Below are 72089 nucleotides of genomic sequence, written 5' to 3'. Positions count from 1 at the left end.
TGTCAACTGCGAGCAGAGTTGAGAGGGTGCAATAGCTTTAGCAACTTCTGAACAGAGCCGACAATGCTTCATACATATTTACGAGCCATAGCAGCAATATTTTCTCGATATTTATTCTAAAAAATAAACTAGAATGCAATTGTCATGATTGAACGATGGTTGTAACATCTTCCTTGAACTTCACTAGGTGGTCGTGTCCCACTAGTTCTAGTTTCAAGAGTTGAAAGCTGAATCTGAAGTCTGAGCAGCACAAGGAGAATCCTGCATCATAAATAGTAGCAGTACTAAACTGTAAGAATAAAGTAAGAAATTAACCCACATATCCATAATAGTATTTGAATGCCAGGTGACTTTCAAAACAAAAAAATTGCACCTTAATATGCTAATAAACTTTTCAATGCACCATAAATAATCTATAATTATCAAAAAGATGAAAGGCAGAAAAAGTTTGTGTATAAAAAGCTTGAAGTTTCGACTTTTATTGCAAGTCAAATTAACTACAAGCCCATGGTTTATGATCAACCAATCTGGAAATCCAATGCAAATGGACAATTCACTCTCATCTTGTTGGGATCATATTAGAGAGAAAAGAAACCAAAGTTTCTGTTATCACAACCTGTCAACTGTTTCTATTGCTATAAATAGGAAGTAAACTTATCCCTTCACACAACAAAACAATCATATATTGTTCAAACTAAACGCACAAATAGAAAACCACTTGTTGTTCCTACCAACTGTAATGAGAAACGGACTGAAGGCCCTCCAAGAACCATAGCTTGACTTGGCTGTGACCTAGTGAAACCGAACTTTCTTTCTCTGAGATTAGTAGGCAAAACCTTATTCACTCTATGTGTTACTATTTATCTTTTTCTACTACTTTGAAGATTGTTAGATGCCATACATAAATGAAAAACAGAAGGCATATAATTATTATGGACAATACATCTGTCAACGAAAGTATACTAAACAAAAACCATGCGCGTGTTAGGTAAATTTATGCCACATTGCGTATCAAGTCACCATCGAATACCATCCAAATATCGGATGAGCTTTTAGGGTTACCACACGCTCATTTGTTGATTTAACTCATTCAACTAACATAATTTTAGCTCAACCTGTTCATTTAGTAGCCCTTATAGTAAGTTGTCATAAAAAATTGATTAAAAAGATAGTAAACCTTTCAAGATAAAAATATTGAATAGAGTAGAGCAACAGAAAATGTTCTCCAACTATATTAAAAAGGTGCACACTATCTCTCTAAGTCTCTTGAAAACTAAATAAACCTTTCTATAAGAATTGGGGAAAGAGAATATAACTGATCTTTTTAGAGTTCTCAACAGCTCATTAACCTGAATATCACAAAATGAAAGCAAACTAGAGAAACACCAGAATTCCATAATCTCAACCACTAAATAAATTGATGAAAGAAGTTCAAAGAATGTCCTGTAGTACTAACTATTGACTGTTCTAAAAAATGTCCTAAAGTACTAACAATTTTAACATTTTTCAATATGGGCTAGACACATTTTGGCTGCTCTATGCTTTTTGACAAAGCTCCTCAAGGAAGGTTCATAACAAGAAAAAAACAAACTGTATTAAACTACATAGAAACGAGCAGACCTAGATTAAAACTATCGATTCTTAATTTAAGTTCCAATTTTGTAAATGTATAAACTAATGAAAGAAAAATTGACAAAGCTCTCCCAGGAAGGTTCATAAGAAGAAAAAAAAACTTTATTGCACTATATAGATATGACAAAACCTCGAAATAAAATTGCTGGTTCTTAATTTAAGTTTCAATCCTTCAAATAGAAACTAGTTGAAACAGAAATTACTGAAAAATCATATAAAAATTTGTCAAAACATATCAAATATATGGAAGAAAATTAACTCGAAATTTTAATTCTCCAAAGAAATTCACAAAGAGAACAACTCCTCTTCCACACAAGCATTATTATAAAAGGTTGTGGAAAAGAAAAACATTCAGAAATGGCCAAAATTTGAGGGAAAATCGAAACCCTACCTGAAGAAGAGTCAATGAAGCAAGATGTTCTTCCTTCGAAGCAAAGTATTATGGGTAACCCACTTCTCTTAAACATGACAAAAAATTTAAATCCTAACAACAACACCCGCAACCTATTTTACTCTAAACTTTGGGAGTAGATTCGAATTTCTCATAGGTAGGGATAGAGTTCAAATCAACAGATGAAAATAAATGGGTCACTGGTGGAACCATAGATGCATAGCTGTCGTAGTAAAAATATCTTGGAAAGGATTAAAAAGAATCCTCATTTATGAAGTAACGATGTTGTTCTGAAATTGCTGCACCGGTTGCAAAATTTTAGACTATAAAGACGATGGATGAGTATATGAAGGAACGAGAGAGATATGGCAAGTTCTTGTGAAGCTATCACATGGAGAGTCCACCACTAACGAAAAACAAACATATTTAATGTCTCCAATATTTCAGATCTAGGGCAACTAGAATCTCTTTCAGAAAGTTGGAGAGCTTTTATTATTGTTTATGAATTTTTTTTTGGTCAAATAAAATTGGGAGGAAAAGTTAAATTTAATGGAGGGAGAAATATATTTTAGTGAAAACTACAAGGCTACACTTGACAAGTGTTGTTTTTATAATTATAAAAATAGGTCACTTTAAAAGTGTAGTCATTTACATAAATAAGTGTGGTTAATAATATTATTATATGACAACACTTATAAAGAGTAATCTATACTACTAAAGAGCACATTTTATAAGTGTTGCCAATATTATCGTGGCCAAAAGCTAAAAGCTAAAGCTACACTTTAAAAGTGTAGCCTTAAAAGATTTAGGCAACACTTTACAAGCGTTGTCTTGACATAGAGTTGCTTTAGGCCTAAAACGGTGTAGTGGAATTTGAACCTTGAGAGAAGAAGGAGGCGACCAAATCCTAGTTCAAGAATGCAACAATATTTCTATTAGTTTCCACCTAAAATTGAAAGATTTCCTCATGAAATTTGTCACCTGGTATGTGATATTGCACAAGTGGGTTCTTTTTTCCCATTTGGTCCCTAAAAATCAATCAGATTTTTGAGTACCTACTATTAACTAGCCCTAGGGTTTCTAGAACTTCAATAAATTATCATGTTTTAGTTATTTAAATGTTCACAATTAGATAATCATGTTATTACTTGGTTTTATATATGAATTTTAGATCCTTAGATATTTAATTCTTTATTTCTTGAATTTCACATGCTAGGCAAATAATTATGTTATTTCTTATATACGTGCTTTATTTTTTGAATGTGTTAGTATCAATATAATAGTGGTGCACTATTAGTTCGCATGTCAGTTGTGACCTTCTTAGTATAATAAATAAATTTAGACTTAATGTATGAATTATTTAATTCATTGGTAGTAACATAATACTGAGTTGGACTAGGGTCAATCATCCATGTAGTCAGAGAACTACTTGCCATAGAGGTTGTAAGTTCCCTATGTGGGGTTCATTTACTTATCACACCACTCATGCCTCTATACCTCAATCAGGGTATATTGGGTCCTCTCAATGAGGCGTATACATAGACTTCACTTTTAGCTCATGTGGTTTTATTTTCGGTTATTAGTATCTCCCACAATTTAGCCAAACACTATTGCATTGACGAGGTATCATAATTCAGTCTCAGCATTTCATAACTTTGTCATCACATCTAGTTTAGTTATATTAAATATTTAAATATCCTTCCAATGTTAAAATTATATTATTACTTTGTTCAATTATTTGATATTTCATCTTTACACTATTCCACAAGCTCAGTTTCTATCAAGTACAGACGCGTACTCTATGCTAAATCTTCTGTGATATAGGCTGAGGTCCTAGGTATTCAGATCTAACATAGATCGTACTTGAATTTCAATTCAACAGCACAATGGTGAGTCATCATTCTTCAGGGACTAGTGACATGTTTATCTTTCTCACTTTTTAGGCTTTTAGTTTCAGTTTTGTTAATTTAGTTGTGGAATGTCCTAGAATTTCTAGTCAATTTAGAGGCTTATTTCATAAATAATTAGTTCTAACTTTAGTTTTAGAGTTTAATTTCTCTTTTGTATTCAAGCTCTAAACATTGATATTTTGAGTTTAGTATATGAGTATTCCTAATCATATATCTTATGATTTAGCTTTCACACAATATTATTATTTAGTTTATCTTTAATATAGTTATGATTGTGATAAGAGGGTTAGCTTGGAATCACTTGTGGTCGTGGGTCCCGTGTCTGCGTCTAAGGGTAGACTTGGGACCTAAAAATATTGCATAAGATCAAACTTTAAGTGTCCTAAGGTGTCTGAAGAGCCTGACTAAGTAGAGTGCTTTTCATGGGTTTAAAGTGCACCACATCTAATGAGAGGGAGGCTTTTTAGTGTTTTCGCAAAAAAAAAAGTTTGTTACACTTATCATGCATATGGTGTGATTTAATCCCATTCTAACTCAGCATTCTACATTTAACATCATTCCTCCTCATAGAGATAATGCAAGGAGCACAAAAGCAAATCCTCCAGTCCTAGGCTAAGAAATCCTGAATGAACAGTTTTAGAATGCCATTCATATGTTGGATCAGAGTGTGCCAATGAGAACAATCAGCGTGTTTGGGTTTCAGCAAATGCTAATTTTTGGTCAGCTGCACCTAGACTACAAATCTTTTTTTGGATTAATCCATCAATTTTTTAGGATTAAAGAGTGGTAATGATCCTATGAATTCCTTGGCTTAGATCAAGAAGATCTATGAGGTTATGCATGTAATTGGTAATGATCAGGTTAAGTTAGTATATTACCAAGTTAAGGATGTGGATTGTATCTGGTAAACTTAGTGGAAATAGAACAGGGGTACATTTGCAGTCCTATCACTTGGGTTTCCTTCAGTGAAATCTTTCTAGACAGGTTGTACCCAAGAGAGTTAAGAGAGGTAAAAGCTCATGATCTCATGAATATGAGGCAAGGTAATATGACAGTACAAGAGTACTAATTCAATTTTATACAACTCTCTAGGTTTGCTCCTTATATAGTTGCCAATTCTAGGACTCAAATGAATATGTTTTCTATGGAGTGTTAGACTTAGTAAGAACAGTGTAGAAATGCTATGTTGTTTGAAAACATGAACATATCTAGGCTTATGATTAACGTTCAGCTGGTTGATGGTGATAAGATTAGGAAAAAGGATAAGGAGAAGAAGAAGTATTTACTGGGAACTATGAGTATCCTCAGTAGAAATAATGTGGTGGAGATTGCTCGAAGAGTCAACAAAGTTTTTAGCCCTGGCCTCTTCATTAGTAAGTGTTTCATCCTACAAGAACATGTATGATTAGATAGATAGGGCATCAGGCTATTAATGTCGGGGAAGTGTTTCAGGCATCATGACTTACATAAACTGTACCAAGTACGGTAAGAACCATCCATACAAATGCCTTGCAGTAAAGAAAAGATGGTTTTGTTAGTCCGGTTAGATTTTGGGGGATTTTCCTTGTAAAAATAGACAAGGAGGTTACAATGGTATAATTCAGTCCACAACTTCAGCAGCACTAGAAGGTCACCCCAATAAGCAGGGTAACTCATCTGGTTCGGGTTGCGGTCAACGCCAAAATAGGTTGTACGCTCTCCTGGCTCTCCAGGATTAAGAGGATTCTCGTTATGTATTCACTGGTACATTATAAGTCTGTGACCTTGATGTTTGTGCATTGTTAGATAAAAGGACTACTCTCTCTATTGTAACTCCTTATATAGAAGACAAGTTGATGTTAGTCTGAAAACTCTCTCAGAACCTTTCTCATTCTCTACTTCAGTCGGTGACCCAGTTATATCTAGAGAGTATACATAAAAATCCCCGTCATGCTCTCTTAGAAAGTCAAGTTAGCAGATTTTGTAGAGTTAGAAATTGTAGACTTCTATATCATTCTAGGCATTAATTGATTACATTCTTTTTAAGCCTCAATTGGTTGTAAGATTAGGATTAATTTTTTTGAGTTACAGACGAACCAATCATAGAATGGAAGGGTAGTAACTTACCGCTTATGGGTAAATTTATTTCACAAGTTAAGGCCAAGATAATGATCTCTAAGGTTATTGTCTATAATCTACTTTAGGTTGAGGAATCTTGCTCGAAAACCCCAACTCTTGAGTTAGTTCTAGTAGTCAGTGAGTTTCTAGAACTTTTTCCAAAAAATATTCACGGAATTCTTGTCGAAAGGGAAAACAAATTTGGAATTGATCTGTTCCAGAAACCGATTATGTTTCTATTCCTCTTTCAAAAATGGCTCAAACTGACCTTAAAAAAATTGAAAGAGCAGTTCAAAGACCTTGTAGATAAGGGTTTCATCAAACCTAGTATTTCACCCAGGGTTACACCTGTGTTGCTCGTGAAAAAGAAGGTGGTTATCTCTAAGTTTGCATTGATAATAAGCCGTTGATCAAGGTCCCCATTAACAATAAGTATCCTATCCCCATGATTGATGACTTGTTTGACCAACTTCAGCGCGGTAATCATGTTACAAAGATAGACCTCAAATTAGTAACAATAAACTCAATCACAAAAGTGACATTCGAAAAACAACCTTCAGAACCGTTATAGCCATTTTGAATTTGTAGTTATGTAATTTGGACCAACCAATACTCCTGCACCTTTTAAAGACGTTATGAATAGAGTCTTTAAAAGTTACTTTAACTTATTCACTATTGTCTTTATTGATGATGTCTTTATTTACTTTAGGAATGAGGAAGAACATGCACATCATTTGAGAGTTGTTCTACAAACTCCCAAAGACTGTCAGTTATTCGTTTAGTTTTGAAAATGTGAGTTTTGGCTGAAATTCATTGCTTTCCTTGGACATATTGTTTCTAGCAAAGGGATCTTACTTGATTGAAGAAAATAGACTTAGTGAGAAATGTCCCAAACCTATATCTCGTACAGATAAAAGAAGTTTCATAGGTCTAGCGGGTTATTACAATAGATTCGTTGATGGATTTTCATCCATTACCTCTATGTTGACTAATTTGACTTACAAAAAAGTCATGTTTCAGTGGTTAGATTATTATGAGAAGAAAATTATAGAACTAAAAAGTAGACTAACTCAACTACTGTTTTGACTCTACTAGAGGGTTTAAATAATTATGTGATCTATTGCTATGCCTCCGGAGTCAGCGTAGGCTGTGATTTTATCGAGGTAAGGTTATAACTTATGCTTATACGCAACATAAGGTGCATAAGAAAAACTATCTTAGTCATGAGCTCGGGCTTGCATCAGTTATGTTTGTACTTAAGATTTAGATACATTACTTGTATAGTGTTCATCTAGATGTGGTCACAAATCATAAGAGCCTTCCATATGTGTTCTTCCAGAAAGATTTGAATCTTCACCATGGAAAATGGATTGAGTTCCTTAAGTACTATGATATAAGTGTGCATTACCATCCTTGTAAGGACAATGAAGTAGAAGATGCTATCAGAAGACTATCTATGGGTTATGTAACACATGTTGAGGAAGAAAGAAAGGAACTAGCAAAACAGGTTCAGAGACTTTTTCGCCTAGGAGTTTGCATTATTATCATATATCAGATAGAGGTTTGAATGTTTGAAATTAGACAGAATATTCACTGGCAGCAGAGATTAAGAAAAGTAAAGATAATGATCTGATATTTCTCGAACTGAAAAGGTGCAATCCATCAACGGATGGTTGATGTATTCTCCAAATGGGGATATAGTGTGCTTAACTATCAGGTTCAACTATGTGTTCTTAATGTTGGGGAGTTGTGACAACATTTCCTTGCAGAAGCCCATATTTTGAGGTACTGTATTTATCTAGGGTCCATAAGATGTACCGCGATCCGCAGGAAGTCTATTGGTGGAATGGTATGAAAAGGGACATAGCAGAACTTTTGCCTATGTGCCCCGGTTGTCAGCATGTAGAACATCAGAAATAAAGAGGTATGAATAAAGAGATCATCATTCCTATTTGGAAATGTAAAATTTACCACATGGATTTCATTACAGGATTATCTCATACTTATAGACAACATGACTCTATTATGGTAATGCTTTATAGAGTTACTAAGGCTTTATACCTTTTAAAGGTGAAGATTACATATTCGCTGGACGAATACACCATTCATTCTTTACATTAATGAGATACTCAGGTTACATGGGATTCCTTTTTCCATATTTTCGGATAGAGGTCCTCAATTTACCTCTCAATTTTAAAAGTAATTTTCAGGAAAAGACTTTATACTAATGTAAATCATAGAACAATATTTCATGCACATAAGGACGGTAAGGCAGATAGTACCATTCCAACCTTAGAGGACATGTTTAGAGATTTTTGGATCTATTTAAAGGGAGCTTAGATGATCACCTTCCTCTTATTGAGATCTCCTACAACAATAGATACCAATTTCGACATTCGAATGATCCCTTATGAGGAATTGTATGGGATTACGTGTAGATCTCCTACTGTTCGTTTGAACTAGGTAAAACAACCATGATAGGAGTATATTAAGGTCATGAAGCTCTTGGGAAAGTGCAACTCATTAGAGAGACACATAGGACAACCTAGAGTCGCCAAAATTGTTATGAAGATGTAAGTGGAAGGGAACTTGAGTTCCAAGTCGATGATTGGGTTTTCTTCAAAGTGTTACCTATGAATGTGTTGATGAGATTTGGCGAGAAATGGGAGCTTAGTCCTAGATATTTAGTCCCTTACAAGATTCCGAAAAAGATTTGTAAAGTTGTTTACGATTTAGAGTTGCCAACAATATTATCAGTGCATCAAGTCTTTCACATTTCATTATTGAAGAAGTGTGTGGGTGATCCAACATCAGTAGTGCGATTAGAGAGTGTGGCAATGAATAATAGTCTTTCCTATGAGTATGTATGATTTGAGATTCTTTATTGTCAATTTAGGAGATTGAGAAACATAGATGATGCTTGATTCAAAGTTTTATAACTTAGTTTTTCCTTAGAGAGATCTACTTAAGAAGTATAAGACTCCATGAAGGCCAAGTTTCTCACCTCTTTCCTTTAGATTCCACTAAAGCTTGAGGTAATAGTTCTTATTGATTTTTTTAGTAATTTATGCATAATATAAGTCTTAGTACCGTGTTCTTTAAGTTGCACTGGCATATTTAGCGTATTTTCTCTTGGAACTTAGATTATTCAGAAAGTAGTTTGCATTGTTTAGTGGTAGGGTTGCGAATATTTCTCCTCCATTTGTAGTTTAGTCATCATTCGAGGATGAATAATCCTAAGGAGTAGATATTGTAACACCTAAAAATCATACCTAGAATTTTTTTTGCAGAAAACTACTTGAAGAAGTGAACCACGACAAGGTTCACGGACCGTGATAGGGTCCACAGTCCATTAACGTGCCCGTGGTCATGACTTGGAAGTCACGAGGCACATACATCAAACCATGGGAACCCTAGAGTCCGTGGTCTTGAGGACGGGCGGTGGTGATTTCCGTACAGTCAAGGTTGTTGCCCCGCTAGTCAGTCCCTTAGACCCCCACGTCCAAGTAAAGACCATGGGAAGTTTCATGGTTCGTGCTCCTCACAAATGGTCGTGGTGGCATTAGTATGAGGCTAACCAGTAAGTCCCCAAGACTAGACCTCATCCCAAGTGAGGATCATGAGGAAGTGCACGGTCCGTGGTCCTTCACAAGGACCCTGGCAAGACCTGAAAACCACCAACTCCTATACGAAGTGCAGACCAAAACTATTTTCACGATATGTGGTTCCTTTTATGGTCTGTGGAAGTGGTCATGGTCATCTTTGTCAGAAACTAATGCCAGGGTCTTTTGATATTTTCATATTTCATTGGACCCATAAACTATGTCATTTTAACTCCAAACAACGTGGTTTTTGTTAGTTTTAGCCTAGAAACAAAAGAAAAACTTCTATAAGTCAGATATTTCATCAAAACCTAGAAATTTAGAACCTAGAGAAAAAAAGCAACAGAACCCTAGTTCAAGAACAGGATATGATTTCTATCAGTTCCATCTTGAGATTAAAAGATTTATCTGTGGAATTCATCACCAAGTATGTGGTATTTCACTAGTGGGATCCTTTCTCCCATTAGGTCCTTAGATTTCAGTCATATTCTTGATTCCATACTATTAACTTGACCTAGGGTTTCTAGAACTTCAACATAATATCATTAATTAGTTATTTAAATGTTTTTAAATCAGATTATTATGTTATTAAGTGGTTTCTTGCATGAATTTCAAATCCTTTGATATGTAGTTCTTTAGTTCTTGAATTACAAATGTTAGACAAATAATTTAGTTATTTGAGATATACATGACTTAATTTTTGAATGTATCATTATAAGTATAATAATGTTGCATTCTTAGTTTGTATGTTAGTTTTAAGCTATCGAGTATATTATATAGTTATGTGTTGATGTGATAATAATTTAATGCAAAGGGGGTACCATAATGCCGAATTGGACTAGGGTCATTAAATCATATAGTCCCAGAATAACAGGCCATGTTGGTTGTAAGTTCCCTTGTGGGCATCATGTAGTGATCACGCCAGTGATGCCTCTATATCTCGGGGTAGGGTATATTTGGATGTCAGACTCCACATTTAGCTCATGTTGTGTAATGGTCAGTTATTAGTAGCTCCCACAGTTAAGTGTACTCTATTGCATCTACTAGGTTTTAGTATTTAGTCTTCGCTTGTTATAACTTGGTCGTTGCATCCATTTTAGTTATATTCAATATTTCAGTATACTTATCATGTTCATACTATATTATTGCTTAGTCTAGTTATATGTTATTTCAATTTTAGTCTATCCCTCATGCTCATTACCTACCAAGTACTGACACGTACTCTATGGTACATCTTCTTGTAATATAGGTTAAGGTTCTTTGCAGTCAAATCATGCATAGATCGATTCCCGATCTTTAGTTCAGCAGCATTACTGGTCAATCCTCATCCTTTGGGGACTAGATACATATTTATCTTTTTCACTTTTTTATCTTCTAGTTTCCATTTTGCTAGATTTAGTTGGGAAATGTTATTACATTTATGCAGAAGGTGGAGTTTCACATTTCTCATTTTTCACAATTATATCAAATCATTGCTCCTCTCATGTAACCAAAACTAAAATTGTTTGCATACTTGAACATGACACTCAATCCAGTGACTATGCGAAAACATGGCAAGTGATCCCATATTTATTTCGGAAGATAGCAACTAATCAAAGTTAGTATCAGAATGCAACAACTAATCCATTCAACAAGATACAATCACATCGCAAAGTACATTCTCATAATCATATGGTAAAGTCATGATTCAGGACATTCATCATTCATATATCCTCATTTACATTTGATGTGATCAATAATGCAACATTCACATACAAACATGTATCATAATGAAGAAAGAACCAACATACATAGCACAATAATAGAATTACAAAAAATACCTATGTCAAAAGAAGCTTAAAACTGTAAAAAAAAATTGATCCTTCTCTTTCTGGACTAGTTCCTTTATTCTTTGTCTATACAAATAATCGTAATAACACAAAAATCAGTTTAAAATACTAATTACTCAATAACTTATAATTCTAACGATCCCTAGATTATAGTCATGATCCTAATATAAAATTTAGCGCTTTTCCCACCATAAGTTCTAGATCAAACCTTATCACTACCGATAATTACACATTAGATTACTTTTGACATACCAAAAAATGTATTCGGGTAGTGAAAGTCTTACCTTTAGCCTCACGAATGATGGAACATTTTCAAGAAAAAATTAGGGTTGTTTACTTACATCTCATGTTCGAAAATTGCATAATAAAATATTTTTTGGGTTTATTTACAACTTTAGGTCGCATCGGGCTTGCCACATCGATCCTCACCCTCTACAGAGGCCTCGGCAGGGCGACCAAAATACAAACCCAGAAGTTTGCATGAAACCCATGAGCTTGTTTAATAAATTTAAAATCCCCATTTCACAACAAACCTTCAACCAACGACACTAGAGAGAGAGGTTCGTGTTCTAGTTCAAATACGAAATACAATGTGGTCTAATCAACCATAGAAATAGAAATTATCAAAAATACATGTAAGATTAAAAAGGGTAGAACCAGTGTCAGATGGGATTTTTGGTTTTAATGTATCATCTATAAATCAGTCAGAAAAAACTTTGAAATAACCATAGGGATAGAGATTCTCAGGATATGAATAATATATGAAAATTTTAAAATATTGGTAATTGAAACTACTAATAAACAATTAAATATTTGTGAGAAGGCTAGACTACAAGGGACATAATATTCTCTTAAACAACTATCCGGAATGAACTAATATCTTTTAAACATCAACAAATATAACAATGAAGAACAAACACATGTTAATTTATCCATTATTTAAATCTAGATGTGTAGGATTGAGTTTAAAATTTAGTCTCTCGAGCTCAGCCCAGCTTGAACCAATACAAACAAATTATTAATCAATAATCGAGCTCAGCCCAGCTTGAACCAATACAAACAAATTATTAATCAATAATCATAGTTCTAAATATTTTCTTTCGTGCAAGCCAAGAACACAAAATCAGAACTGCATTTGCAATTACAATTCATAAATTAAACCACCATTGATGATTAAACTCACTTCAATTTATAATTTAAACATGTAATTAGCAATACCCCTAAACTAATTTAACCCATAATCACATGATCACACCCCAAGAATTGGGGTTTCAGCCAAACAATATAAAATATTAAAATGATTATTGAATCAATTATCCATCGACTGGGTAAGATGTTTTTAGTCGTTAAAATTTGTATAATATTCAAAACCCAGGTCCAAAATCATCAAATGATATCCCTTAAATTCAACAAACTATACAGAGAAAAGTGTTGTAAACTAAGTTTGCCTAAGTCCACTGTACCTAACTTTTAAAACATATGTCACATTCAAAATAAATATTCAAAATTTAGTCTATAGTTTCAAAAAATAAGCCATATAGGGTGAATTGTTGAATTGAGTAGGGCTTGACGAACCACTCGGCGAACCATCCATTGATCTATTCCATCGTCTTATTTCCTTGGCACTCGACATCCTCAAGTTTTGTAACTTTGGGCGATCACTCTTTGCATTGCTGAACTGCTTGGTGATTCGTCGACTACTCCTTTTTATTACTAACCTGGTTGCTTCCCTCAGGGCAGAGACAGTAGAAATTTAGGTGTTCCAGCTAGTCATTTGGCTATTCTCCAAGTGCTCTTCTCACTTACAAGACATGCCATTCTTCATTTCTTTAGTTTTTTTTGCTCCTTTTTGACTGTTATTGTCCGTGATTTGTTACTTAATCCATACATTTGAAAATCGAGAATTTAAAATCAATTTATTGTACAAATAAAAATTTGAGAACACTATATCTATATAAACAAGGCCCTAAATGAGTCCAAATCTCAAACTCTTCACCCACATGCCAATCATAAGTTCCTTTTACAAATTTTATCCATTAGATTAGGAATATTGAGTTTCTTTAAGTTTTGTGCTTCATTCTTCAATATGAGGTTTCATTGAGTTCTTCAGGTGAGGATCTTCTGTTTGAGTATTGTTCTTGAGAAAATTTGAGTTGAATTCTTTTTAATTATGTTGGGTTTTTGAGTTCCAAAGGCTTTCAGAGAAATTGCTTAATTCTAGGTGAGTTAGACATGGAAAAGGAGCAAGAAAATTTTTCAAAACCTGGGCATTGCGGTAGGGCGCTGCGTCACTCATCGCACCCCAAATAGCTTCAAGTATCATGGGGCCTTGATCATCATTCCAATCTGTGTTCCCTAAAAAACCTTAAACATTTTTGGGGTTGGCGCCCCACACCACTTAGTGCGCCACATCCCTCACCTTTTGTCATTTTCACGTATGTTCCCTCGAATCATACCTATGTTTTCTTATTATTATCAATACTTAATACCTCCATTAACACTTGATGTATCATGCACATACAATTCATAACGCTTGAATTCATAATTAAAATATAAGATTTAGTTAAGAGTAGAATTCAACAATTTCTTTTGAATCCTTTTTAGAAGTCTCTTAGAAATTTATTAAACTTGTTTTAAAACATGAGTAATTGAGTTTGAATATGAGGAGATTTGAGTTTAGATTTTTCAAATAAATATAAGGGAACTATATATTCACAAGATTAAATGTTTTTACCTTAAAATGAAGGGAAACATTAATTTCCAAATGAGTTCATGTGGAGTTTGGATCACTACATCATTTAAAAGAACCTTTTTAGTAATAATATAAAAGTTTGAGGATGAGGAAATGTTTTAAAACATATGAGGATGAGTTATATTATTGGGAGTAGCATTGGGGACCAACACGGGGAAGAAATAAGAAAACTCAAAGTCCTCACAAACCATGTGTGCCAATGTGGCTAAAAAGGGGTCATACTTTTTAGATGATTCATTATTGATTTTAAACATTGATTTTATGATCCATTTGGTGAAGATGTATTATATTCTATCAAGGTGTAGGAAAGTTCTGAAAGCGTGGGTTAGACGCTGCATCATCACATAGTTCATTGTGGTGATTGTCGGTTATAGACTCATTAACTTTAGAGTAAAAGAGTATATTATCACATTTTTTTAAATTCATTTGAGTTATTACCTAATGTTTTAAAATCTATTTTTTTAATGCATCTTTATTGTTGGTTTTATATTGAACTTAGTTGAGTACTTGTGAGTTTGAGTATCTTTGAGTTGAGAGATGATTTTAGTTGAGTTTAGATGAAGGGATTATCTACTTCCTTTTTAACCGTTCAAACTTATGTATATTCTTTAGAGTGCTTGGTTTTTTGTATCTTTTATGTAATAACGTCATTTAGTATGCATATTTAATTATGAAGGTACACTAGTTCAGGGTCATCAACAGACACACTATTGACACCACTTAAAATTGTAGAGTTGCTTTGGTGAGGCTCTTTGCTTCCAAAGCAGTCCCATTTACTTTTTAGTTTTGCTAGGAACTCATGGGTATTGTCTCAACGTTCATCATAGTCATTAGAGGCTTTATAAAAAGTAGTGTTTTGATGACTCTTTTCATAATACTGTTAAATATTTAATACTTGAGTTGAATAGTTACATTATTAAACATTTCAGACTACAATGAGCTAAATTGAATTTTTTTTGTTATGATTTATTTATGAGTTGAGTTATATTTAAGGGTTCCTAATTATTGATTAAGTCTTTCGCTGAGAGTTTCCCCAGGTCAAGTGTCACTACCGGGGACCACCCCCTAGAAGCCACATGGCATACTTGACGTCTCAGAGGTCTTATATAAGCCCTTAGACATCTTTCTTTGTATTGTCTTAAAATTATTGGAAAATTTTAAAAAAAATTCATAGAATAACACAATTCTAAAACATTATATCATGTTAAAATCATTAGTGCATACTTAAGACATTATGTCTCGTCTTGCTATCGTAGACACATCAATATAATAGAATAGGGACATGACCCTTAACAACATAAAAGTATAAACTACACTATTAAATCAACTTAATTTTAGCTCTTGACATGAAGGCCCTTGAATGATTAAGGACATACTTGTACTTGGGAATAGCTACCCATGCTCTTCATTCTAGGAAATATCCTCTAACAATCCCCACCTACACTTTGTGTAAAAAGATGAAGAAGAAAGATATAATACAAGAATGCACTAAGTATGATAATAATTAAGAAACATGATTTAAAGAGCACATGTAGTTAGAAACCATGAATCACATCTTTTAGTAAAACTTTATTTAGATTTGATACAATATTCATAATATAGTTCACATACATTATATAGACAAGGATACTATTCACAACAACACATAAAGACATATATCAAATTTAAGACACATTTAACACCTTCATAGCATTACCTTACTTTTACCTTCACTCATTAACCCAACGAAACTATTGAGTAACACTTAGTGCAATTCTTGAGTAGTGTCCTATTCCACCATTCATACCCAAGTATCACCTAGAGGTCACCAAGGGGAACATTCATACCCCCTTCATCAATTAAAACATATGCATTTATAAGTACATAAGATTTCATAAAAAACAAAAATCACATAATTACCATAGCCTAAGACAACCCCAATCAACACTAGTGCAATGTGAAATTAGCATCACATTACAACATTTACACGAAGTGTTCAACTGAAGACACCCTAGACTTGGGAACATCACATTCAATAAGTACATCAATGTTAGAGACCCAAAATGAGTTCGGTTATCTAGAGACTTACTTGTCACTATATGATTTTTTACATTTTAATTAAGTGTTTTAAAGTATTCATGAGTTATTTGAAGCCATTGGGAACTCAACGTCAAGGAACGACCAAGACATTCAACGACTAGTCACTAAGAGGCGTCAGATGTTTTCATGTGATTATATGTGTGTCATTGTCTTATGAAGTCCTTATATGAGAAATAATGATGTTTATAGGCACTATGTTGAGTGTCACAATGTTTAAAGGTCAAACGTACAAGACGTTCGAAAGTAAGCTCTTGAAACGTGCATGTGTGTGCCTAGCATGTTTGGACGTGTTTCGAGTATTTCTTTGGGTAAAACTGATGTTGAAGGTACTTTAATTTTTATGAATTGTATTTACATTGGAAATGTCCGGGTACAACTCCCCAAGGGCCCCACAGGAGACCGTCAAGAAGTACCCAAAGGCTATTGAGATACTACTTTTGCAACGTCAATAGACGAACCACAACTGACACCTCATCGTTGAATTGATGCCCCGTTGATCGTAGGCGTTGATCAAAACTTTGAGGTGTGAGCATATCCTCCTAGGAAGCAGTTGCAGTCGCAAACAACAGTGCAACAGGGTGGCTCGTCAACCAAACGATGCCCCGTCAATTGTGCCCGTCGATGCAATCTGCAACTTTAGTGCTTGCATGCTGCTTCATTAAGGTGTGATAACCAGACACTATTTGGTTTATTTGGATATTTTTGGGTGTATTTAAGTGATAAAAAACGTGACAACCCCATTGTCAATTCAATTCACAATAATTAGACTTCCCTCCCAACCAAAACTCTCTCTAGAACCTCTGTTGAAGGTGAAACTTAATAAAAGCATGGAGATTGGATTTCCATGGCCTCTTGAACATGTTTTAGAGGTATTCTTATACATAAATGTATGGTGATCCTTCATCTCTAGTTAACATTCCCAATATAGAGTTCCTTCCAATGTTTTCAATGCAAGTTCATGATCAAACATCTTCTTCTCTAATATAGCCATGGGTTCTTTCTAAATACATTTTGAATTGATTAATCATGATATATTGATGATAATGTAATGAATCTAAAGTGAATTTCAATCAAATTTCATGATGAACCCATGTCACCTTCAATTCTCGTATTAGCCTATGTATGGGCATTAAGATTGTTACTTTGTAATGATTGAATTATGATTCTATCACGTTTAATTGATTATATATACTGACTAGTAGGTTTATTGATGATGATTTATGTGTTGTTTTTCCAATGAGAATTGCTACGTAATGACTTTATCCCTACTTCCTATACAATGTTAATGCATGACCTTTACTGTATTCTTATTTTTTTGGCACTTGTAGTAGGATTTCATTTGGGTTATGATTTCTTTAACAACTCTATTATGTTGATATTTGAAATTTATTTTTTTTGTGAGTCATTCATGATCAAAGTAAAGGAATCTTGGTGAGGATTGATCTAGGTTCTTTAAGCCTTTAGATTGATAATTTTATATACATGATGTGATCTCAATTCTAGGTTAAATGTTGCATGAGTTATACTTGATTTTTATTTTTTTAGCTACTACCCTAGATTAACTTATTGATGACATATGATTATGATCAATGCAAGGGAAATTTGTTAATGATTGATGTCTCTCTACTTTCTATTGTATTGATGATGTACCGTATTTGTTAGTAGCATTATAAATTAATTATTGATGAAAAAGGTGTATTGATTAACGGTCATCAAAGGTTGATGAATTCGTAAAAATTTCTCTTCCTCTCTACTTTTGTATAGGTATTGATATTTGATGAAGCCTTTTATGTTATAGTGTGGTATGGTCCACTTATTGTGGCAGTATTTACTATATTGCCAATATATATATATATATATGATGTGAATATGGCCATGAAGGTAGTTGCATTATGAATGTGTGACGGTGATGATGACCCTACGTGAAGCCTATGCCTATTTTCCTATTCTATCTATGATCTAGGTTGTGTTGCTAATGTTATGAGCATGTGATTACGTTAAGTTTATGTATATGTGCTGCCTATGATAAGGTCTTATTTTGAGTGTTATGTGATGTAACGATTGTATATGTCAATAATCAATAGACCTTACTTTATGATATAGTAATTATTGAATAAATATTTCTTATACTATGTTATAAATTCTATGATGTTGTGTGATGTATCATTCACTAGGATGACTTGATAGGTGTACTAGTATGGGCAAGGGTATGGTACCCTAACAATGAAATTTCACTTGTGTACCTTGATAGGATTTTTACTAGGTTTGGTTTTCCATGTTTATGATATGAATGTATGGTTTGGTGGTGAACATGCATTATCTGCATTAGTAATATAAAGTATGCATATGTGTGATCTTATTGTGTTATGTGACAGGGTTTCACACATGTATGATGATGTAGTCAATGGAGGGGCCTTGAAAGGTGTGCTCAAGTGTACCCTAAACTATATAGTGTTTTACATATGCTATGTCCATGTTAAAGGATTTATCACATGATATAGCTTGATGAACTCTCACCTATGACCTATGAGCTACGCATATGAGGAGTCAATCTCCTAAAGCCTATTTTTTTATAAAGTAATGTTGATAAAGATCTTTTATAAAAGGGAACTTAGCTTAGCACCAAGTGAACTTGACAATGGGAGGTGTTGGCTTCCCTTGGAGGAAGATTTACAATTGGGTTCTCATAAGTTGTTGACTTCCCTCGGAATAACATTCACCTATGGTTCCACATGAGGTGTTGACTTCAATTTGGGGAAGATTAACCCATGATTTCTTATAAGTTGAGGACTCCAATGGTCATGGGCATGGAGATGGTGCAAATGCAATATGTCTTAGTTCCATAAGATGTGTTAATGTTCTACATTGGCGATGTATAGCAAATTCCATTGGTGGAAGGCTTTACAACACCAAATTCCATGTAGCACCCATGGTCTTATTGTCAGTTCAGGATATAATTTACTAAAGTAAAATGGACAATTGATGAAGTAAAGTAAGGACCCTATCTAGGATAACCTAAGGGTAGTGGCTTAGTGTAGGTGGGGGTATAAGACCTCACCTTTTAATTGCACAAGTGGCTCTTGAGGGATGTCCTAGGAAGGTATTCTAATGCATGTGTCTATGTTTATGTTCATTATTCATGACTTGTAGTGTTGTCTAGTTGTTGTGATGAAATAATTGGTATTAGTCACTATGAAGTTGTCTTGTTGTTTATGCATAATGTTGGTCTTCATGACTATATGATGAAGGTCTTGCTGGCATAAATGAAGATGTCTATATTGCGTTGTTGATGTATGAAATAAAGTGTTAAGTCTAGTGGTTTCATGATATGTTTACTAAGTATGTGTGAGGTTATGAGGCTTTACATGTACATTGTACTAGTAGATATAGATTAGGATTGTGTGTAAGTACTTATAATATTCAGTGAAGATATATTAGTATAAGTGCAAAGTGAATAGAGTTCACTGTAATGTCCTTATGGTTTTGACTTGAATGAGTATTGTAGTGTTCTAGACTTCTATGATGGTATGTGTTGGCTTGTGAGGTTATATGTATGATTTCTTGTGGCCTTAAGGTGATTCATTGCACCAAGTATCACTAAAGGGTTATTTGGAAGGTTAAGGAATTAAAAAGAAACGGATTTACTGTAAAGAGAATAAGCTCACTGTAATGTAAAAGTTCTTACTCTAAACTGGTCCTAAAATGCCTTAAATGCATTGTATGATTTTATATTATCTTTGACCATGAAATATGCCTATATGAAGTATATAACTGATATAATTACTTATTGTATAAATGTTTTATGAATTTTTCTCAAAAAGGCATGAAGTATGATTTTAAAAAAATGTCCCTTTTAAATGCATGTTTTATCATGATTGCATACTTCGTGCATTGTTGTACTAACTCTATCCTTCGGTACTTTCTACAAAAAGTGTAGATCATGAATGCTTAAAGGATGTCTCTATAAATGAGGATCTTGATATGTGTTTCCCAAGCTGAGGCAAAAGGAATCGTTAATATTCAAGTATATCCTATATCGAGTAATGTTTAAAGTTGTCACATCCGGGTTTACCCCCTAGACTTAACCAACGTCGTCGTCCTCATTAAGGACTATGACTAGACATCTAATAAGAGTGTAAGAACTTGTGCATAACCCATACATCAAAGTAAAAATAACTTACATGGGCTATACATTGTTTCATACTAATTGGAAAGAAAGAACAATAGAAGTATTTAACAAAAAGCAACTCCATAAGCTAGATAGTGGCATCTCCCTAGAAAAATAAGGACCTAGCCTACTTTGATGAGTAAGAGATCCAATCCTTCTTCAAGTATCCTTCAAAAAACTTCAACGAAGGGAAAATAACATGTTGGGGAAAAGGAATACATTGGGTTAGTCCGCCACATGTACTCAATATGAGACCATATGCACATATACTTTGAAATCATGCTAAACAATGGTATATTTCATAAAGTATGAATTTTTAATTTAAAACCTTTATTCACATTTAACAAGACCATACTAACCATTATTGCATATTCATTAAGACATAGGCATTTACATCATAAGACCCTCAGTATCAAGTCTAGTCAAATCAACATGCGTAATTTATAGTTGAATACCTATTCAAGTAACTCTGTCATCAAGTAATATTAGAAACAAGCATATATACTAGTATATTTCAACATTACCAAAGTAATTTAATTAACATGAGCCCCTATGAAACAGCAAGTTCAATGACTAAGTAAAGCCCCATAACCTTACTCAATCAAGTATACCAACAAGAATCACGTCAAGATCAAACCTAGGGTTAAGGGTTAAGGACCATCTTCTACAAACTATACAAAACCATCAAGATATATAATAATTGAGATAGAATACATGTTAACCAATTCATATTAACCAATAGAAACATAAAAAACCAATTCATAAAATAATTTTCAAGATTGAGAAAGACACACATGAAAACTCAACTTTTGAAAATACATTAAAGAAACCCTTTGAGGAAAGAGGTCTCAAAGGTCTCATACGTCAATGTTTGATGAAGAATTTATGGTGATGTTTTACCTTAAAAACCCCAAAATAACTCCCCTAGGTTGTCTTTAATGGTGTCTTCCAATAGAGAGAGAAGGGAGATTAAAGGAAGATACTTTTGTTTTGAAAGTTGTAATTAGACTAATGGGTTTGGGGTGTTTCTTTGGGGTATTAATTAAGTTAATTAGAAATCCTTTAATCCCTAAATAAAAACAAAGACCTTTAATTACTTTTTTAATATAAGATAACACGTGCATCAGAATTAGACCCTCACAGACGAGGCCTCGACCAACAGTCCATCTGTGAGTCAACGACTGGTCCCTCTTTCATGCTGCACACTCGTTTACTTGGTGAGAGACTGTGAAACTGAGGGCCTCGAAAAAATTAGCTAAGTGTTGTTCAATGGTTGACGTCGACGTCCTATCGATCAACACATGCCCCATAGATGCCCCTTCATGGGTGCACACTACCCAGGCAGTGTTTGACTCCACTTGCAAGGGTCTTCCTCAAAGCCCCTTAGTTGGTCCTTAGCGAGTTTCACACAAACATTTAAACTATGAATCAACTTAAAAACATGTTAGACACCCCTCTACTAATTTTCATCTATTTACGACTCCTAAAATTAAGTCATGGACGTTTTGGTTTCTTGACTTCCTAAATGACTTATAAACAATATAATGGACCTTAAAAAGTGTCTATACCTTACGAAACTTATGTTAGGATCAACAACACGTCTTGAATTTTTGAAGTGTTAAAAAAGTCTTGTAATTATATACTTTTGATTATTTTGTAAGGGTTGTGTCCCTAATATACTCTAAAGTTGTTGAGTCTAGGATGGCAAAAGAGACTAGAGTCTAAATATGTACTTACGATATGTATTATATTATTAAATGATGTTCTAGCATATGATGTGTTAAGAATGTTTTAAATAATCTGCTAAATTTACCTATGAGAATGCGATGAATAATAACTTTGGCATTGTACACGACCTCCGAAAGGTCAACTATGCCATGTTACTTCTAGTGGTTTTTACCCGGCCTGATAAACATTGTATCATAGTATGAGATTTATGAAAGTGGTCTTAGAGTCTAGATCATCGGTGGTGAGTCGCGACACATCTATGAGCAAGAGTCTATGGGACGATAGAGTTTCCCTTGTTCATCATTCTTATGTCGTGCCATAGAACTTACCTGTATAACATCTCTCTTTATGTTCATGGTCGGTAGTCTTTTAGATGTTATTGATTGGATGAGATTGTATATCTATGAGAGGAAGAAAAGGTGAGTTTTGGTGCTTATGTTGCTTTTATTGTTTCATTATTATGTATGAAGGCAAACTTTGGTATGCCTTGATTATATGATATCCCTTGTGGCTATATATTAGCTCTATGTGAAATGGCATATTATGGTGAGAAATGTATGTAATATATGGTTAAAGCATGTTAGAAGTAATTATAGTTAAAATGAGTTTTCTTTTGGATTGAAATTCTACGATATGACTTTGGATGATGATAGACTTATGATTGGTTTAGACTTGAAATACATTGATGAATGTGGTAAATAACTTAAAATGCATGTTGACTAAATATATGTGTTGTCTTGCATGGATTTATGTCTTTTAGGCTTGATCCTAGAAGTAACAGTAGCCTGATACTCCTTATAAGGTGATGATGTGGGTTTTATTGACCTAGATGTTACATTACTTTAATGTTTAAAGAAAATAAGGGGGTCTTATGGGTAATTCTGCTCTATTGTTTCCCTAATATTTTGTGACCCCTGATGTTCATGTTATTGTTGACACCTTATATGATTTTGTAATTTGACCTATCTTGAATGTTATTGATTTACTTTTGATGTTAGGCCTAAAGGAATGATGATAGGTGAGTAGAGTTTCTCTTAATTGGGTCTACCCTAAGTGGGGGATGGTGATGTGATTAATAACATTGTAGATATTTCTATCTTTTCCTTCACTGTTTATTTGAGCTTCAGACTAGTGAGTTTCTAATATCTTGTTCATGATAGGAGTCTTGTACTAAAGTATGAGTTGAATTTTCTCCTTATGCTATATATGTTTTAGGTGACACTATGTTATGTATGTTATGAAGATTCTAAATTTACATTAAAAAGTATTTTGACTAAGTTCATGTTTTCTCATGTTGATTGTGCATCTTTATATAGTAGTTGTGCATTTAACTTGATGAGATAACGTATGAATCATGTTTGAAGTAATTCTTGATGTGTAATGTTTAGCCTTATAATGAGAAATTGAGCCTCTTTAAAATGAAGAATGATGACTTTCTTGAAAATTATGTGACTTGTATGGTTTGGGAAGCATGATTGTAGGCTCACTTTTGAAAAGTGAAGGAATTTTTAGCTATTGTCCTTGTGCGAGCCTATAAATTGTAAGACTTCCCGAAATGATGCAAATTTATGAAGGCCGGTGATAAGCTAGAAACTGAAATTTTGTGAAATGGCTTCGTATTGTTGCGATGTATGTGGTATGAATTACCACATTGACTACTTTATGAAGAAAAATAATGTGAGCATGCTAGGGTTAAAAGTTGAGAAATTCTCATTTTATATTGAATTGACCTTTGTGCATTGCTTGCCTATAAATACATGAGACATGTAAGTGTGTGTAGGAGAAGGAAATTCATCCATGGACACTACTAAGATTGGTATGGTTAAGTATGACCTTCATGGAAGTAGGTCTAAGTAAGGAAGATCCTTGTTTATTTACATAATTGAAGTCTAAGTGCATTGAAGTAGGAGAGGCTTATTGTTTCTTGAGAGTTGTTGAAACTTCCTAAGTGTGACTTAAATATGGTTTCATGATAAAATATTAATAAAATAAAATTTAAATACCATGTTATGATTAGTATAAGGATTTTCCTTCTATGAACATGATAAGAGCCTACGTGTTTGATGCAGTAAAGAATTAGTGAATAAAAGTTTTGATTGCTTGTGTTTCATTGACTTCTAAATGTTTTTAATATATGTTCCTTGGAATATAGTGCATTAACTTCTATATCGATGATGTTGTGAATGTTTTGAGATTACCTATTATTCATTGAAGTCCTTGTTGTGATTAGAGTGTTCTAAGAATCGTTCGAGGATGAATGTTCCCAAGTGGGGGATATTGTAAGACCCACAAAATGAGTTAGGGTGTATAGAGCCTAAATTGATCCTATAATCTTGTTTACATGTTAACTAAGTGTTTTAAAGTATGAATTAGTTATTTGAAGTCATCTAGAAGTGAAACGTCAAGGGACGACCAAGGCGTTCGAAGATAACTCACTTAGAGGCCTTAGATGTTTTCATGTGCTTATATGTGTGTAATTGTATTATGAAGTCCTTATATAATTAATAACTATGTTTATAGGATGTATTTTGAGTTTAATAATGTTTAAAGGTAAAACTTCCAAGAACATCCTAGACTTTCGAATGTTAGCCTTTTAGACGTGCATGTGTGTGTCTTGAGTGTGCCTAGCATGTTTGGACATGTTGCGAGTATTTGTGTTGTGTGAAGCTGATTTGGAATTCCTTGAATAGTTAAGGTTCGAACTTACATTTGAAATGCTCGAGCACGAATCCCCAAGGGCCCCGCAATAGACCCTCAAGGATTACCTAAAGGATGTGGAGACACTGCCTTGGTAGTTTCAATAAAAGAACCCAAACTGATGCCTCATCCTTTGCCTCCTCGCTGGGAGGCGTTGAAACACAATTACACGTGTGAGACTAGACTCCCCGGAAGAAATTGCAATCACAAACAATGGAGCAGCAGGATGGCATATCGACCAGACCACGCCCCGTCGATTGTTCCTGTCGATGCAGCCTACAAATTCAGTTCTTGCATGGTGCTTCATTAAGGGGTGAATTTGAAATTCACCCCATGTGCTAACCTGACCCTAATTTTTTTATTTGGTTATTTTTTGGTATATTTATGTGATAAAAAATGTCACAACCCCATTCCAAATTCAATTTACAAAACTTAGACTTTCCTTCCAAACAAAACTCTCTGTACAACCTCAATTGAAGGTCAACCTCAAGAACAACTGTGAGCTTGGATTTCCATGGGTTCTTCACCATGTTTTAGAGGTATTCTTCTGCATTAAGGTATGATGATCCTTCATATCTAGTTAATCTTCCATCTAGAGAGTTACTTCAAATGTTCTCAATGGAAGTTCATGATCAAACTTCCTCTTCTTCAATGTAGCAATGGGTTATTTCTTAAAATGTTTTCAAAGGTTTAATCATGTTTAATTGATGAGAATTTACTGAATCTAAATTGGATTTTCAGTCCAGTTGCATGATGAACCCATGTCCCGTTATAAATTCATTTTATCCTATGTATGGTCATTGTGGTGGTGGCATTGTAATGATTGAATTGTGATTCTATTACGTTAAATGCTTATATCGATGCCTAGTATGTGTATTGATGATGATTTATGTGATTTTGGTCTAATGAGGATTGATGCATGAAGACTTGATCCGTACTTCCTCTTGAATGTTAATGCATGACCTTTACTGTAATATATATATTTTTACGCTTGTAGTAGGATTTTGTTGTTATTATTTCTTTAACTATTGCCTTATGTTGATATTATAGATAAATTGTGGGTGTGAGTCATTCATGACCAAAGTATAGGAGTCTCTGTAAGGATAGATCTAGGTTCTTTTAGCCTATATACATGATGTGATCTCAATTGTAGGGTAGATGAAACAAGATTTAGACTTGATTTTCATGTATTTAGCTACATGCATAGATTGATATTATTTATGAAATATGATTGATGATCAATTCTAGGGAAATTGGTTAATGATCTATGCCTCTACTTTCTAGTGTATTGGCGATGTAGTGTACTTGTTAGTAGCAGCACCCTGTAGTTTCTTATGCATGATTTAGTTTATGTCAAAGTACAATAATCTACTTCCATATACATTAATTATTTATTAAAAAGGTGTATTGATCAACAGTGATCAAATAATGATGAATTGGTAAAAATTGCTATTCCTTTCTATTTTTCTGTAGTAGTGATAGTTGAGGAACCCTTGTATGACATTGTGTGGTGTGATCCACTTATGGTGGCAGTTCTTACTTTATTTCGAATATATATATGTGATGTGAACATAGCCTTGATGGAAGTTTCATTATGAATGTGTGATAGAGATGATTCCTATATGAAGCCTATGCAATGTTTCCTATTCTAGCTGTGATCTACGTTGTGTTGCCAATATTGTGAGCATGCAAATGGCTACATTATGTTTATGTATAGGGGCTTCCTATGGTAAGTTATTATCTAAAGTGTTATGACGAGTAAAGATTTTATATGTCAATAATGATTAGAGCGTACTATAATGATATAGTAAGTCTTGAATATATGTGTGTTATGATATGTTATCCATTCTGTGATGTTGTGTGATGTATCATGCTCTAGGAATACTTGATAGGTTTTATACTATGGGCAAGGGTATAAGACCTTCTGTATGCATTACACATGTGGACCTTGATAGGATAGTTCCTAGGTTTGGTTTTCTATGTTTATGAATATAAATGTATGCTTAAGTGTTAAACATGTACTATATGCATCAATAAAGTAATGTATGAATATGTGTAACCTTAGTGTGTTATGTGAAAGCTTTGATCACATGTATATACAAACACATGTATGATGATCAAGACAATGAAGGGGCCTTAAATATTGTGCTCAAGTGTACCCTAAAGTAGATGGTGCTTTACATATGTTATGTCCTTGCGAAAGGGATTCTCACATGATATATGTTGATGAACTCTAATCTATGATGTATGAGCTAAGCGTATGAGGATTCAATCTCCTAAAGCCCATAACTATATAAAGTAATATTGATAAAGGCTCTTTAGTAAAAGGAAACTTATCTTACAACCGAATGAACTTGACAATGAGAGTTGTTGGTTTCATTTAGAGAAAGATTCACCATTGGGTCCACATAAGGTGTTGACTTCCCAGGGAAGAAAATTCACCTATGGTTCCACATGAGGTGTTGACTTTCCTTTGAGGAAGGTTCACCTATGATTTCTCATAAGATAAGGACTCCAATGCTCTTGAGCATGGAGAGAGTCAAAATACAATATCTCTTAGTTCCATAACTATGCTTTCCACATAGGATCTGGCAAGTGATTTCACTTAGTATTCTAGCCTGTCTTTATTTTCAACATTAGCTAACTAGAGCACTTTCCATTGGTATAAGTCTCTACCACACAAAATTCCATGCAGTACCCATGGTCTTAGTGTCGTTTAAGGCTTTAGTTTCACTAAAGTACAATGGATAATGGAAGTAAAGTAAGGACCCTAACTAGGATAACCTAAGGTTAGTTTCTTTGTGTAGGTGGGGGTATGAGACTTCACCTATTAATTGCACAAGTGGCTATTGAGGGAAGTCCTAGGAAGGTGTTCTAATTCATATGACTATGTTGATGTTCCTTATGCATGACTTTATAGTGTTGTCTATTTGTTATGATTAAATGCATTGTATGAGTCCAAAGGAAGTGGTCTTATTGTATATGCATAATGTTTGTATTAATGACTATATGATTAAGGTCTTGTTGGCTTAAATAAAGTTTTCTATATTGCCTTGTTGATGTATGAAATAAAATGTTAAGGCTTGTAGTCTCATGATAGGTTTACTAAGTATGTGTGAGGTTGTAGGGCTTCACATGTAGAATGCACTAGTAGTCTTAGATTGGGATCGTGAGTAAGGTCTCATAATGTTCTATGTGAATTAAAATTACTACAAGTGCAAAGTGAATAGAGTTCACTGTAATGCCCTTATAATCTTGACTTGAATGGGTCTTATAGTGTGTTATACTTCTATGATGGTAGGTGTTGGCTTGTATAGGTTATATGTATGATTTCTTGTGGCCTTTAAGGTGGTCATTGCACCAAGCATAACTAATGGGTTTATTGGAGGGTTAAGGAATAAAAAAGAAACGGATTAACTATAAAGAGAATAAGCTCACTGTAATGTGAAAGTGCTTACTGTAAAATGGTCCTAAAATTCCTTCAATGCATTGTATGATTTAATATTATGTTTGGCCATGAAATATACCTATATGAAGTATGTAAATGATATAATGCTTACTGTATAAATTCTTTATGAAGATTTTCTCAAAAAGGCATAAAGTATGATTTCAAAAAAAATGTCTCTTTTAAATGCATGTTATTACATTGTTGCCATACTTCGTGCATTGTTGTACTAACTCCATAATTCTCTACATTTTACACATAGTGTAGGCTATGGATGCTTAAAGGATATCTCTATAAATGAGGAACCTGTTATGTGTTTCCCAAGAACAAGCAAAATGAGTCCTTAAGATTCAAGGATGTCCTATGTAAAGTTACGTTTAAAGTATTGTAATGTATATTTATGATTATGTTGTAAGGGTCGTATCCCTAATATACTCTACTGATGTTGAGTCTATGATGACAAAAGGAGACTAGAGTCTAAATATGTAGTAATGATATTTCTTATATAAATGAAGTGATGTTCTAGCATATGATTTACCTAGAAAGTTTTAAATGTTCCGCTAAATTTACTTATGAGAATGAGATGAATGATAACCATGGACTTTTAAAGTACCTCCGCGAGGTCAAGTATGCCATGTTACTTTTAGGGGGTTCACCTCGGTCGTGAGAAAAACATAATTCATAGACCTCATTAAGAACTCATTCACTTATTACTTCATCGTCATAACCCATTAAGTCTTTAAGCACATCCCAAGACAACATGTATGACAATACTATCAATATCACCTAATGAAACCATCATCAACATTGAATATTTAGATTGTATTTCATCAATACAACATAAGACTTTAATCATAATACCAATCTAAGTCTACTAATGCAATGTAGATGTGGATCTCCACAACCTCACATATACCAAGTAAACCAACAAGGAGATCACAAGCATTGCCACTTACTTCATACATCATCATGACAATTATAGCCAACAACATGCATACTAAGTAAAACCTTCATCATGTAGACACAATAATACTAATACTATGCATATCACTATAAAAAGTATGTGAACAACATAATGTCATGCATAAGATATATACATACATATAGAACACACCTTATAATTCCCTTCAAAAGCTACTTGTGTATTGCATAGGTAAAGTCCCATTCTCTTACCTACCCTTAGAAACATCGCTTAGGTAGTCCTTCTTAGTGTTCATCATCTTACTTCCATTGTAAATTTTCCATTTTTGAAACTTTGCCTAAACCGACATTAGACCATGTGAACTAATCATGGAATCCGGGGTCAATCCCTCACACCAAAAGGAGAGCATCCTACTTGCCATGGTAGAACATATATATGCTAATATAATCTAGGTGTATTTACTTGTTAAGGTTCCTATAGGGGCACATAGTTAAAGAAATAGGATGTTCTTACTAGAAACCCTCTTACTGCTAATTAACATTGGAGTTTCCACCTTATGAAAACATTTGATGAACCTAACATTCTTTTAGGAAGGAACACCACATTTGGTGAACCTACCTTCCTTTTTGGAAGAGACACCACATTTGTTGGACCTATCTTTCTTTTGGAAAGATGCACCACATTTGGTGAACCTACCTTCCTTTTGGGAACGAACACCTCTTATTGCTAAGTTCACTCGGTGCTAAGCTAACTTTCCCTTTTTGAAAAGGCATTAAGACTTTTATTAAACATTATAGTATAAGATAGGATTTCGAATATTAACTCTTTGTATACAGATACATAGCTTATAAGTTAATCATGAGACTGTTCATACATAAAACATACATTAAGTGAGAATGTAGTATGACATAATTATAACATAGTCTAGTATAGATTACTATAAAGGAAACCATCCAAGAGACTCTCATTCACTAGATTATCATTAACATGCTTCATTCATAAATTCATCTGTGTGTATGTGTACGTATATGAGGAAACCTTTCATGTAAAGATATTTAGACAACACATGACTATATTCATGTGTGTGTATATGCATATATATAAGGAAACCTTTCAAGTAAACACAAGTAGAGAACACACATTAAACCTTCATTGGTCATATACATAACATGCATTGTAAAAGATAAAATTGCATTTGAAAATCATACTTTTAATTGACACCATAAGTAATATACTTATAGTTATGCATCAGATCTGTGTGTACATATTTGTCATCATCATCACATAAGATAAACAACCTAGTTATGTATGAAAACACTCTCCAATGGATCACAACAAATATACAATATCTCTCAAGTCATGAACAACTCACATATAGAGCATTAGGGACTATAGACCGCACACCCACATTACATCATAATATAAAAGAACGTATCAACATTTGAAAAGAAGACTCCTAACATGCATAAGATCAAACATTAATATGGTATGAAACTAGTTTTCAGAAATATGAATCATTTTGGAAAGTTGTTACAATTCATAGACATACATTTATTATATTGGCTAGTCACACCATCACTTCTCAAGAGTGGACCTATATTAACAATTTTAAATTAAAAAATCACCAAGGTGAACAATTATACAACCTTCATCAATTCAAACATTTACATTCATGAGTACATAAAATATCATAAAACACAAACTTCACCTAAAAACCATCACCTAAGAAAACACGAAGCAAACTAGTGCAATGTGCAAGTAGCATCCCATAATACTATTCACAGCAAGTGTTCCTATGTAGACACCCTAGACTTGGGAACATTACATTCAATAAATCGCAACATATGTCTTTCACCTTAGACATAAGATCAACATAATTCATCGACTTAATATAAGAAATCATTCACTTATTACATAATAGTCATAACCCATTTGACTTTTGAGCACATGTCAATAAAACATGCAAGACAATACTATAAATATAACCTAATGAAAGCATAGTCCACATTGTATATTTAGAATTCTTTTCACCAATACATCATAAGACCTTACTAATAATTCCAATCTATGTTTACCATAGAAATGTACACGTGGAACCCTATAATATCACACATAATAAGTAAACCAATAAAGAGATCACAAGCATTGGCATTTACTTCATACATCACCGTGACAAGTAAAGCCAACAACATGCATATTAAGTAAGAACTTCATCATGTAGACACAATAAGACAAACACAATACGTATCACTATAACAAGTACGTTAACACTATAATTTCATGCATAAGATCTATAAATATATATCGATACATAAAGAGCCTACCCTAGAATTCCCTTCAAGAGCTATTTGTGCAATTTATAGGAAAAGTCTTATTCCCTTATCTACACTAAGAAACATCCCTTAGATAGTCCTAGTTAGTATTCAGCATCATACTTACATTGTTCATTCTATATTTGGGAAACTTCGCCATAACCGACATTAGACCATTTGAGCAAGATATGGAATCCAGTGGCAACCACTCACACTGAAAAGAGGGCATCCTACTTTCCAAGGTAGAACATATAAATGATAATAACATCTAGGTGCGTTGAAATTAGGGCACACACGACAGAACCTACGACGGTTCATCACAACTGCGACAGACCGTTGTCGGGGAACTGTCGCGTGATTAATGAATTATACCCGACCCGACCCGGCTGGACCCTTTTTCACAATCTGACCATTTAAACCCCCTAACCCTTCATTTTCACCCCATTCATTCCTAATTCCTCTCATCTCCCCTCTCTTTTCAACTTCCACATTTCCCCCTCACTGATCATTACCCCGACAACTCTCCAAAGCATTAAAACTATTATCTACTAGTCGGAGCTGCTGCTGTAGGTGTCTACCCTGCCAACTGAGTTATTGTCCATTTGCCTTTTCTCCATTTCTAAGGTATGTGTCTCTAAATTTATACTCATTTATATTGTATTTTTGTGTATTTGTGTGTATTAGCTTAGTTCTTGGTCGTATATTGTTTCCTTTATATGATTATGTCTAAACCTAGGCTCAAAATTTTTGAATTTGCCATGTTGACAACCCTAGACATAGGTGATTTTGCATTAATAGTTTCCTAGGTAGTTGGGATAGACACATATAGGTCCACAAAACTACAAGACCATGTGGGTTCATTGGGGTTGCTTACGGTACCTACAGTTCTGTCACTGTCATTTAGAACGAGACCCCGATGACGGACCGTCGTAGACACAACGGACCTTTGAAGGGTCCGTTGCACAAGCCCTTGCAGCACTGTCCTACTGGACACATGCGACGGATGTTGTCCTCACGACGGTCCGTCCTGCATAACCATCATGCTAGACAGAGACCCTGTTTCAAGGGGTCTCTCCATTTTTTCCCAAGTGTCCTTCAACGGGCACATGTGACGGGCCGTCGTACCCACGGCGGTCCGTCCTGCATGAACGTCATACAAGTCAGAGACCCCTCTCCTAAGGGTCTCCATTTTTTTTCCAAGTGTCCTTCAACGGACACTTGTGACGGACCGTCGTACCCACAACGGTCCGTCCTGCATGACCGTCATAACAGTCAGAGACCCCTCTCCTAAGGGTCTCCATTTTTTTTCCAAGTGTCCTTCAACGGACACTTGTGACGGACCGTTGTACCCACGACGGTCCGTCCTTCATGATCGTCATAATAGTTAGAGACCCCCCTCCTAAGGGTCTCCATTTTTTTCTGAAGTGTCCTTCAACGGACACTTGTGACGGACCGTCGTACCCACGACGGTCCATCCTGCATGACCGTCATAACAGTCAGAGACCTCCTCCTAAGGGTCTCCATTTTTTTCAAATGTCCTACGATAGACATCTACAACGGACCGTCGTAACTGAGACGGTCCGTGCTGCACACACCGTTATGCTAGTCAGAGACCCTTTTTCAGGGTTCTCTATTTATACAGAGTCCAAGTACACCACGACGGACCTCACGATGGTCCGTCATAGTCACGACGAGCCGTCACCAGGCCCGTCGTGTGTCACTGTTTATACAGCATTTACATATTATTTTACCTATTTTATATCGTATGGTTTCGCTTGTCTTGTTTGCCACTACTCGTAGTAATAGTGATCCTTTGCAGGTACTATCTACTATGGCACCCAAGCAAAACCGAACCTACGCATGTGGGCGATCAAATTCTATTGCCCCGTCTGCACGCTTGATCATCGGCTCTGATGATGAGCGGGACCCTGGGTATGTGCCCCCTGACACTTCCGCCCCTTCCCGTGCTGCACGTGCTCCCAGAGCCACACCCAAAAAGGTGGCGTCCGGTGTAGTCACTGCCTCCCAGTCTGATGAGGAGCGCACACTGACCGGCACACCCTCTGGGTCAGCCACAAATGAGGAAGGAGCGTCTGGCTCCTTAGGAGTATCATGGTCCGAGGAGGCTTCAGGCTCTGCTGAGGTTCCCGCACCCGCCACTGCTGCAGCGTCGGCCTCGTCTGATGAGGCTGACACTTCAGACTCTACATCCGGTGCACCACCTCAGGTCCCCACACCAGCCTCTGATCAGCCAAACTGGTGGTGTGTCGACGGCCAGTTTCAAGTTTACTCCGACGCCTAGTTCCTGACTTATAAAGGAGTAATGACTCGGACACTCACCTTGGAGAGGCGTACTTACAGGGAGTCTCCCAACGATGCTGGAGATCCATAACCTCTTCACCAGGCATCGCTTAGAGTTGACAGCCCGTCCGTTGGGACGATACAGCGAGGAAATGGTCCGAGAGTTCTACGCATCCTACGTAGCGACTCTCCGATCACAGATTGATAGGCGGGCTGCTCCCGCTAAACAGGCCCCACTAGAGCAGGTTCGAGTCCGGGGTGTGCAGGTTGACATTACCCTGCAAGCCATCCGCCGGTTTCTGTATGGCGAGAGTGAAGATGCTACTCGGACCCCCGTCACTACCGAGTTTGACTACCGCTGGCAGATAGTAAAGGATGGACAGTTCTTGCGTGAGCCAGCACTGAGAGAGACCATCAAGAGGTGGATGGACCTGCACCTGTCAGTAGATGGAGAGGGTGCCAATTGGGTCACTGAGCCGAAGGGGGCCATCAAGAAGGCGAACCTCACGTTCGTCGAAAAGTTCTTGTGGCTGCTCGTCCGTCACTGCCTTTCCCCCACAGCAGCTGATAACATCGTCACCTGGGATCGAGCAGTGTTGATGGCGGCGATGATAGCCGGATTCGAGGTGGACTTCACATGGCTTCTCCAGGTAGTCATGCACGAGAAGGCATTCAAGGTCATTACTACCTACCCCTTCCCGTGTATGATTTTTGCCCTTTGCAGGTCCGCAGGTGTGCCCATATGACACATAGATCAATTGAAGACCCCACAGGGCACCGTTGACGTCAGCCTCATTAGAGACGAGGCCAATGAGTTGGCCCCACGTAGAGGGCCCCGTCCAGAGCTGCCACCACTTGCTGATGATCTTGCGGATACGGTAACCCAGGCCTGCGCAGCTACACAGGCTTCGACTAACACTACCCCGGTCGAGTCTATCCGGGGTAGTAGCCTAGCCCGAGCTCCTCTCGCACAGCCCCTCTACCGGTACTGGTCCCGCTTGCTAGGGTCCAAAAACTGGAGGCACAAATAGCCACTCTTCTGCATCATATCCAGCCGTGGATGCATAAGTCGATTACTGAGTCTGAAGCGCGTCTAGAGAGGAAGATGCAGCAGCTTACCGAGCGGAAGATTGCTGAGGTTAACAGCGCCTAGATGCCTTTGAGTTGAGAGTGTTAGCTCGACTAGCCCCTCAGGTAGATGTGTTGAATCTTCAGGCTGTAGTCGACAGTCTTCGTGCAGACATCGACACGATACTAGCGGCGAGGATGCCGGATTCTGAGGCCCCTTCTGTCGAGCCTGCCTAGGACATATAATTGGCGGCCCTGTTTACTACTTCTGAAATTCCACCACCTTCTCCTCAAGAGAGTGCCAAGAGGCATAGGGGTCGAGCAGAAGATGTGGCGCGAGCAAGGAAGAAGGAGCGCCGAGAGATGGAGGCTGCGAGGAGAGCCTCACTTGCTGAGGCTGAGGCACACCAAATCAGAGCATCGCGGATAGTGACTGGGCCGTCTAGCTCCCGCACTGAAAATACAGCAGGAGGTACTACTGATTGTGCGGTTGCTGCTGAGGACACCACTGAGGGTGTTCAGATTGCAGAGCATGTGGGTTCCGGGGAACCGGACGCAGCAGCTTGTTGAATCGACGGCGCTTTGCGCCACAGGTTTGCTTCACCTACCACTCTAATATTTAATTTTTTATGCATTGGGGACAATTGCATGCTTTTTTGTTGGGGGTGGGGTAAATGGAAAGTGAGTGTTAGGGTGAAGTCTGAGTAGCCCAACTCACTATCCTCTTTTGGAGTTTTCTTGCCTGTGTTCTTTTTCCCCAAAAGACTGATTACTTTTTCAGTTGAACCGGCATGTTTATATCTTTTGTACATAGTTTAACTCTGAAGCATGATGGCTAAAATGATATCCTGAGAAAACTGGAAAATGTTGCATGACTAGGCGTAGTAACTGATAATTGTGTGGCTCTAAACATGAAATAGAGTTACACCATTGCATTACCCTAAATCTTCTAGTCGAACTAGGTGTCTGATAATCTGGTATAGTGATGAGATGTCAAGTGAGTGTGAGGAAATTTGAATAGTCCACTACTGGTACTGAGCTAGAACTTGCCTGGTTAGTCCTACTAAAAGTAAGTTGTAACAGACAATTAGGAAAGGATCATAGGCCCTTATTCAAGATAGCCCATTTCTAGCCTAAATAAAAGAAACCAAATGAAAGTTATCCTTCTTTGATCCAAATAATTTGAGCTTAAAATTAGACCTTTCTTTTTCACCCCAACTGATCTTTTCTGGGAACAATATGTTGGCCCTGGTCCCTCCTTGGACATGTGCACCTATGCTTATGCCAAAAGCATAAGTTGAGGGTGGCTAACGCATAGACAACCTTCGTTATGGCCCTGACCCAACTTTGGGTATTGTGTACCTTTACTCATGGCAAAGCCATGAGTTGAGGGTGGCTGTTTTGAGGAATGCTCCGGAAAGTGGGGTTGTAAGAACAAAGAGAGAGAAAGAACAAAAGTAAAGTGACTCAAGAACTCGTTGAAAGAAATATAAAGAAAAAGAGAAATATACAAGAATTACAAACAAGAAAAGAAAAGAGTCACTTACAAAAATGAAGAAAGAAGGGAAATAGCAAGGTAAAAGAATGGGAGAAACTGGGCGAGATAAAGTGATAAAAAGTGGAAGGTTTAGCGGATATGTCAAGGAGGGCAAAAAGTCACTAAAGTATACCTAAATATACCCTACCTGACTCTGAGCCTATGTTACAAGCTAAAAAAGTCCTATCATGATCCTAAGGGTTGTATAGCGAACTTAAGGAAGTGAAAATAAGGGCAAGCTTATGGCAATTGGCATGAATGAGTGTGGCTTTGTTCTGAGAGAGAGTGTTGAAAAGTAATCCTTATACTCAAACTTAAATCATTGTGTGAAAAATGAGTATTTTATTTTGAAGTCAGGACACTAGTTGCAATACCGGAATTGTTAGCACCTCGGTGAGAAATTGAAGAGGATAGTTGTTAGTGCACGGTGAGTCTGTGTCATGTTCGAATCCCACAAAATTTAAGCCTAATAGTGATAGCATGCATAGATTTGATGAGATTAATGATAGCCAAATGATTGCAAAGGATAAAACATGAATACTATTGTACAAAGATTCTGTAGTGAGTCATAATGCGTCACATGAGGACAAACAACGAATTTAAGTTGAGGGTGTTGATATACCGTGGTTTCACGGTATAATTAAACTTTTTCCTTCAGTTTAGTGTGTCCGAAAGCCTTTTTGTGCTAATTTTGATATAAGTTTCTCTTTGTTTTGCAGGAAATCTGTCCAAAGCTGAATGCGGAGATTTTGAGTGAAAAAATGCAGAAGAGACCACCTACGGAGCTTATGATTGTCCGTCGTGCCTGTGACGGTCCGTAGGTGGCAGCGTAGTGCAGCTGCTGAAGGAAAATGGGGAAGTCTGACCAAGTGTGAGATTACGAAGCTTGTGATGGTCCGTCATGGCTATGACGGCCCGTCCTGCAGGTTCGTCGTGAAGATATAAGAAGTGATCCTAGTACCCAGATTCCAAGAGTTGAAGTATTTTGAAACGAAGACCCTCGATGGACTGTTGTGAATATGACGGTCCATCACACTTGCCGTCGAGGGGAATGAAGAAAGAAGTAGAAGAAATTGCACCAAGTATAGGACGACGGAGTCCATGACGGTCCGTTGTGACCACGACGGTCCGTCGCGTGGTCCGTCGACCCAGCCGCGTTTTTGCAGATTTCTAGCAATTGGAATCCTTGTTTAATTAGGTTTTTTTTTTTTATAAATAGGTCGAAAAACCTCATTTTTTAAGGTTAGACTCTGCTAGATTAGACATCCTATTATTAGACTTTGTGTATTAGTGTTTGATTTTTAGAGATTCTTACAAGTGATTTTTGGTGATTAATCAAGACATTATTCTTTCTCATTGAAGTAAGTACATGAATTCTTATTTAATATATTTGAATATTGTGTTTATGGCTATGAGTAACTAAACTCCATAACTAGGGTTGTGGGAACCATAGGCAAATAATGAGATAAACCCTAGCTAAAATAACAATTCTAGAATAGTGTCTTGCATGTATTAATAATTCTTTCGCTTAGAAGTCTTTTTAACGGATGATCAACTTTAGAACTCGCCTTAATGCTACTTGCCGGACCAAGGAGATAGATAATAGGAAAAGAATTATTAACATAGATTTAGTGAATACTATCTAAGAGGCTAGTATTGGTTGGTACGAGGTAATAACTTAGTCAAATATCGAATACGATGCTTAATATGAGGTAAAGATAAGGGTTAGGAGAGCAACACACGTAGCCGGACCAAGGTGCGGAGTGAGATTTTCTAGATGGCGGACCAAGGATTTAGAAATACATAACTTATCACTTTGCATGCAAGATACTAGGAAAGAATTGTTATAGTTAGACTTATCAAGTTATGAACCTGTGGGGAACACGTAAACCCTAGTTACTTTTATTAATTTATTATAATTCAACTTTAAAAACTGTTAAGTGTCTTTTTCAATTTCGTTAGTTATTTTTACTCATTAGGAAATACAAACCCCCCTTTTTATGTTTTTACTTTCTAAGGAAGTCATCAATCGAACAATAGTAATAACAAGGTGAAGTTAAGTCTAGACTATTTTCCTCGTGGGAACGATCGCAACCTCACTAGTTGGGTTATTTACTTGACACGACCGCTTTACTTCTCATTTGAGAAGTAAGTTTGAGCGTATCATATCATACCAAGATTGTGTAGTGAGTCATAGTGCATCGCTTGAGGACAAACAACGAATTTAAGTTGAGGGTGTTGATATACCGTGGTTTCACGGTATAATAAATACTTTTTCCTTAGGTTTAGTGTGTCCGAAAGCCTTTTTGTACTAATTTTGATATAAGTTTCTCTTTGTTATTCAGGAAATCTGTCCAAAGCTGAATGCGGAGATTTTGAGCGAAAAAATGCAGAAGAGACCACCTACGGAGCTTATGACGGTCTGTCGTGCCTGTGACGGTCCGTAGGTGGCAGCGTAGTGCAGCTGCTAAAGGAAGATGAGGAAGTCTGACCAAGTGTGGGATTACGAAGCTTGTGACGGTCCTTCATGGCTATGACGGTCCGTCCTGCACGTTCGTCGTGAAGATCAAAGAAGTGATCCCAGTACCCATATTCCAAGAGTTGAAGTATTTTGAAATGAACACCCTCCATGGACCGTTGTGAATATGACGGTCCGTCACACTTGCCATCGAGGGGAATGAAGAAAGCAACCGAAGAAATTGCACCAAGTATAGGACGACGGAGTCCACGACAGTCCGTTGTGACCACGACGATCTGTCGCGTGGTGCGTCGACCCAGCCGCGTTTTGGCAGATTTCCAGCAATTAGAATCTTTGTTTAATTAGGTTTTTTATTTTTTATAAATAGTTCGAAAAACCTCGTTTTTGAGGTTAGACTCTGCTAGATTAGACATCATATTATTAGACTTTGTGTATTAGTGTTTGATTTTTAGAGATTCTTACAAGTAATTTTTGGTAATTAATCAAGAAAACTTTTGGACTTTATTCTTTCTCATTGAAGTAAGTACATGAATTCTTATTTAATATATTTGAATATTGAGTTTATGGCTATGAGTAACTAAACTCCATAACTAGGGTTGTGGGAACCATAGGAAAATAATGAGATAAACCCTAGCTAAAATAACAATTCTCGAATAGTTTCTTGAATGTATTAATAATTCTTTCGCTTAGAAGTCTTTTTAACGGATGATCAACGTTAGAACTCGCCTTAATGCTACTTGCCGGACCAAGGAGGTAGATAATAGGAAAAGAATTATTAACATAGATTTAGTGTATACTGTGTAAGAGGCTAGTATTGGTTGGTACGAGCTAATAACTTAGTCAAATATCGAATACGATGCTTAATATGAGGTAAAGATAAGGGTTAGGAAAGCAACACACGTAGCCGGACCAAGGTGCGGAGTGATATTTTATAGATGCTGGACCAAGGATTTAGTAATACATAACTTATCACTTTGCATGCAAGATACTAGGAAAGAATTGTTATAGTTAGAATTATCATGTTATGAACCTGTGGGGAACACGTAAACCCTAGTTACTTTGATTAGTTGAGTATAATTCAACTTTAAAAACTTTTAAGTGTCTCTTTCAATTTCGTTAGTTATTTTTACTCATTAGGATATACAGACCCACCTTTTTATGTTTTTACTTTCTAAGGAAGTCATCAACCGAACAATAGTAATAACAAGTTGAAGTTAAGTCTAGACTATTTTCCTCGTGGGAACGGTTCCAACCTCACTAGTTGGGTTATTTACTTGACGCGACCACTTTACTTCTCATTTGAGAGGTAAGTTTGAGCGTATCAAATTTTGGCGCCGCTGCCGGGGAATTTAGCTTTTAGATTAACTTGAACTTATTACTAAAGTTTAGTTGATATTTTCTTGATTTTACTTTGTTTTATTTTTTTTGATTTCCTTTCAGAACTATCCTCCTTGTATGCCAAATACACGAAGAGGAAGAGAACCCTTGTTTCCCTACGATCACGAGCTAGAGCATACACTGCGCAATATGAATCGAAACTTGGGAATAAATGATGAGGATCCAAACCAGAGCATCCCAGATCCAGTGGATGTTCATGGTCAGATGTTACCCGACGCTCCGGGTGAACATCAACAGAGGGGACAAAATCCCGTTCCACTGCCCCAAGCATACTACAGAGGGTATGATAACATAGCAGACTCGGATGGGCCACTTGTCTTGCCCCCTCTACCCACAAGCCACACTTTTGTGGTAACTAGTAGCCTGATGCAAATGCTCACTGCTAGAGGTTTGTTTTCAGGGCTACCTTCTGAGGATCCACATGCCTATATAGCTAAGGTAAGGGCAGTGTGTAAAAGTTGTGTGGGGAGGCCTGATTTAGATCTAGATGTAATAGGTCTCAGAGTGTTTCCTCTCTCACTGACGGGAGAGGCTGCTATGCGGTTTACTGAGCTCCCATACAACTCCATCTTCACTTGGAACCAACTACGGGATGTCTTGTTAGCACACTACTATTTGGTCTCTAAGAAATTAAACCACAAAGACATGGTGAACAACTTTGTGGCACTACCAGGAGAGTCAGTTAGTAGTTCTTGGGATAGATTCACCTTATTCTTGAGAAGTGTTCCAAATGACCGTATTGATGATGAGTCACTGAAGGAATACTTCTATCGGGGACAGGATGATAACAATAAAGCGGTGTTGGACACTATAGCAGGTGGATCTTATGGAGAATGCCCTTATGTTGAGATTGCTGAGAAATTAGAGAAAATCTCCCGTAACAACAAAGCTTGGAGTACTAGGAAGTCCGATATAGGGAGAAACACCTTCGCAGTGCAGTACACTCACAACCCAGCCACAGATGATATTCGTGAAGAAATGGATCAGATTAGAACTGAGCTTGGGTTGGTACTAAAATATGTCACTGGGGTGCAGAAAAGATTAATGCAGTCAACTACTTGGATAAACAACCACCTCCAAACGATGAGTGCTATTATGAGAAGGATACCTATGTAGTAAATGAACAGATGGGGGGTTTCCGACCAAGTGCCAAGGGCTCTAATTAGGAGAATTGGCCCCAAGGTCGGAACTATGGTAACTACAATCGTGAGAGTCATTATGTCCGAGATGGAAACTACAATCGCGACAACAACTTCAACAAGGGTAACTATGGTAATAGTAAAGACAGGAATGGACCCTATGTTCCTCCTCAAAATCGTGAAGTTACTCATAGGGATGGTGGAGGTAGTATGTCACGAGTTGAGGTAATGTTGCATAAAATGATGAGAAGGTTCGATGCTAGTGATGAGCACAATAAAGAGTTGAGGAATGATTTAGCGGGTATTGGGCAAAAAGTTGATACACATGCAATATCGCTTAAGCAACTTGAGTTACAATTGGCCCAATTATCTGCAACTGTGAACACACGGCAACCGGGCACTCTTCCTAGCAACACTGTTCAAAATCCGAAAAATGATGGACATTGTATGGCAATTACTACTCGTGGTGGCAAGCGAACCATTGACCCACCTACGCCATCTAATGAGAATAAGGTGACAAAAGATACTGATAAAGTGGTAAATGTTGATGCTGATTTAGAGGATAACATTGCAAAAGATGATGAAGTTCCTAAAAAGGTAACTCCTATGCCTAGGCCACCACCCCCATTTCCTCAAAGATTAGTGAACAAGACCGAGGATGGAAAATATTGGCATTTTATAACAATGTTGAAGCAACTTTCTATCAATGTCCCTTTGGTAGAAGCTATAGAACAAATGCCCGGTTACGCCAAGTTTGTGAAAGATCTGGTCACAAAGAAATGATCGGTTACTTTTGAGGATGATGATAGAATGCAGCATTGTAGTGATCTAGGGGCAAGCATAAATCTCATGCCCCTCTCGATTTACAAGAAGTTGGGTTTGGGTGACCCAAAGCCCACTGCGATGCGGCTACCGATGGATGATCGAACAGTAAAACGACCCATAGGGATACTTCATGATGTGCTAGTAAAAGTGAAGTCATTCATCTTTCCGGCTGATTTTGTTATTCTTGATTGTGAGGTTGATTTTGAAGTGCCTATTATCCTTGGGAGGGGTCCTAGCCACGGGAAGAGCCTTAGTAGACATGGAAAAGGGGCAGATGAAATTTCGGTTGAACAATGAGGAAGTGACCTTTAATATTTGTAGGTCCATGAGGTAGAGTGGTGAGCTCCAATCGGCATCTTCTATATCCTACAACATGGGTGAGACATTTGAGACACAAATAGAAGAACATCTAGGTGTCAAAGCATTAGCGGCAGTGATAATGAACTTTGATAGCGATTGCATTGAAGAGTATGAGTCATTAGTTGCGGCTCTTGACCGAGGTGATGTTCGGTTTAAACCGAAGAAATATGAGCTTGATATGAAAAATCGTGAGTCCCCACCTGCGAAACCATCGATAGAGGAGGCTCCAAAAGTTGAATTGAAAGCTCTCCCACCTCATCTTAGGTATGAATTCTTAGGAAATGGTGACACTTTGCCGGTAATCATTGCATCAGACGTGGATGAACAACAAGTTAAGAGTTTGGTGAAGGTACTCAAAAGGTTCAAAAGAGCATTGGGTGGACCATTACAGACATTATTGGGATCCCTCCTGGTATTTGCTCTCATAAAATCCAACTCATGCCTGATCATAAGCCGAGTATTGAGCACCAGAGACGCTTGAATCCTCCTATGCAAGAGGTTGTGAAGAAGGAAATCATCAAGTGGTTGGATGCCGGAGTAATCTATCCAATCACCGATAGTAGTTGGGTATGCCTGGTTCAGTGTGTACCTAAGAAAGGGGGAATGACTGTAGTACCCAATGAAAAGAATGAACTTGTTCCCATGAGATCGGTTACTGGATGGAGGGTGTGTATGGATTACCGTAAACTGAACTCATGGACTGAAAAAGACCATTTTCCTATGCCCTTCATGGATCAGATGTTGGATAGACTTGCCGGAAAAGGGTGGTATTGTTTTCTTGATGGGTATTCGGGGTATAATCAGATTTCTATTGCACCAGAAGATCAAGAGAAAACAACTTTCACTTGTCCATATGAGACTTTTGCGTTCAGAAGAATGCCATTTGGGTTGTGCAATGCACCCGCAACCTTTCAGAGATGTATGTTTTTAATATTTTCTGACATGGTTGAGGATACTATAGAAGTTTTTATGGATGATTTTTGTGTGGTTGGTGATTCATTCGAGTGGTGTTTGACCAATTTATCTGAGGTTCTTAAGAGATGTGAAGACTGCAATTTGGTACTAAACTGGGAAAAGTGTCATTTCATGGTGAAAGAGGGTATTGTGTTGGGTCATCGCATTTCAGAAAAGGGCATAGAGGTTGATCGAGCTAAAGTTGAGGTAATAGAGAGACTTCCCCCGCCGATCTCTGTGAAAGGTGTGAGAAGCTTTCTTGGGCATGAAGGTTTTTTCCGGAGATTCATCGAAGACTTTTCAAAGATTGCACACCCATTGTGCAAATTGCTGAAGAAAGAATGTAAATTTTGCTTTGACGAATCCTGTCTTCAAGCATTCGGTGAGCTAAAAGAAAAGTTAGTGTCTGCGCCTATCATTATTTCTCCGGATTGGAACAGTCCATTTGAGGTAATGTGCGATGCTAGTGGGGTGGCTCTTGGTGTAGTATTGGGACATAGAAGAAACAAAATCCTTCACCCAATTTACTATGCTAGTAAAGCCCTAAATGAAGCCCAGAAGAACTACACAGTGACTGAGCAAGAACTCCTTGCAGTATTCTTTGCTTTTGAGAAATTTCTCTCCTATTTGCTAGGTACTAGAGTTATAGTGCATACTGACTATTCAGCATTGAGATATTTGATTGCGAAGAAGGATGCGAAACCTAGGCTGATTCGTTGGGTATTACTGCTGCAAGAATTTGACTTTGAAGTGCTGGATAGAAAAGGGACAGAAAATCAAGTTGCTGATCATTTGTCTAGTCTAGAGGATGAAGCTATGAGAGAGTTAGGGGATAAGACTGACATTGATGATACTTTCCCCGATGAACATGCATTGGCTGCTTCACAAGACTTGATTCCATGGTTCGCAGATTTTGCGAACTATCTGGCTAGTGATATTGTTCCATCAGACTTGTCCTATCATCAAAGGAAAAAGTTCATGTACGATGTGAAGAAGTTCTTTTGGGATGAACTACACTTGTATAGGAGTTGTGCCGACGGGCTTATTCGGCGTTGTGTGCCAGAATGTGAAATGTTGAGTGTGTTGGAGGCATGCCATTCTTTACCTGTTGGCGGACATCACAGTGGTATCTGAACAGCTCATAAGATATTACAATGTGGTTACTATTGGCCAACTCTTCATCAAGATGCTCATGGGTTTGCTAAAGCATGTGACAGATGCCAACGAGATGGCGGTATTTCAAGAAAGCAAGAGCTCCATCTAAACCCCATTCTTGTGATTGAGTTATTTGATGTTTGGGGTATTGACTTTATGGTCCTTTTCTCGAGTTCTCATGGGATGAAGTAGATTCTAGTACAGTTGATGATGTATCTAAATGTGTCGAAGCCATAGCCCTCGCAACCAATGAAGGGAAGAGTGTCACTGCATTCTTGAAAAAGAATATATTCTCCCGTTTTGGCACCCCAAGGGCCATTATTAGTGATGGGGGTCCCAATTCTACAACAGATTGTTCAAGGGGTTATTGGAGAAATACGGGGTTCGCCATAATGTGGCCACTCCTTACCACCCTCAAACTAGTGGGCAAGTTGAAGTATCGAATCGGGAGATCAAACAGGTATTGTCCAAAACAGTGAATGCTAGTAGAACGGATTGGTCAAGGAGGCTTGATGATGCTCTTTTGGGCCTACCGGACAGCATATAATACTCCCATAGGTATGTCTCCATACCAAATTGTATATGGGAAAGCTTGTCATCTTCCGAATGAGTTAGAACATAAAGCCATGTGGGCTATGAAGAAGTTAAAAATGGATTGGAGCGAAGCTGCAGAGCAACGGTTAAATGGGTTGAATGAAGTTGATGAATTTCGCTTGAAAGCCTATGAAAGCTCAGCCCTATACAAAGAAAAGATGAATAAGTATCATGACAACAAAATTGAAAAATGAAAGTTCATTGTCGGGGATTTGGTGCTTTTATTCAATTCCAGATTGCGCTTGTTTCCAGGCAAACTCAAGTCCAAATAGACTGGTCCTTACATGGTTACCCAACTATTCCCTCATGGAGCAGTTGAGTTGGAAACTAAGGAGGGTGTGCGGTTCAAGGTGAATGGACTGCGCATAAAAATCTATCTCGGGCATGCTGAATCGGCGAATGAAGTGATTGAGGCATATTATCTTGATGAAGTCTAAGTAATCAAGTGGCCCCAGTGGTGCCGCGACATTAAATAAGGCGCTTGTTGGGAGGCAACCCAATTCTTGTTGTTTTTTAAGTAAGGATAGCATTTTTCTACTAATGGGTTTTTAAATTCGTAGGCACAGCACCAGGAAATTCTGCAGAAAACTACTCCATAGCAGCCACTGACGGATACATCAACGGACCATTGCGCATGCGACGGATCGTCGTATGCATCCGTCGTCCAGGTATGTTTTTCTTCTACGTTGAAATTAGGGCACACACGACAGAACCCACGGCGAGTCGTCACAACTGCGATGGACCGTCGTCGGGGAACCGTCACGTGATTAATGAATTATACCCGACTCGACCCGGCTGGACCCTTTTTCACAATGTGACTGTTTAAACCCCCCAACCCCTCATTTTCATCCCATTCATTCCTTATTACTCTCATCTCCCCTCTCTTTTAAACTTCCACATTTCCCCCTCACTGATCATTACCCCCACAACTCTCCAAATCCTTAAAACTATCATCTACTAGTCGGAGCTGCTGCTGTAGGTGTCTACCCTGCCAACTGAATTATTGTCTATTTGCTTTTTCTCCATTTCTAAGGTATGTGTATCTAAATTTATACACATTTATCATGTATTTTTGTGTATTAGTAGTATTAGCTTAGTTCTTGGTCGTATATTATTTCCTTTATATGACTATGTCTAAACCTAGGCTCAAAATGTTCGAATTTGTTATGTTGACAACCCTAGACATAGGTGATTTTGCATTAATAGTTTCCTAGGTAGTTGGGATAGACACATATAGGTCCACATCACTACAAGACCATGTGGGTTCATTGGGGTTGCTTAGGGTACCTACAGTTCTGTCTCTGTCATTCAGAACGAGACACCGATGACGGACCGTCATAGCCACGACGGACAATCGTAGGGTCCGTTGCACAAGCCCTAGAACCACTGTCCAACTAGACACATGTGACGGATCGTTGTCCTCACGACGGTCTGTCCTGCATATCCGTCATGCTAGACAGAGACCCTGTTTCCAGGGTTCTCTCCATTTTTTTCCAAGTGTCCTTCAACGGGCACATGTGACGGGCCGTCGTACCCACGACGGTCCGTCCTGCATGACCGTCATACCGGTCAGAGACCCCTCTTCTAAGGGTCTCCATTTTTTCTCATGTGTCCTTCAACAGACACTTGTGACGGACTGTCGTACCCACGACGGTCCGTCCTGCATGATAGTCATAACAGTCAGAGACTCCTCTCCTAAGGGTATCCATTTTTTTCCAAGTGTCCGTCAACGGACACTTGTGACGGACTAAAGTACCCACGACGGTCCGTCCTGCATGACCGTCATAACAGTCAGAGACCCCCCTCCTAAGGGTCTCCATTTTTTTCCAAGTGTCCTTCAACGGACACTTGTGACGGACCGTCGTACCCACGATGGTCCGTCCTGCATGACCGTCATAACAGTCAGAGACCCCTCTCCTAAGGGTCTCCATTTTTTTCCAAGTGTCCTACGACGGACATCTACAACGGACCGTCGTAACTGAGACGGTCCGTCCTGCACACACCTTCATGCTAGTTAGAGACCCTCTTTCAGGGTTCTCTACTTATACAGAGTCCAAGTACACCACGACAGACCTCACGACGGTCCGTCATAGTCACGACGAGCCGTCACCAGGCCCGTCGTGTGTAACTGTTTAAACAAAATCTACATATTATTTTCACTGTTTTACATTATATGGTTTCGCTTGTCTTGTTTGCCACTACTCGTACTAATAGTGATCCTTTGCAGGTACTATCTACTATGGAACCCAAGCAAGACCAAACCTACGCACGCGGGTGATCAAAGTCTGTTGCCCCGTCTGCACGCTTGATCATCGGCTCTGATGATGAGCGGGACCCTGAGTATGTGCCCCCAGGCACTTCCGCCCCTTCCCATGCTGCACGTGCTCCCAGAGCCACACCCAAAAAGGTGGCGTCCGTCGTAGTCACTGCCTCCCAGTCTGATGAGGAGTGCACACTGACCGGCACACTCTCTGGGTCAGCCACAAATGAGGAAGGAGCGTCTGGATCCTTAGGAGTATCATGGTCCGATGAGGCTTCAGGCTCTGCTGAGGTTCCCGCACCCGCCACTGCTGCAACGTCGGCCTCGTCTGATGAGGCTGACAGTTCAGACTCTACATCCAGGGCACCACCTCAGCTCCCCACACCAGCCTGTGACCAGCAAAACCGGTGGTGTGTCGACGGCCAGTTTCAAGTTTACTCCGACGCTAAGTTCCTGACTGATAAAGGAGTAATGACTCGGACACTCACCCTGGAGAGGCGGGTACTTACAGGGAGTCTCCCATCGATGCCGGAGATCCACAACCTCTTCACCAGGCATCGCTTAGAGTGGACAGCCCGTCGTTAGGACGATACAGCGAGGAAATGGTCTGAGAGTTCTACGCATCCTACGTAGCAACTCTCCGATCACAGATCAATAGGCGGGCTGCTCCCGCTAAACAGGCCCCACCGGAGCAGGTTCGAGTCCGGGGCGTGCAGGTGGACATTTCCCTGCCAGCCATCCGCCGGTTTCTATACGGCGAGAGTGCAGATACTACTCGGACCCCTCTCACTGCCGAGTTTGACTACCGCTGGAAGATAGTAAAGGATGGACAGTTCTTGCACGAGCTAGCACTGAGAGAGACCACCAAGAGGTGGATGGACCTACACATGTCAGTAGATGGAGAGGGTGCCGATTGGGTCACTGAGCCGAAGAGGGCCATCAAGAAGGCCAACCTCACGTTCGTCGCAAAGTTCTTGTGGCTGCTCATCCGTCATAGCCTTTCCCCCACAGCAGCTGATAACATCGTCACCTGGGATCGAGCAGTGTTGATGGCGGCGATGATATCCGGATTCGAGGTGGACTTCGCATGGCTTCTCCAGGAAGTCATGCACGAGAAGGCATTCAAGGTCACTACTACCTACCCCTTCCCGTGTATGATATTTTCCCTTTGCAGGTCCGCAGGTGTGCCCATATGGCAGATAGATCAGTTGAAGACCCCGTAGGGCACCGTTGACGTCGGCCTCATCAGCGACGAGTCCAATGAGTTGGCCCCACGTAGAGGGCCCCGTCCAGAGCTTCCACCACTTGCTGATGATCTTGCGGATACGGTAGCGTAGGCCCGCGCAGCTACACAGGCATCCACTGTCACTACCCCGATCGAGTCTATCCCGGGTAGTAGCCTAGCCCCGAGCTCCTCTCGTACATCCCATCTACCGGTACTGGTCCCGCTTGCTAGGGTCCAAAAATTGGAGGCACAAATGGCCACTCTTCTGCATCATATCCAGCCGTGGATGCGGAAGTTGATTACTGAGTCTGAAGCGCGTCTAGAGAGGAAGATGCACTAGTGCCTAGATGCCTTTGAGTTGAGAGTGTTAGCTCGACCAGCCCCTCCGGTAGATTTGTCGACTCTTCAGGCTGTAGTCGATAGTCTTCGTGCAGACATCGACACGATACTAGCGGCGAGGGTGCCGGATTCTGAGACCCCTTCTGTCGAGCCTACTGAGGACACAGTATTGGCGGCCCTGTTTACTACTTCTGAAATTCCACCACCTTACCCTCGAGAGAGTGACAAGAGGCGTAGGGGTTGAGCAGAGGATGAGGCGCGAGCAAGGAAGAAGGAGCGCCGAGAGATGGAGGCTGCGAGGAGAGCCTCACTTGCTGAGGCGGAGGCACACCAAATTAGAGCATCGCAGATAGTGGTTGGGGCGTCTAGCTCTAGCACTGTAGAGACAGCAGGAGGCACTACTGATGGTACGGTTACTGTTGAGGACATCACTGAGGGTGTCCAGATTGCAAAGGATGTGGGTTCTGGGAACCGGACCCACCAGCTTGTTGAATCGACGGCGCTTTGCGCCACAGGTTTGCTTCACCTACCACTCTAATATTTAAATTTTTTTATGCATTGCGGACAATTGCATGCTTTTTTGTTGGGGGTGGGGTAAATGGAAAGTGAGTGTTAGGGTGAAGTCTGAGTAGCCCAACTCACTATCCTCTTTTGGGGTTTTCTTGCCTGTGTTCTTGTTCCCCAAAAGACTGATTACTTTTTCTGTTGAACCGGCTAGTTTATATCTTTTGTACATAGTTTAACTCTAAAGCATGATGGCTAAAATGATATCCTGAGAAAACTGGAAAATGTTGCATGACTAGGCATAGTAACCGATAATTGTGTGGCTCTAAACATGAAATAGAGTTACATCATTACATTACCTTAAATCTTCAAGTCGAACTAGGTGTCTGATAATCTTGTATAGTGATGAGATGTCAAGTGAGTGTGAGGAAATTTGAATAGTCCACTACTGGTACTGAGCTATAACTTGCCTGGTTAGTCCTGCTAAAAGTAAGCTGTAACTAACAATTAGGAAAGGATCATAGGCCCTTATTCAAGATAGCTCATTTCTAGCCTAAATAAAAGAAACCAAATGAAATTTATCCCTCTTTGATCCAAATAATTTGAGCTTAAAATTAGACCTTTATTTTTCACCCCAACTGATCTTTTCTGGGAACAATATGTTGGCCCTGGTCCCCCCTTGGACATGTTCACCTCAGCTTATGCCAAAAGCATAAGTTGAGGGTGTCTAACGCATAGACAACCTTCGTTATGGCCCTGACCCAACTTTGGGTATTGTGTACCTTGACTCATGGCAAAGCCATGAGTTGAGGGTGGCTGTTTTGAGGAATGCTCCAGAAAGTGGGGTTGAAAGAACAAAAAGAAAGAAAGAACAAAAGTAAAGTGACTCAAGAACTCGTTGAAAGAAAAGTAAAGAAAAAGAGAAATATACAAGAATTACAAATAAGAAAAGAAAAGAGTCACTTACACAAATGAAGAAAGAAGGGAAATAGCAAGGTGAAAGAATGGGAGAAACTGGGCGAGATAAAGTGATAGAAAGTGGAAGGTTTAGCCGAGATGTCAAGGAGGGCAAAAAGTCACTAAAGTATACCTTAATATACCCTACCTGACTCTGAGCCTATGTTACAAGCTAAAAAAGTCCTATCGTGATCCTAAGGGTTGTATAGCGAACTTAAGGCAGTGAAAATAAGGGCAAGCTTATGGCAATAGGCATGAATGAGTGTGACTTTGTTCTGAGAGAGAGTGTTGAAAAGTAATCCTTATACTCAAACTGAAATCATTGTGTGAAAAATGAGGATTTTGTTTTGAAGTGAGGACACTAGTTGCAATACTTGAATTGTTAGCACCTCGATGAGAAATTGAAGAGGCTTCCTTCATGTTCGAATCCCACAAAATTCAAGCCTAATAGTGATAGCATGCATAGATTTGATGAGATTAATCGGGATTGATATCCAAATGATTGCCAAGGATAAAACATGAATACTATTGTACAAAGATTGTGTAGTGAGTCATAGTGTGTCGCTTGAGGACAAACAACGAATTTATGTTGAGGGTATTGATATACCGTGGTTTCAGGGTATAATTAATCATTTTTCCTTAAGATTAGTGTGTCCGAAAGCCTTTTTGTGCTAATTTTGATATAAGTTTCTCTTTGTTTTGCAGGAAATATGTCCAAAGCTGAATGCGGAGATTTTGAGTGAAAAAATGCAGAAGAGACCACCTACGGAGCTTATGACGGTCCGTCGTGCCTGTGACGGTCCGTAGGTGGCAGCGTAGCACCCCTGCTGAAGGAAGATGGGGAAGTCTGACCAAGTGTGGGCTTACGAAGCTTGTGACGGTCCGTCCTGCAGGTTCGTCGTGAAGATCAGAGAAGTGATCCCAGTACCCAGATTCCAAGAGTTTAAGTATTTTGAAACGAAGACCCTCGACAGACCGTTGTGAATATGACGGTCCGTCACACTTGCCGTCGGGGGGAATGAAGAAAGAAGCAGAAGAAATTGCACCAAGTATAGGATGATGGAGTCCATGACGGTCCCTTGTGACCATGATGGTCCGTCGCGTGGTCCGTCGACCCAGCCGCATTTTAACATATTTCAAGCAATTAGAATCCTTGTTTAATTAGGTTTTTTATTTTTTATAAAGAGTTCGAAAAACCTCGTTTTTGAGGTTAGACTGTGCTAGATTAGACATCATATTATTAGACTTTGTGTACTAGTGTTTGATTTTTAGAGATTCTTACAAGTGATTTTTGGTGATTAATCAAGAAAACTTTCGGACTTTATTCTTTCTCATTGAAGTAAGTACATGAATTCTTATTTAATATATTTGAATATTGTGTTTATGGCTATGAGTAACTAAACTCCATAACTAGGGTTGTGGGAACCATAGACAAATAATGAGCTAAACCCTAGCTAAAATAACAATTCTAGAATAGTGTCTTGCATGTATTAATAATTCTTTCGCTTAGAAGTATTTTAAACGGATGATCAACGTTAGAACTTGCCTTAATGCTACTTGCCGGACCAAGGAGGTAGATAATAGGAAAAGAATTATTAACATAGATTTAGTGTATACTATGTAAGAGGCTAGTATTGGTTGGTACGAGGTAATAAGTTAGTCAAATATCAAATACGATGCTTAATATGATGTAAAGATAAGGGTTAGGAAAGCAACACACGTAGCTGGACCAAGGTGCGGAATGAGATTTTCTAGATGCTGGACCAAGGATTTTGAAATACATAACTTATCACTTTGCATGCAAGATACTAGGAAAGAATTGTTATTGTTAGAATTATCAAGTTATGAACTTGTGGGGAACACGTAAACCCTAGTTACTTTGATTAATTGATTATAAATCAACTTTCAAAACTGTTAAGTGTCTCTTTCAATTTCGTTAGTTATTTTTACTCATTAGGAAATAAAAACCCCCCTTTTCATGTTTTTACTTTCTAAGGAAGTCATCAACCGAACAATTGTAATAACAAGTTGAAGTTAAGTCTAGACTATTTTCCTCGTGGGAACGATCCCAACCTCACTAGTTGGGTTATTTACTTGACGCGACCGCTTTAGTTCTCATTTGAGAAGTAAGTTTGAGCATATCAAATTTCAATATAAAAATAATGGGAATTCAAAGAATTCTAGCCATGATAATTGGGCTTTGTGGAAGAGGAGAAATACAATCAAACATGGAGGAAGCTGTAGTCTTAATTAGGTGAAGGAACACATAAACATTCAGATACATCAATTGATTAAGGTTAAATACCCTTGGATAAAACGGGTTCCCAGATATAGGGAAACTATAATAGGTTACTACTTAGTGAGTATACCTAAGCTGCATTTCAACAGGATAACATGGGCATCACCACCAAGAAATAAGGTTAAAGTGAATACAGATGGAGCATGTAAAGGAAAACCTGGACAAAGTTCTTATGTATTTTGTAATAGGGAGGTATCAGGAAATATGATATATGAACAAGGACATGATATTGGTGTAAGAACCAATTTGGATAAAGAAATCATAGCAATGTTTGAGGCACTAAGAGACTGTAAAAAAGTTGGATTAAAGGATATTATGATGGAGTCAGACTCACCCAGTCTTGTTATATATCTAACAAACTCTTGTAAAGTCCCACGGGAAAGAACAGAGCAAATGGAAGAATGTAAAGACTTGATGTTGTGCACAAAAGCAATGATTCAGCATACTTTGAGGGAGGGGAACAACTTAGAAGACTTCATAGCAAGACACATTAATAGGATCAGAAGGAGTTGTTCAACTTGATACATTCTCAAGTCTACCTAATAGAGTAAAATGCATTTTGAATTTAGAAAATGCACAGATACCTACATTAAGGGTCCAAACTAGGCGAATAAAGAATCAGTGCATAGAGCATACAAAGGGATAGAATACGACATTCATACAGGGATTCAAAGATAAAATCACTGATCTCTCCATCTAGTTGAAATAATAAAAATTGATGAATTGAAGGAATAAAACGATACATGGAGGAGTTCAACAAAACATAGATTAATTTGCTTACTAAGAACTCCCAAGTCACCAGTGAGATAGATCTGAGTGATTTTGGGGTTGTTGGTATTTCGGTCAATTTTCGCCAAGGGTGATTACTCTTCTGGAAAGATAGGAACAAGAATATCAGCTATCTCAATTCATAGCTGCAAATCGTAGGAATGGACTTGGACACATACCTGGGAGGAAGCTGAAGGGGATGAGATGAAGTCAAAGAAGAAGGTTTCTAAAAAACCACCATAGTTGTAGATCTGGACTGACCAATGTATTTTTTAAACTTCCTGTCCGTAGTTTCCTTTTGTATTTTCTTTTTGTTTGGATGGTAAAATTTGTGGAGATTAATAAATAAAATGTCCAAATGACTACAATTCAATTAAAAAAATGATTTTTAAATACACTCTTTGATAAACCTGTAAAAAAATTTAACAACCAAGGGATCTAGTCTGACACTTACCATAGCTACTATGAACAACAATGGACAATAATAATAAGACACAACTTCCACCATGCGGAAGGAAGAGTCAAAGTTGCTGGAAGAATTCTTCATCTTCACTTAATGGAACATCACCAATTCTTCATCCAGACAATGTCAAAAGACCTAGCAAGAGTAGTATTACTACAACTACACACACTGGTAGGCGTCATCGTTCAACCTGAGACCCACCTCATATTACAAGAAAAGAATAATATGATCATGTTGTACCACCCGTTTCTCCACCTTTGCTCCTTTCTTACAACACCGTCAACTTCAAACAATACCTTGATTTCTAACCATTTCTCCTTCCCAACTGCTAACACTTCTAGTTATGTTAAGTCATAACCCAAAAATTGCTTATCAAATTACTATTAAGTCATAATCTAAGCATAGCTAACCACATTAGATAATCCCAACCACCGCTAACATCCTTTTCTACGAATCAATCTTGTCACGTTCTTAACGTATCATCACTTTATCTACCCCAAACATAAATCTCCCCCTTTCCTTCATCTTTAGTCAATGTCACAATTATCCTTGGAATACTTACCCCGACAAATGCCTCAATAAATCACTCATTCCCAATAAATAGCCCTCATAAGATCTCTATACATCACCCCACACTCACATAAATACCCATTTTCCACTGGTAGGTGATCCTTAGGTAATAACACAATCATCACAAGTATAACCTCATCACAATACCCAAATATAAAATGCTTTTCACTTCAACATATCACAAGTAGTTGGTCCTTTCACGAAACCCAAAACTCAAACTATTAGTGCACCAGCATGGTACCCGATCCAAGTTAGCTTGTCGGAACGTGGCAATCGGATCCCATAGTTGTGCAAGAATATGGCAACCTGATCCAATATTAATTTCCAAACGTGGCAATCTTATCAACGTTAGCTTGCAGGAACGTAACAATTCGATCCCCAATCACAGACAACAATCACAATCACAATCACAAGTATGCAATATCATAAAATTACATCATGATTTAATGCCAATATTATTTATCTACCTCAGTTACAACAACGTGATCGATATTGTGATATTTATATGCATACAAGTATCATAAAGAAGCAAATACAAACATATATCACACCAACATGAAATAAAAACTATCACTTACTAAATTTTTGCCAATTCCTTATCACAACAGAGACCAAGGTCAGCCTTATCCTCTTGTTAGGGCTCGTCAGTAGGGATTTTAAACCTAAAATTTCTAAACATTAAACGATGAGTTACTTAAAAGATTAGACCTAGCATAGACACAATTTTATTCTCTACTACTGAATACCCTTGTTTAAATAAAGGAATACTACTCAAGAAAACATTCAAGAATACTCGGCGAATCATCAATTATCTACATCAAGCACTAAACCTAATTTCATTATATCATCGAAGTTTTTCACGAAATTCACTCAATGTATGAAGTTCCAAACATATATCTCATTATTAACTTCATAAATTAAGAGATAATCATATATTTACAACTACTTAATGCATATAACTTAACCTACCTCGGTGCCAAGCAATATGTACGAAGTATGATCTTTTTTCAAGCTTTTACGAATTTTCTATTTATCCATCCTCACGCTAGAAATCTCGTTCTCCTTCTTTCCCAAACTTGAAATAACCTTTCTTGGGTTTCTAGGGTAATTTATGACTTATATATTATTTTTGAAAATGTAAGGTCCCTCAAAATGATAATATTCTAATTAAGTGTATTATATTATGTATACTTTATTTGAAGTGGTTTGGAAGTCAAACGTCCATGAACGTCCAAGACGTTCGAAAGTTGATCTTTAGACGTGGTAGTGTGTCCTTGTATGTTTCCCTTTTTTAATGTATTGTTTGAAGTCCAAAAACAGTAGGGGTGACCCTATCATCTTAATATATCTATTTAGAGTCAAAAAATTTGGGTACAACTCTTCTAGGACCACCCTAAGGGCCCCCGAAGAGGACCCAAACATTGGACAAGCATGCTGCCCAAGGCAACGTATAGAACCAGAATGTGGAGCCACCCACGCGTCGCGCACCTTGCACTGAGTATGCCTTTGCATCTCTCCCCTAAACGAGTTCCAATGCTTCAATAATTTAGCGAGGAAAAATTAGGAGTTGCCTCAAGTTTGACATGTCTAAAAGTCCCAATAAATTTAAGGGTGTTTTGGTAACTTTGGGGGACAGTTATATAATGTTTTTATGAACTATTTAAACCCTTAACCAATAAAAAATCCCAAAACCCAATAAGAAATCAAAATCCCAAAAACTCTCTTCTCTTCCAAGTTCTGTCAAACCTCCATTTGAGGGAAAACTCAATATTCAAACTAGGGTGTTCATTTTCATGGTTTCTGCTCGAATTTTTCATGGTCTTCTCATGTACTAAGGTATGGTAGTCCTTCATCCTTAGTTAATCTTCCATCTAAGGAGTTTTTTCAAAGGGTTTTCAAAGAGAATTCATGATCAAAATTCCTATCTTTAAATCTAGGCATGATTTCATTGTCAAATTGCTTTCAAAAGCATTCTAATGATGAATACATGATTAATTATATATTTAATAATAAATTCAATCCAATTCAATGAAGAACCCATGATCCTCCTAATTTCTCAAATTGGTCTATCATGTGGGTCTTTTGATCTTGATTCCATGTTAATTGAATTTTGATTACATTGTATCAAATTGCTTATTGTTATTATTATCTATATCAATTGAATATGCATCGTTGATGATTGGATGTGAATTGATTGAGGATTGGTCAATGGTGATCATATGTTGCAAGTATTGGTGAGTTGAGACAGATTCTCTACTTAGTATATAATTGGCCTTGAATGACATTGATTGGTATGGTCCAATTATGTTGGTTGTGTTTACCTTCTTGTATACCTATCTATATGTTGTGATCATGTACTTGAATACAAGTTATGTATCATGAAGTGTGGTTATGATGATCACACAATGCGAAATACTATGCCTAGTCTACAAGAAAATTGATTCCTAAAAAAAGGAAATTCAGTCATTAAAATTTCAAAATCTATCGTTAATGGTCTATAACGGCTGGGTAAAAGTTGGATGTCACCGGTCATTAAAGGATCCATCCTTAGAGGTTAAAGATCGGGTTGCATACCCGTTAATTAAATATCATTTAGCGACAACAACAAATCCAGTCGTTATTCTTACTTACAACGACCAAAATTACCTTCATTGATTGTCATTTTTTGTTGTCAAAAGCTTGAAATAAGAAAAGCACCTTGTACTTATTAGTGACTGGAAATCTTATTCCAATACTTTTATCAACCAAGTTGCCCTTTGCAAATCTGATTGAACTAATTACATATATGACTAAATTTTTTCTTTCATGTTCTGACGTCCATAGTATCATATCTTTATCTGTTCACATGCAATCAAAAATTCTATATGAAATTTAATTTATAACGAAGAACTAAAACGTCACATTAATTTAATTAGTGAAAACCTCCTAAGTTTGACATAATATATAATTAAAAACGTATATTTTAACACAATACCTAAAAATATACATGCTTGATATCATAAAGATACATGTTCGACATCTATCTAATCCTAAGGATTGATAAAATAAAATTTTAGCATAGGTACAAAAAACATTCTTGCACCAACAATAAAAAAATAAAATAAAACATAAGATGGCTCCACAATTATCCAACATCGTATTCTTTAATCTTCATATTCTTCAATCTGTTAAAGAACAATTTCAGGTTGATTAGTAAAATAATATCAAATAGCTAATTTCTTAGTTCTAAAATATATATTTATAAATTATAACTCAATCACCAAAGTAGAAGCATTCTGTAAAAGTTATGTATGATCAGACATCAATTGATTATTTAAAAAGCACAAGCGCCAGGGGAGAGAATATGTACACCTAAATTTGATGGAGGCTTAGACATTATAAATTTGCAACGATGGAACAGAGCAACTGTAGCAGGTAGATCCATGCATTTGTAGTGAAGATAAAGCTGATGCAAATGTGGATTAAGTGAATCCATGCATTTTACATCAAATGCAGACTATTCGAAGTATGCAAAACAAGCTTTCTGGATAACTATGAAGTTATTGGAAGATAAATAAACTTGGGAAACAACTCAACACACAGTGGAGAACACATAGGCTTGATCAAACAAATTTACCTAAAGCTGTTGGGGTACAGAGAAACTGTGTGATGTCTTGAAATGAAGCAACTTCTAAAGTTATTTTTACTATGTGTCTCCAAGGCAATATGCTTAGTAAATATAGATTGGTAAAGTGGGAAATGAAGATAAGCCTACATTGTATCTTCACTGCAGCTTCATTAATCCGATCTGGAGGTTCATACATAGGAATGACTAATAATATAGGGGTGACTTGGAGAAGATACTTCAAATGGGTGGTAAAGAATGCAAATGGAAGGACTCCACAACTCAAATATGTTGAAACTGTCATGATGTATGGATAGAACAAAATCAGAAAACATTTGAAGAGAATACAAATCAAACATAATTTTTAGAAATATTTCCTAAATTTGTAATCTTCGAGATATTCTTAGAACCATATCTATAATGAAAATGTTGTTAAGTACTCCGTCCGTCCCATTTTATATGTCACCTTTTTACTTTGCACTTGCATTAAGAAAATATGTAACTTTACCCTTCTACCTTATTTAATGCTTTCTTAACTCAACTTATTGTCACGGTTTGTATTCTGGAATTCGAATTGCAACCGGCGTCGTTGACCTCTCAGAGATCGGAGACAATCCTCTTCTTGCATTAATCACATTTATATAATTAAATTTAGTGGAAAAATATAAAACTTTTTATAAGTATGAAGTTTACGTATATTTCATATAGTTAATACTTAATTGCATCATATACTAAGCTCTTCGTAAATGAAACAACCATCTATCATAAGAATCAATTCAAAATAGAAGATGAATATATCATAAATAGTTTTCCAAACACGACCTTATTACAAATCATCGAAATGAAAATACGAAACAAACGCTAGGGAAAACATCCACTAGCTATTTCTAAATCTAAGGCTTGACTAAAACTGTAGCATTCTCGAAATCAAGAGGACCTAAAAAATGGTTTGGAGAACCCTGATTTCCAAACTGCTGCAGGTGTCTTGATCTGCCCTCTGACCTGCAGCTATAAAATAGTAGTACTGTATGGAAGTAGTACACACTTTTACTAAGTATGAGTATATGCATCAACACATAACGGTAATGAATGAACAAGAATGACTCTTCATAATCAACATGCTTTCTTAGAAGATCAAGTCTCTTGACTTGCCTAATTCGTAATAGGAAGGTCATACCATGAATATGTCACACATCATACATAGGTTCACATAACACACATTTCAAGTTTCATATATCATGTATTTTCATATCCACGAGACCTTGGAATCATGGACGTAGCATTAAGACATATCAAGTGAGGGCCAAACATATGGGACCTCAACCCGAGGGCGTCCTTTAGCAAACACAAAGTCTTCTTCATTCATTCATTCGTACTTCACATATTTCATTTCATTCATTCATAGGCTGATGTAAACACCAACTATACCTAGAATGAAGTTTAAGACTCTCATCGGGATCATGAAGTGCAATGACCAAGAATGACCTAATGTCATTAATTGAATCCAGTTTCACCTCGTGATTGTCTTGCACAGACACCTTCAGTATCGTTCATTTTATTATGTTTCATACTTAGAGGAACTTCAACCTTTACTGGCATCAATCATGTGAGCATCATTAAATCTGGTTTCTCCCCCACACCGAAAAAAGCTGGAGTCACTTGCCAAAGTGAAACCAAAAACATGCTAGCTTTAGGGGTTCGAACTAAGATAGTTCCCTATGTTGGAAACATAGTTCAAAGACTAGGAGATTTAGGGAGACCCATACCCACCTTGATGTATAGTCTCATCTCATGAGATTTATGTGAACCTCCGCCCTTCCCAAAAGAAGGCATCACCACTCATAGATAGCCTATCGGTGCTTAGTTTAAAGTTCCTATTAACATTCAACTCATATATCATTGGAGCTTTCTTCTAAGAATGAGGTAGTCATAGCTCATAAGATGATTTCTCATCTCTTATTTACGTATTAAGTTTGGATTGTCCTTACACTTACATAAAGAATGTTATTGAGACTTGTCTCTTAATATTCAATACTCTCTTAGGTGAGTACTTTTAGTAACCTTTACTTAGGCTTGGTTGTGACTTGTCTCACCATTCATATTCGCCTCTTATCATGTTTTCACCATTTTCATTGGCATCATAGTTTATATATAATTACTCACCTCATTACGTGAATGTTCATTTCTTCATCATGCCATTAACTTACATCATATGCCATGTACATAGCCTTTAGTGTACTTTACACTCATGGTAGTACCCCTTCCAGGTTACATCATATATAGGGCTTACTTTCGTGATTTAAGTGGTGTTAGATTTTCTTTTGATCTGAAACTAGGCATTTTAATCACTTCTTAACTGAGCCCCTCTTACTTGTTGCTAAGGTTCACTCACCTTGCAAAAGAACGGTGGACGTATGATTCCACACACACAAGCCAAGAGGCTTTACTCATATTTGGGTAAGTGTTTCATAATCATCTAAGCGCATATTGTGCAAGACTTATACATGTTGTACTTTCAGCCAAGGAACCCGAGTTCGATCCCTAGTGGCTGCATTTTATTTTATTATATGTAAGACTTATGTGCCTCACAGTTTCGGTCAAGGGGATCCGTGTTCAAGTCCCTTGGGCAACATAAATTTTTAATAATATATAAGACTTATGAATCTCACACGTTTGGCCTTGAGTCCAGGTTCGATTCCCATCCTACACACAACATTATTTTCTTTTAATTTACTCAAGACCTCTTCATCTAGTGTTAGAACCTTGAGGTCTCGGGTTCGATTCCTAGGTGTAGCATTTTCTTTATTTGAACTAGACGAGTCTTCTATAATTATCATTAGGTTCTTAAGTTCATTTTCTTACATTTTAGTCTAGACAATTTGCTTTATATTTTTATATCAACTTTAACCAATACTTTAGCCTAAACTTATGTCCATATATCTGTACCATTTCTTTGTGCATGATGTACATGGCCGAGAGTCTTATACTCATTTTGATTTGACAATTAGTATGTTATTTTAGATATCACTTTCACTTTCTTTTCATGAACATCACGGTTTCATCATCATATGTTAATAACATGACAATTACATAGATCATAATTCACCACGTTCTTGAAAACAATCCATAATATGCATCTCATGGTATTAGCATTATCATGTACACAAAACATACACACAATTAGACACACATAAAATGATCATAGGCTGTCCAAAAACATCACATTGCACACAATCACAAACGTTCCTAAGATTGTCTACCAGCAAATTTACCACCGCATGCATCAACTTTTTAGAGGATCTAATGACAGGGGAAACCTTAGTTTTTTTCGATTGGAATATGTTCTGAACCTTAGGAAAATCTTGGGAAGGGGACAAAGAGAGAAGAAAATCCATACCATTTTCAACTTTAACAACCAGCCACAACCTCACGTCCTAACCTATGCACAAACCTCTCTTCCAAGCCTTGAATCTTGTTCACAAGTGAAGTTCTTTAAGTGATTTCTTAAAGCACATAGGCGTACAATTTTTCTTTTTCGTTTTTGATGGATGAAATAAAGAATTCTGTAGAACAGTAGTTTTATTTTCTGTTTTTGAATTTCAAAGTAAAGCTGAAACAAGTTCTTATGAAGAGATAATGAATTAAGAGTGCACATTGAGTACACCCGTAGTGGGAGTCTTGCGCCTCTTTTTTTTGAGGTTTGTTGTTGACTTATTCAAATCAATTTAAATGATAAAATCAGATTACAATCCACATGTTAAGTTACTATGATTCCCCTCCTTATTTTTGTCTAATTTAAATCACTTAAATCGCTAACTTAGTGCCTCCAACTTGGCTCGAACCCAAGTATGGAGATCCAGTCAAACTCGGGTTTGACCACTGAGCTTTGACCCATTTTGACTAATTAAAAACCTTATTTAATTAATTAAATATCAACCTAGGGTAATTACTATACTACCCCTAGTCCCGAGATTACCTTTTTACCTCTAAAACACGTAAAACCTAGGACTAACCCACTAAGTCCGGTTAAGACTCACCCGGGTGAATCCTAGTGTTCGGGGACCTAACATGGCTGGAACCAATCCTGCGTATCTCAACCAACTCACCAAGTTGGTTGGCTTGGCTGGTGCATAGTTCCAGGGGTCTGGTTCCACGTGCAGCAAGCCGTGTGAACCCGGTCTAACCTATGCATTCTAGGTACGCTTAGGTCTTACTTAGCTTAGTCAGTTTCGGGTTGTTACACTTATAAGAAATGATGAATACATTTTCAAGATTAATTAACTACTCCATCAAGGGTTATAATAGGCAAAATATGATAATTTATGCATAAATTTTATAAAATGACAATTATTGTGGTCCATCTATTATAGAAAGGGATGACATATAAAATGGGCCAGAGGGAGTAATTATTATATATTATAGATAGGAGAATAGCCTAACTAGGGATAAGAAAGGGATATGGAATGAAATTTCTAATTTAGATTATACTAACACAGAAAGTTGAGTTGCTTTATAATTTTCATACAGGTGATACAAAATTAAAAAATGCATCTTTATTTAACAATAGAAAGATAGAAACATATTTTTTGAACACATGCTAGAAAACTACATAATATTGTTTATTTCTTGGTTTAAAAGTCCCCCTTTTCCCTGTTAGATAAAAACAGAGTTAAGGTCTTGAGAACCGTATGGTGGCAGAGGAAAAGAAAGACAATAAAATGGAGAACAAACTTATAGATTCATGTCAATGGGAAAGAGCGATGGTTCAATAACCAAACTATTTTTTGATACATTTTGTGATATAAATGATTTACATTCCATGAAAAGTGTATGTCGTTATTCCTATAACTCCTGTTAGGTTTTCATAATGCAGAACCTTGTATATTCTGTTTAATACATGTTTACTGGACACAATCAAAATGTCCACAAAATCAAAGTCCCATGGACTTATCAGATCAATACGTTTTTCCAAGACTAGAAACTCATTAAAAGATTTAATGACCAACACTAAAGTTCAGACTTCATACTAAAATAATAGTCAATATATTTCAGTATCAGTTATGATTTTTTTTCTAGAATTCACTTTAGGTAGCTTCCGAACCTAGATAGTTTTAGCTTTGTGGCAACACAATTATTACAAAAGATATTTAAGCTCCAACAAAAGTAAGAGTAAAGCATTGGGAGCTAATCAAAAGAAAAATAGGGCTACAGAATCTTAGAGAACAAATGAAATCTACAAAGAACCTACATCATTTACATTAGTGTAACTAGTCCAACTAAAAAGAGTAACATTCATATACCCTTGAGGATTTTTATAGGTGACGAAATTTCATAAAACGTCTGATATATTCATTTCTATCTAAACACATTAAAAATATATCTAATGCTCATATTTTGTGGATGTTCTTGATGACTTTGCAGATTCGGCAAGTATTTCAGATTTAAACAGATTCATTTATTAGTTCAGTACACTATGCATAAAGTTCATCCTAACAAATATTAGGAGAGGTAATCATGTAATGGAGGTTCATAGTGTTTTTAATACTCCTATATATTATTTTGTAATTTTTTGAACATTTAGTTAAGTACTCAAAATATATAATGTGTTAAAGAACTTCTTTTGGAACTGCGATTTTTCTTTATCTTGTCATTTATTAACATGACCTACTCGTGCAAGTAAAAAAAACAAGTAATCCTATAAGCTTGTAGTCTCGTTCATCATGAAAATGAGTACAACTAAAGACTTCCTAACAAGATGAAGGTGATGTAGATTGACGAATCACTTTACTTTCAAGGCGATCATATATACTCTCTAAACTATCTGTTCGCTTTTGAAGTGACTCCTTTTCTTTTTGAGATATTTTAAGATCTTCCAACAATGCATCCTTCAAGGTGGTACCCCCTTTAAACTCCTTAGTGGTCATCCTACCACCAAATCATAATGCATTACTTTTGCATTGAGTTCCAAGCACCTTTCAACTAACTCAATATTAGTAAGAGACAATTCATATTGTACAAGCTCCTGAATTGTAGCATATAAAATAGCCCATAAAATCTTTTTGCTTGAGAATTTCGTTCCACCTCCAGAAAATCACCACCCTACTATTCATAGTATCTCCCTCAAAATTGGGATACGTATCTCTCAATACACCATGTATTTTATCTCACCATCACCCATTTCAATGCAAATATTATCTTCACATTCAAAATATGATTGTGCTTCACTAAACATGTATCCATGGTGGTAAGAAAGAGTATAACTTGGTATTATACCATGTACTGTTAAATGTTACCTAATGATCCCACGTGATCTAGAAGTTGCATTACCACATTTGATACATGGACAACGTATCAACTAGGTTTCTCCCATTTTGTAAAAGCATAATCCAAAAAATTCTCCACCTCATCTATGTAAGCATTAGAAAGTCTATTTTTAATAAATTCTACCATTGCTTATGAGGTTTCAGTTTCATTCTAAAAGAGAAAACAAAAAAAAGTACTGAGTACGTTTTAAGAACCTACCTTGCAGGCTAGATTTTATAAAATAAGGCAACCATTTGCAAACTATTGTGGATTGTAACTAAGAAGAAGGAGAGGTTGTGACTGTTATGGATTCATGCATAGTATGTGAAAGGTAGGAACCTTGGTCACATACCTTCTCCTAAACAAGCCAGTTGTGTTGTTAGGAAGTCTTTGAAGCTACGATATGGTGGGATGATGGTGTGGATTGGACTGAGAGAATGGATAGTGGGCTAAATCTGGGAAATTCAACATTTTCAGAAAAAGTACAGATCACTACCTAGTAAAATATTATTTTTATCACAAGGAATGCTCCCTAGGCAATCTATTCATCCAATGGTGGTGCTGCTTAACAAGTTATCCACAGTTGATGTAATAACTAAATGAGTATTTACGTTGATCTAGAGCATGAACTCATACTCATCTATTTTTTTATTGTGATAACTCTAGGCATATTTGGCAGTCCCCACTTAACTAGTAAATAGACAGTTTGGATTTTCATCAGAAATGGTGCACTGGCTACCCTCACTCATCAGACCAAGTATTCCAAAGACAACGAACCTAGGCTTGTCAATATCAACCATTATGTAACTTATGTTATATGAAAGAAACTGTAGAATATTTCAACAAAAGCAACAAATAAGCAAGCAAGATTGAAGGAGATAGGCCTACAACCTCATATTATAGGACAGAGAAAACACAAATGGAGGAAATGCCTAACTATATCGAACTACTTTCTATGTTAACTTGCGCGCAAATGGCTGCTACATGAAGAAACATTAGGCATGTAATCTTCCTAGAAAGGGACCTTCCCTAAGCTACTGATAGCTTTAGCAATTTGTATTGAGTATTAGTAGCTTGTGTGTTTTAGCATTGAGATTTAGGTCTGGAGTCAAATGAGCTAATTGGACTTACTGATATACTTGGTTAAAAAAAATACCATTTGACCAAAAAGTACCCTCCAAAATAAGATTTGGAGAGTCAATAGAAGGATCATTCACACATTCTTTAAGTCAAAGTTAATATTCCTATTTTGAAAAACTGAACGTTGAATTTTTCCACTGAAGAAAATCCACATTTGATTCTCTTAAAGATAATATTTTAGTTAATCTTTTTTGTTAGAGAATGTTGTCCTCAGCAGGCAGTAGCAAGTTTAGTACCATTTTTAGAATTTAGTAACAATAATTGATAGCAACAAAGATGTTGACAGCAGGGAATACAAACATCCTTAAGTGGAACTGTCAAAGCAGATGATCGACTTAATCAAGTTTAAGTACAAATAAACCATAAATTATAACTCCAAATCAAGCACTCACATGAACTAACAGTAATATCCCAGTTCAAGATCTATATTAAGGAATGAAAATTATAAATATTCTACCAACTTCACGTATCACTAGACAGTAGTACATGAAACATATTGTCTAGTATATAAAACATATTTAGTGTCAATCAAGGTTACCAACAGAAGTTCACACATTAATACATATGAACATATGCCTACAGTGACTAATATACATATAATGCACACAATAAACAACTAGAAAAACAACCAAGAGGGTTCATAATGCATAAACCCAAAGTTGGAAAAATTAGAATTTCGACAGAATGTTCATATTATAAAACACACTTAACTTATTGTAAAGGAGATGAAACTTTCAAGAAAGTGTCTAAGTATGATCACTCTCATCAAAGACAAGCAGAGTTCATGTGCTATTTAAAGTAAGAACGAAAAGTTGAATTCTGGGATAAAAAAGTGAGAGATTTACGACCTTAATATAGCTAAAAACTTGTATATTACAAGATGCATATAATGTGTTATCTGAGTGATTTTTCTGTAACAATTGATCAATTTTTTAGTTATCTAGGTTAAAGAGTATGTTCTATATAATTGTTCAATCAATAATTTCTCAAATATATGCTAGATTCTATCGAAAAAGGTGGGGGAAATGGACGTGGTGGAAAGGGTATATTCCATAATTTTTTCAAGAAGGGGGAAATTGGGGGTGAAGAGTTTGGTACAGAACCCTAATTCTATCCTATGGGCTGGGGATAAGTGGTCGTTCATGTTTTTATTAGATTAATTTTATTTATTCGGAGGTGGTGAGGTAGGAGAATTTAAATATAGTGGGATTTATGCAAATAAAAAAATTTAAGGTGATTTTCTCTTATCAACAACGACGGGGTATTAAATATTTTAAAGTCCGCAAAATATTGTTTTCATAATATCCAATTAAATTTGTCTTTTAATGACAAGAAATATATTTTGACGTAATTCCACATATTTAATCACATACTTTTTATCTATTCATAAATAATTGATCGTCTTGTAGTGGCGCATATTGCTATTACTTACTAACTACATTAATTGAATATGCATTGTTTAGGATTGGATGTGAATTGAGTGAGGATTGGTCAATGGTGTTCATACCTTGGAAGTATTGGTTAATTGACCTAGATCTCTCTACTTAGAATAGAATTGACCTTGAATGACATTGATTGTTATAGTCCACTTATGTTGGTGGTGTTTACCTTCTTGTATACCTATCTATATATTGTGATCATAGCCTTGAAGGCAATTTTTGAATTATGAAGTGTGGTTATGATGATCACACAATGTGAAGTACTATGCCTAGTCTCATAATCTAGTATCATGTTCCAGGTGCTAATGGTATCTTCAATATTTGGTATATGTGTTGTCAATGATGAATTTCTAATGGTGAATGACCCACTACTAGTGTACCCCTACATGAATGTGTGATCTTTACCAATGTTAGGAGTCTTGGATGCAATATTGAAGATGTCTTGTCTCTTATATTATGATGTGGTGTCTACTCTGAAAATGAATGTATAATGTGGTCTTAAGAGGGTGGGTTCCTTAATGTCATGTTGATGTCCATTATGTGATCATGTTTTCCGATGTACACACACCTCATGCATGCTTATATGAAGTACAGGTTCATGGTGTCTAATGAAAGGATAATTCTCATATGCACTATTGTCTACTACTGTGCATGTAAAGTATATGTCCATGAAACATGATATGTATCTTAACTAGGATTACATGATAGGTGTACAAGTGTAGGCAATGGTATGGGACTTTGCCTAAACATTGCACATGTCTACCTTGATAGAATAACTCCTGGGGTGATTACTATGTGTATATGAGTATGAATGATTAATTCATATATGAAAATGGAAGTATATGATATGATGAAGTATGCATATGTGTAACATCTATATGTGTTTATGTGAATGGTCTTCACATGTAAGTACACATACACACATGTGAATGCATATAATGAAGCATGTATGATAATCTAATAAAGAGGGAGTCTCTTGAAAGGTATTCTCAGTTGTACTCTAAACTATATGTTGCTTGAATATGCTATGTCCATGTGAAAGGTTTTCTCACATGAATTAGGTTGATGAAAGGACATTCTTATCTATAACCTATGAGCTAAGAATATGAGGGGTTAATTCTCCTAAAGCCATTTTTATGAAGTAAAGTTAATAAAGACTGTTCAATAAGGGGATTTAGATTATCACCGAGTGAAATTGATGATGAGGGGTGCCCCTTCCCAAAGGGGAGGCTTGTTCACCATAGTCTTCACAAGGTAATGCTAATTGGCATAAAGAGGGCCTGCATATATACCTCCAAGATTCCATAACTATGATGCGCCCATAGGACCTAGATAGTGCATCCACCTAATACTCTAGAATGATACTCATGTATTACCTTGGCAATTAAGATACCCTCTTTTGGTGTGAGGGTATGACACTACATTCTATGTTTGGAATACATGGACTTATTGTTGGTAAAGGCTAGGATTTCCGAAAAGTAAAATGGACAATAGAAGTTATGTAATGTACCCTAACTAGGATAACCTAAGGGAAGTTTCTTAGTGTAGGTGAGGGCATGAGACTTTACCTATGTATTGCACAAGCAACTCTTGAAGTGAGTTCTAGGAAAGTAAACTATATATATATATATATATATATATACATATATATATATATATATATATATTTATGTAGACATCTTATATGCATGACATTATGGTATTGAACTAATTGTAAGATAATATGCATGGTATGAGTCCTATAGTGTCTATTTGATGAAGTCTTACCCTATATGCATAATGTTGGTCTTATTGTCTATATGGTGAGGTCTTACATTTAATATGCATGATATTTTTCTTACTTTTCATTTGATGAAGTACCTACTTATGTATGTTGATTATGGTTGTCATGTTGATGCATGTAGTAGATGGCATGCCTATGGTATCTATGTGATTTACTAAGTTTCTGTGAGGTTATAGGGATTCACAAGTACATTGCACTAGTAGGCTTAGATTGGGATTATGAGTAAGGTCTCATGATTGTTAATGAAATGAAGTTCAAGTATGATATTGTTGACTGTTGCCTTATTATGATGAGATTGGTGGTCTTGACTTATATGTTGTCTTGGAATGAGTCTTATATCTGGTTCATGAAGTATGTTGAGTTATATATGAAATATGTGTCTTATGAAATGCTATGTTTTCATGAATGCCTATGTTTGAGTTAATGAAGGTTATGTGAATGTTCACCTTGGTGACCTTAAGGTGATGCCACTATTCATGCATTGCACCAAATATTAATAGAGGGTTACTTGGGGGTAAAATATTTACAGTAAAAGGAAGATTATGTTATTAATATCATAAATGTGCCTTAAATAAATTATGTGGCTTTATGTGATGTAATGAATAGTACCTATGCCTATGTGAAGTATATGAGCTTTATTATACTTATTGCATAATGGTTTTATGGAGTTTTAACAAAAGGCATGATGCATGGTTTTCTAACAAAGTGTCCTCTTTCAATGCATATTTTTGCATGGTCTCCCTACTTAGTGCATTCTTGTTCTAACACCATTCTTCTTCACCCCTTTACACAAAGTATAGGTTGTGGATGCTTAAAGGATGTCTCTAAAGTGAAGGGCTTGATACATGTTTCCCAATCTCAAGAAAGGGATCCGTATGGTTCAAGGATTTCCTATGTAAATTTATTCTTAAAAGGTATGTATTAGCTTCGTTAATATTTTATGTTATAGGGTTGTGTCCCTATTCTACTCTATTGATGTTGAGTCTAAGATGGCAAAAGAGACTTAGAGTCTAACTATGTATTTATGAGTTATATTTTTGATATACATGAAGTGATGGTTCTAGTATAGGATGTGGTATGAAATGTTTTAAATTTTCCACTAAATTTACTCTGGCAATGCGATGAATGATAACTATGTGCTCGTATAAGATCTTCGAGAGGTCAAGTACGACCTGTTACTTCTAGGGGGTGCTCCCTCGTCGTGACAAGAAAGATGGAACAATAAGGATTTATGAAAATTTGGATTCTGCCATGCAAATTTTGCTGAAGCGCCGTCGTGCCAGCGGCACCTGTCCTACTATAGTGGACAGAGTCCATATTCATTTTTGAGGATTTTTGCAATCCTACATTAATGACAGTTTATGTCATTACAATAGATATCAATTTACCACACGTTCGTCCCAGAATGACTAAGGCTCGATCTTCACACACTCTCACATTGGGATGATCTCTGTTAGCAAAATTACACATACATGTAATGAAAAAAATTTGCAACCTTTATTTATTTTGAACCCCCAAGGGTTGACACACGCTAGAATGGAAAGTTAAAATTACTACATGAAGGAGTATCAGGCTTCCAAATTAGGGTAGTTTATTAAGTAACACGTGAAAGTCCCATCAACTATTTTTTTAAAATTTTTTACCATTGTTCTACCCGATAGAGTGGCAGCTCTGCCCTTTAGGGATGCTGCTACAATGCGAGATCTCTAGTTGGCGCAAGATATCGGGAAATGGTAGAGGGGAAGAACTACAAAAAATTCTCATTTCCCTTATACTCTTCCCAACTCTCAGTCTTTCTCTCAAATACCCCTCCTAGTCTTCTCAATATTTTAAGTTTTCTTATTTTTCTCGCTCTAAATACTAAATTTTTACTATTATACTGATTGCATGATCACATCATATTAACTAGTAGTGATTTCGGGTAGTTATTTTCGAATTTGAAATAGGTTGTTAATGTAATAGAATTTTGATAACACCTTTACTTCCCGTATGCACCTACTGTTTATACAATGTCCTTGGTGTTTGAATTTTGCAAAAACATGGGTTAATAGATAGAAAAAAGGGGTGGGGGAAGTTGAAAATACATTTTAACATAAACTCCGATTTATACATAACTTAGAGTTTATTTGGTTGAAATACTTGCTAATTTGTATTCTAGGATAGTTAATATGCTCTGATCATCTAAAAATTGATAAAACGGGGATTTTGGGACACAAAGACTCCATCTTCGCATCTGGGGTTCGTCCAAGATAAAAGTCATTGCAGGGGTGTCCATCCCGCTGTAACAAAATGCATCATCCGGCTGTAGCGGGATGATGGCTGCCGTAATCAGATGGCCTAGACCAGTAGTTGGGCTCATTTTTACCCCAAATTTTTCTCTTTTTCATTTAGACATCCCTACCTGGTCTATACAATCCTGACTTATCTTGTTTCTCATAGGTTCTCTCACATGGCCAGTAAAAATGATGATAATGCACCCTTCGTCCTATTCCTAGATGTCGATAGTCTTTAGAGGCCTCACTATGATCGCACCACTGGGTTCTGCTGCGAGAGGCCAATGACACTTCAAAAGGTAGAGGAGAAAGCTCCCGCCATCAATGCCAGATTGGTCGAGTTAGGGTGGCTTTCGTTGACTGAGGCTCCCCTAGATGCCCACTCTACCTGGGTGATATAGTTTTATGCCACTCTCCCCACTGTACGCTTGGATGATCCCTTTATAGTTATTCGCATTCGAGATTTGACATTCCCATGAATGCTACTACCATCAATGAGGTGCTGGAAGTGCCACAGGTTCCAAACCTTGTGTTCTAAAACAAGCTTAGGGAGATAAATCTGGAGTAGTTGTGGGACACTATTGTGGATCCTACATAATGGGATCAAGTTTACTAGGCTACAACAAAGGGAACCACTAATGCTAACTGGTCACCCAATTCGATGATGTGTCTACAGGTATCAAGGAGGATTCGTCCTTCGAATAACTGCATGAACGTCACTTATCCTCAGGCTTTGGTGTTGGCGTGTGCTATACAGGGATTTCAGATGAATGTGGGGGTGCAAATTA

The sequence above is a fragment of the Solanum lycopersicum genome, chromosome 7, assembly GCF_036512215.1.
Source record: "Solanum lycopersicum chromosome 7, SLM_r2.1".
Taxonomy (NCBI): Eukaryota; Viridiplantae; Streptophyta; class Magnoliopsida; order Solanales; family Solanaceae; genus Solanum; species Solanum lycopersicum.
The sequence above is the reverse complement of the archived record's forward strand: the minus strand, read 5'-3'. Positions refer to the sequence as shown.